The 72,089-nt window shown below is 38.3% G+C and overlaps 4 long non-coding RNA genes across 5 annotated transcripts; 1 reads left to right on the forward strand and 3 right to left on the reverse strand.

Annotated features, from left to right (window-relative positions):
• Positions 1-13,251: 13,251 nt before the first annotated feature.
• On the reverse strand, positions 13,252-15,321 carry LOC126832069 (uncharacterized). The gene is made up of 3 exons (XR_007684541.2): positions 15,191-15,321; positions 14,080-14,252; positions 13,252-13,482 (listed from the first exon to the last, which is right to left on the reverse strand). It is a non-coding gene; the product is annotated as an uncharacterized LOC126832069 (long non-coding RNA).
• A 4,730-nt stretch (positions 15,322-20,051) lies between these two features.
• On the forward strand, positions 20,052-34,257 carry LOC126807975 (uncharacterized). 2 transcript variants are annotated; one of them, XR_007674234.2, is made up of 4 exons: positions 20,052-21,777; positions 24,728-24,817; positions 32,380-32,552; positions 33,867-34,257. It is a non-coding gene; the product is annotated as an uncharacterized LOC126807975 (long non-coding RNA). The 2 variants fall into 2 exon arrangements; XR_007674233.2 differs by lacking the exons at positions 20,052-21,777; positions 24,728-24,817 and adding an exon at positions 30,324-30,438.
• An 11,199-nt stretch (positions 34,258-45,456) lies between these two features.
• LOC126832064 (uncharacterized) lies at positions 45,457-51,460 on the reverse strand. The gene is made up of 3 exons (XR_007684536.2): positions 51,352-51,460; positions 49,482-49,666; positions 45,457-47,029 (listed from the first exon to the last, which is right to left on the reverse strand). It is a non-coding gene; the product is annotated as an uncharacterized LOC126832064 (long non-coding RNA).
• A 1,413-nt stretch (positions 51,461-52,873) lies between these two features.
• On the reverse strand, positions 52,874-60,496 carry LOC130014314 (uncharacterized). Its single transcript, XR_008789267.1, has 3 exons — positions 60,378-60,496; positions 57,118-57,317; positions 52,874-54,199 (listed from the first exon to the last, which is right to left on the reverse strand). It is a non-coding gene; the product is annotated as an uncharacterized LOC130014314 (long non-coding RNA).
• Between the last annotated feature and the right edge of the window lie 11,593 nt (positions 60,497-72,089).

The following is a 72,089-nucleotide window of genomic DNA, read 5'->3' on the forward strand; positions in this document are numbered from 1 at the left end:
TTATTCCATCAAGTCAAACAAGCGAATGCCTTGGGATTAGTATAGCGTCGCTGTCCTGGCAAAATATCCCCATAACACACAGTACGGCGTATCCCATCTTCATTACCCCAGTCGGGCCAGAATAGTAAGTCGTTAAACCACATTTTATTTCATTTTAATCTGGTAAACCAATCTTTTTAATGTATCACTATATGTCTTATATGCACACCGTTAACCTTTACTGTTCCGGCCTGGTTTCCTTGTGGTGTAGGACGGAGAGCCTGACAAGGACAGCTGTCTAGTCGTTTCGATGGGATGAACCCCCCCCCCTCTCTCTCGCTCGCTCGCTAAAGAAAGACCCCCAATGTGTACATAGGTTTATAAAATATAAACGACGGGTTTAATGTGTCTACTGTCATCATAGACTGGAATTCCATTAAAAAGCCTAATTAATAATTTAGATAACATTTAAGTCCCAAAGAAAAACCTCATATTGGTTTTACTAGGATGTGGATACACGGGATTAATAAACCAAGTGAGAGACCGGGTAAACAATTTGAAAAGAAAGAAACCATCCACATCCATAGTATCCTACAATAAGTCCTTATTATCTGATACAAGCAGTTGCTAAATATCAAAAAGGCCGTATTATGGGTGTCTTAATTGGAAGCCAGATATTCACAATGTTAATGAGCTTGAAGAAAAACAAAAATAAATGGCTGAATGGAGAAATTCGTAAAGTTAAAGGAGAACAAGATGAAAGTAAAATTAAACTATTTATGGAAGGGACTTACAGTTTGTAGAGGAAAGACATTAATGATTGATTCTCCATTTCTAAAATAAGATATCGCTGGCCATTCCTATTCATTAGATATTAAGGTCACGTTGAAAAATTGACTGGAGTTGATATAGAGGCTGAGTTGTTAATTACATGCATAAATGAAAGAAAATCGTGTTATATCCTTGCGACACCGTCAAACATCATCTAAAGATATACCAGCCATGGAAAAAATGTATAAAAATATCGATATATTTAAAGAAAAAACGGGCTTTGGGGCCTGTTTCACGAAATTTTAACTAAGATAAAATTCAAATTTTAGTAATTTGATTGGATAATACTAGATTGATTTTAGTGCTTAGCCAATCAAAATTGAAGTATCTACTAAAATTTGGATTTTATCTTTAGTTAAAATTTCGTTAAACAGGGCCCTGACCGTCCTGAAACAGATGCTATCCTTATATTGTTGCATGAGTGTTGTAAAGAAACTGGACTAGTAGAGTTTTATTCGTTAAGTGTAAACTATCTTTAAGTTGTCAAATTCTATGTCAGAAATTAAAACAATCAGATTAAAACATGCTTTCATTATGTTATGTGTACATGGTTGCCGGCGATGAAATTCCTATTGATGTGGGGTTTTGGGGGGTTTCTTTTATGCAGTCGTCTACAGATACCAGATAAATTGAATCTGTTATTCGAAAAACATAATCTTCTATAATACATGTAGTTGTGATTGGTAAACAAAAAATAATAATATGTTAGTTTTAAAGGGCATATTATGACCACACTTGAAATTCCGAGTGAAAACTAAAAACATATCCAATATTGTTGCGCAGGAATTAACCTCGCAGAAGCCAGTTTAAATTTGGATGTCTAGTAGCAGCTTATTCCCGGTTTTATTTCTCACTACACAAGCTTGTACATTTCTGTTCACTTTAATATATGTTAACAGTAACCCACTGCAATGTGTATATGTAGATAAATGGCATCTGTTACGTCATAAAGTTTTGTTAAATTCAAAATTTCATTATTAGTTCGGTGGCTGAATGGGGGGAATCCCCGACCGAGATGTGAATTTATGAGACCCAAGTTTATCTAGACCAGCTTTTTTGCGTAGATTCCGTATCTGTGGTGGTGGTGGGGGGTGATTATGTTCACATAAATGATCATCATGATATATATGGATAAAACATAAATTTCTAGGACTGTCCATCTCCAAATAAGTATATATGATTCCCCTGGACAACTGTTTTGATTTGTGGATGGGCGGTTGCAGGTGTGGGGTGGGGAGTGGCGGTAAATGTAACAAATCTAATATTTCCATGCTGTCATCCAAAATGCAACAAAGATTTGTTAGATTTAACTCCTTGGGCCTCATATGAGTCGTTATCATCTATGGAAAGGAATGCAACCCCCTTCTTACTCTCAGCTTGATGTTAGTAATTCAAAGAACACTTGCTCCATACCTGAACGTAACAAAAAATATTTTGGAACCAGCAACAACGGTCGAGAACTGTAGTAAGGTCTATACAGTACAATCTTCATTTACTGAAATCTAGATTCTAGAGATAACTTTACCTTCGTTTATCTCTGGTAAAACTCGCCGGCCATTTTGAATGTCACGTGATGCATCTTTCCGCCGGTCGCTTCACAAAGATCCAAGATAGATAGAACAGTGCTCGTGTTTCTTCAAAAATTTAGCCGAATCACTCAGATTGCGCGCTAAAAAACAGTTCCGGGTCAATCATCAATGTTCTAAGGATCATTAATATGTAACTCATGCAAAGAACAGACGCCCAATTTTCGGAAAATCGGTAGCATTTCATTCAAACAAATCAAGCCAACCAGAAGCAACTGGGGGCGGAGCTTAGGAACCAATCTAATATTGATTAATGGCCGGCGAGTTTCACCGGGACGTAGCATTAGAACCTGTGGTGGACATGACCAGATTCAAAAATAGTCCTGAACTTTTCTTTTTGAAGCTTGAAAGTGTGCACTTCGCGCCTGTTAGTACCATAGACACCATTAGAACAGACATTTCACATTTGCATTCTTTATCGCTAGAAATGATAAAGTCTAAATTAATGAAATGTGTAATAGAATCAAAGATTTGTTCTAAACATACAGCCAATGATTTAATTCAGTATGTTTTTGAAGTTGATGCACTAGGTAACTCAAAGCGACAATTTCATATTTTTAAGTTATATTTTTAAGTTATATTTTTAAAATAAAGCCTTAAAATAGATGGTATCTATAAACAGCCCTATCTTGTTAAAGATTAATCCTATAATGCACTATAGCTAGTTGAGAAATTGGCAAAAATATCATTTTCAACAAGGGAGGTAATTGTGTTGTTAATTACCTATGATCGTATAATAGTGAGTTGACAACCTATTGAGCAAAAGACATAGACATAATAATGTTTTGACTTTCTTAGAAAATATGAAATTCTCGCTTTAATGTCAAATGGTGAGCACAATATCCTTGGATCTGATTACAGACGAATGAAATGCATTAAACAAAACTTTTGACTTTGTGGAACCTGTTGAAATATATTTGGGATTGAATGCTTCTAATAAGTTAATGCTTATTTAGTTATGTTTCTGTAAAAAAAAAACAACTTTGCAAACATTACTGACAATTAATGAAAATAAAAACGATCATAAGGGGGATCCTACAAGTATGCCATTATCTGGTATTGGTCAATTCGTCTCTGAAAATCCTAGGCTATGAGGATGCGTTTGAAATAGTTAACCCTTCAGGCTCTGCTAAGAAACACCACAAGATTTTGGCATTTTAATACACAATTGCAGATATTTTGGTCATAACAGAAGTACTATTGATTCTTTTCAATTAGCATTTTGTGTAGGGAAATAGTCTTTGAATGTTTTGGTAACAAAGTAATAGAACCTTTATAAAGGCATATTAAGGGACTGTCAACAAGTGGATTGGAAGTAAATCGATGTTTTAGAAAATCTAATGTTTTATGCAGTTTAGGGGATAATTTAGGAAGTCACATTTTGGGTGGTTTTGTAACAAATTTTGGGTGATGCGGAATATTTTTGTAGATATTGTAATAAAACCAAACAAGAATTTGTAAATGATCCATTATCTATTCATTCCATAATTTGAAGAGATCTTTCTCGGTGGCTGTGATTCTCCTAAAACGGCGAATGGCGAACGCCAAAAAAATAGGAATAATGCAGCTTGGTGATCGATATTTCTAGTGGGTAAGACGCCGATCCCTGCTTTGGCCGAGAAAGTTCATCCCGATTTTCCGGCGTGGTTTCCCCTTGTCAGTGGTGCAGGACGGGGGGCCTGACAAGGACAGATGTCTAGTTGTTCGGATGGGACGAAAAACCGAGGTCCAATGTGCACATTGGCGTGCACTTCAAAGATCCCTTGGCATTTGGAATTCAATATAAGAGTAGGCCGTAGCACCGCTGCCCGGGCAAAATTTTCCCCATAGCACACTGTATGGCGTATGCCCGTCTTCATTAGCCCAGTTTAGGAGCAGAACAGTAGGACGTTAAACCCCATTTCATTTCATTTGATTTTCATTCTGCTGTAAAAATTCACAACGAAACGAAGAAATGTCATGTTCTGATAATACGAGAAGGCGTACATTTTAAATGCCGTTTAAAGACATGTGTTCTATGCACCTAATTCATTAAATATTCGCTTTTATGTGTTAATAATTCTACGCTGATGAAATAATAATTATTATTTACAGTTAGATTTCAAGATAATTTAATCTCTTAGTTCCCTCCTAATTTAAACATGAATGGGTGGATTCGTCTGAATGTCCGACTAAACTGCGTAGTCAAATGAAGAAAAAGAAACATTGCCGATCTGTTAGATTTATTAAAAGACACTTTGACTATCGGCAATGTTTCTTTTACTTCATGTTTACAAAGTATGTAACAATTCAGACGAATCTACCCATTTAAACTATCCTAAAATCTAGTTTTTGTCAACGGAAGTTACACACAGTGTGTTTTTTAAGATTTGTCTATAGCTGTCTAGTCCTTCGGATGAGACGAAAAACCGAGGTCCCGTGTATACATTAGAATGCACGTAAAAGATCCCTTGGCAGTTGGAATTCGATATAAGAGTAAGCGATAGTGCCGCTGCCCGGGCATAATTTCCCTCATAGCACACTGTATGGCGTATGCCCGTCTTCATTAGCCCAGTATAGGAGCAGAACAGTAGGACGTTAAACCCCATTTCATTTCATTTTTAACATTTTTCTGTAATTTTTAATTTACTGCCTTTACGTAAATTTACAGTTCGGAGTTAAAAGACGAACTTACTGTAATCACTCAGTAAATTTACAGACCGAAGTTAAAAAACAGACTCATAGTTATTTTCCATTTACTGTTTTCAGTTAAAGTTACACACAAAGACAAATTACTGATGAATGATTGTTATCAGGAAATTTACAGAGGCAACTTTTTTCTGTCAGAAATGTTCATGTAAACTTCGTCAACACGGCAACAAGAGTCGTATTTGGATTATTTCGGCAACATGTATGGAGCTGAGATAACATTTTATTGTTCTATTAGTAAGATATATTCAACAAATATAAGAAATGGCGGTCTATATCGCCTTAATGCTTTTCTGATATTCTGCAAGGCTTCTGGGAATGTTACTATAAATAGACAATCGTCATAATGAGGGCGGTAGTGACATGACCACACTGCTTAGAAATTAGCGTAACTATTATCAAACGGAAAAAGTTAACCTACAGAATTTCAGTTATCAGTTACGTACTTCCGTACCTGGTTTATCGCTGAAAGTGCTCGTTACCATTAAGGATGCTTGAGAAATTAGCGTCCTAGTACCAAACGGAAAAGATTAGCCGACACAAGTTTTGGTATATGTTACATCGTTTCGTACTCGGTTTATCGGTGAAAAGGATGTTTGTGTTTTCTAAGAATTAAACACACTATACCTGTTTATAAGGAATTGTTTATTAATTGTATATATTAAAAGTTGTGACACATAACTAGTTTTCCGCCTGTTTTCATTCACTGAATTTACTGTCTGTTCCAGGTAGTACTACAACTCGAAAATTGCTTGTCATTTCTTCAAATTTTAATTAAAATGTCTAAAACTTCGTGAAATACCTCGAATGGTCACCCCATTGCTTTCAAGTTTTATAGCCTTTATCCTTTGTAAAATCGAAGTTTGTTTACATCTTACTACTTGAAACAGCCATGTTTGACCTAGTTATCTGGGCGAGCCTAAGTGGACAATGGGTGCTGGGTTTGCTTGAAGTCGTTTCACCCTACTTGGATGTATTGGTTGTTGTTTCGGTCCAGTAGAATATAACTCTTTTCAAAGAGTTATTTACTGAATTCCAGACCACGGTTGTTTGTCCCACTAACTTGAACATTTAATTGTTTCAAACAAGCTTCAAAGTGTGAAAATCTAATAAGTATTATTGTCGCGAAACAAACGGGCGAATTCTCCTTCACTAGAAATTTCTAGCCGAATGCACCAAATTTGTGAAGTACCTGTCTACCCTTATACGAAATATATGAAATTCCAGGTATGTCACAAAGTTTTAGCCATTTTAATTAAAAAATGAAGGCATGACATCACGATATGTAAGAGACGTCATTTGTTGATCTATTTTTCCATTATATTCGTAGTCTCTATCATCCAGACAAATATTCTACGTACGTTGAAGACTAGGGGGTTCTGGGTGACCGAGATTATGATACTCGACGTAAACCTTAGCGGCTACCGTCAACGCCTTGTTTTTAACGTGATTAATCGTCACCCACCCACCTACCTCACCCTGTGTGTTATCTATCGATATGCAATTTAATTTCCGCTGTTTTTCTGTAGGCGGAATCTGTCAGATCCCCACTTTGGCAGAAAGCTAAATTGTATTGTATCCTCTACGGTTTTCAATTTAAATTAGTACATGCTTATTTTTCATTTGCTTTTAATTTCAATGTTGCATTTTATTAAATGTCAATTTGGCGGCCTTTTCAATTTCAATATTGTGTTTGTTGTGATATGGAAATAGAGCATAACAAATAGCCTATTCAAATGATAGGGCTAATAAAGTCGCCATACAGTGTGCTGTGGGCAAAATTTTGCCCACACAGCGGCGCTTCGCTGTGCTCTTATTTCGAATTCCAATTGTGATGGGTTCTTTTACGTGCACGCCAATGTGTACACAATGTCAATTCAAACACTATTCACTGATTCTGGACAATAAGACAACATAAAAATGTCTTGTGAAATGGTCGAGAATGGTCTTCCGTTCGGTTGCGGAGCTTCACGCCCGCTTTCACTGCCAGTTAGATCGCAGATACATATTTCCTGGGATGCTAGCGAGTAGAGCTAGTGTATTTGGGAGGTTAGTCTCGCGCTGAAAATGAAATGAAATGAAATGGAGTTTAACGTCCTACTGTTCTGCTCCTATGCTGGGCTAATGAAGACGGGCATACGCCATACAGTGTGCTATGAGGGAAATTTTGCTCGGGCAGCGGCACTATCGCCTACTCGTATATCGAAATCCAACTGCCAAGGGATCTTTTACGTGCATTCCAATGTATACACGGGACCTCGGTTTTTCGTCTCATCGAAGGACTAGACAGCCGTCCTTGTCAAGCCCTCCGTCCTGCATCACTGACAAGGGGGAACCACGCCGGTCTCGCGTTGATGAGGATAAAAACCTCTCTATTTGTCACTGAAATTGTACCCGAAATGATGGCTACTAAATGTGGTATATTCCTACAAACAATATCTTTACCCGTTGCACTATTAAATTAAAACACCTGTTAAATAACCACGTGACCATTTAGAGGTCGGTTGGGAGATCAGGTCTGTTGGTTGGAGAGGGAGGAGAGGGGGGGGGGGTCAAACCAATTGAGGAGGTCATTTAAGTACGGAAAATGTTTCTATTGGGAGGTCTTAGTTAGGGTTAAGGTAACCTATCCATACACCTACCCCTAAACCGACCTGACGTTACCACCCAAGACCCCCCCCCACCCTCCCGAATCATAGGTGTCCTGTATCTATTGACCCTTTAATTTGTCCTTATTTTCCCTGTGTTGTATTGTTCCCCTGCTGTTAAAATCGATTATTATTATATGGTATGGTCATTTCCTGAAAGACATTAAAGGACGATATTGGTGTCAGTCATTATCACATATGTGATAGAACTAATTAAACACGTTCCAAATATAATTTTATCACAGAGATCATTGCTACGATTCCTGAATCGGAAGTGACGAACGCCAAAGGAAAACACGAGCCATCCCCCTATGTAACTGACTGAACTGACGAGTGATTACAGATACATGGGCGAATTTCTGCTCACTAATAATTCCTTCCAAGACAAAAAGTTGTTGTGTGAGACTGTGAAAGGATATCTGACAATTCATAAAAAGAATTGACTGCCACTAGATAAGAGAACACGAAAGAAAAACAGAAAAAGTCCGTGCATTACCATGTTTTTATAAGGTATGAATGAATATAAACAAGGGAATGTGCGGACTATTTCTATTTTTCTCGTGCTCTCTTATCTAATGACATTCAATTACTTTATTGAATTGTCAGGTATCCTCTTACGGTCCCATATAACAACTTTTGGTCTTGGAAGGAATTATTAGTGTGCAGAAATTTGGCCGTGTATCTGTTATCACTCGTCACATCAGTCAGTTATATAGAGAGATGTCTCGTGTTTTCCTTTGGCGTTCCTCACTTCCGATTCAGGAAACCTGTATTACTCAGCTATCGTAGCAATGATCTCTGTGATAAAGTTATATTTGGAACGTGTTTAATTAGTTCTATCACATATTTGATAATGGCTGGCACCAATATTGTCATTTAAAGGAGCTATAAATCGCTATAGTTCGGCACCTAGAAATGGACACAAATGGGTCGCAACGCCTATAATAATGTAATATGAATATATATAAACTGATTTACATTCAATTGTTTCTATTTGTACGTTTCTATTTCTAATAGGTTACGTTCGGCGAAACACGCGAAGAATCCAAATTGAATGGCAGAGTTTGGTGTCTGGTTATTCCAGTCTACACTGCTAGTATTTCCCTGTGGGGCATGTTTAGTCTCGTTCATCGGGTCGCTTCATTACAAATGGCACTCGAAAGCATTCTGGCACGCGAATCGCGTGCCAATTTTAAAATTTTCATATCAGGCGCCCATCTTTTTACGGTAAGATAACAACATCGATGTTGACTTTAATTGACATAATAAGTCGTGTTTGCAACGTCAAAGACTGTGGATGTGGATGGTATTGAGTTACGGACTTGCTCCTTTCAATTTTGTTTCTAAGAATACAAAATGTATAACAGGATCAGGAGTGATAATTCTGTATAACTTTATAAGAAAAAGACCTAAATCCGTGATTAAGTAAAATTTGGTGAAGGTATAAAACGGACGGCGCATAGCAAAAAGACTGACGATCACGAGAGTAATATTAAGGCAGCGTCTAAGACTTTAGTCCAGATTATTTTGTCTTCGACTTGCGAGATTAAACATGCATAATACGAGAGCTAAATCTGCCTATTGCAGGTCTTTCTTTAGGCCTGAAATGATATCTAAATTATTAATTAGACATTAAACATACATTCTCCAAGCGCTAAATCTGCCTATTGCAGGTCTTTCTTTAGGCCTGAAATGTTATTTAAACTATTAATTACACATTTATTAACAAAACAAGACCATAATCAACTCTCGATGGCACCGGATACTCGCGATTTTAACTACATTAGAACGGTTCGCCATTTAAAAATTTAATTTAAAAATGGGAAAGCGAGGCTAAGTCGCGAATATACCAGTGCGCTAGTTATCACTATGCACACATCTTGTCAAAACAATAAACAGTGATAATTTGGCCCAGAATGAAGTAATTTGTCTGAAATTTTCAATATTTTATTTTTTCATCATCTATTTTTGAATTATTATAGCAAGAATGACCAACTCTATATTAAACTCTTAACTAATGTACCTTTAATTAACTTATCCAGACCATTATCAACCCTCGATGCCATCGGATAGCCCCGATTTTAAGTAGATTTGAACGGTTTGGCCATTTAATGATTTAATTTAAAAATGGAGTAATGAGGCTAAGACTCGAATTACCAGTATGGTAAGTTACGATCAATATACACATCTGGTCAAAACTACAACCATTGATAACTTCGCTAAAAATAAAGTAATTTTAATGAAAGTTTCAATATATTCATTTTGCATTATCTATGTTTGAAATAATATAGCGAGCACGACCAGCTCTTTATCTAAACCTTACATTATGTCCCTTTTTGGCCACCAATTCCCTAACAACAACAAGGCTAATCTGTACTCACGATTGACTCACTAAGCAATTCACAACTCATTCAAATGTCATATCTTTCCGGCGTGGTTTCCCCTTGTCAGTGATGCAGAACTAAGGGCCTGGCAAGCACAGCTGTCTAGTCGTTCGGATGGGACGAAAAACCGAGGCCCCGTTTACACATTGGCATGCACGTGAAAGATCCCTTGGCAGTTGGCATTCGGTATAAGAGTAGGCCGTAGCGCCGCTACCCGGGCAAAATTGCCCTCATAGCACACTGTATTGATTAATTTGATACATTAAAACAACAAAAGTTTTATAAAGGATTATATTGTAAGTTAAAAAGGCGAAAAATTTTGAGTAAATTCTTAACTTTAGTCTAAGAATTTGGCAAGCGGAATTTTTCCCATCCGTATCACGTATCCGTATCGTTACGTGATACGTTGGGTCAATGTAGTTTTCTAGAGTTTGGGCAGATTTTTGCGTCGCGTATAACGTATGAGTTACCGAGTTGAGTTTAGTTCTATCACAGCATGATCACAGCCTACAAATTACTGGAGGGAGTGAAGTCAGACAGACAGACCAGAAAAATATGAAATTCCGAGAAAAACTCATCAAAAATAATGATTAAATTCCAGTCTTTATAATGGTTAAAATCACATCAAATACACCTTCGTGTTCTAGGATACACATAGATTCATAAAATAGCTATTGCACAACGTTTCAGCGTCTAAAAGTAGCAAAAAAGACGGCGATCTTTTACGGATTTTTTCCGTGTGAAAGCTGTTTGATACGTGTTGTCGAATCCGTGTGCCGTGACACGTATGAGAAATACACACATATTGATGACGGATACGCGATACGGACCTGGAATTTACGCTTGCCAAAAGTCTCTATTGTTATTTTCAAGTACCGTAAAGATATCAGAATCTGAATCCCCGATAGAATGACACAAATTTCAATTTTATTTGTAACCGATGCTTCCATTATACTCTTCGTTCACTTTAGAGCATTTTGGCTCTGGAATATGAAGCAAATGGCGGACCGTTTTCTCACTCGAGAATCGTCGCTCATCGACTCGAACTTTCGTTTCCGACAAATGGTGATAGTACAAATTGAAATAGAAATATCCGATTGGGCATGCTTGTATATTTTACATGACGTATGAATTTAATTATCAAGATATTTAATTCTCTTCGAAAAGAACTGTCCGCCATTTTTTTAAAGACGAAACATCAAATAATCATCGTTTGGATAAACGTTAGGAGTGGGCTTTACAATAGGCAATTATCAATCAACTAATCATAGAAACACTCCAGATTATCAGCGAGTTGATTAATTTTTAGTATGCCCGCCACGTGAGTGACACTCAATGTAATGGTTAATCAAGGATACGATTAGAATTTAAGATTTTTTTCCGCCAGTTCGCAAAAAGACTCGCCAGTACCGCAAAATGTTATCGCCAAAAGTATCGCCAAAATCAAATTTTAATCACCACTTTGATATTTTTATCGCAAATTGCGACTTTGGCGACCAACAGCGTGAGCCTTGCGTGTTAGTAATGAAAATTGCGTATTTTTTATCATGACGTATTTTTGGTAATACGCATTTACATAATATCGGGATTATCATAATCCCTCATAGCACACTGTATGGCCTATATCCGTCTTCACTAGCCCAGAAAAGTAGGACGCTCATCCCCATTGCATTTCATTGCTTACAATTTTGTTGTATTCTATTAAATACCTAACACAGAATTAACATGACCGAATGGTTAGCGTGTGCGCAAGGTATCATGCGATCTGTCATTGAGTCAACTATCGTGGTTTCGATTCTGTACGTGACAAAGAGTAGGATCGCCTGTCCAACCTCGTGGGTTTTCTCCCGAGCCTCCGGTTTCCTCCAACTGCTAAAGGACCCCTTTTCGCAAACAAATTATTGAAATAAAATAAAACCATATGTTAGTCCCGAAATGACCTAGTTTGTGTCGAGTGGACGTTAAACCCAATCGCTCTCTCTCTCTGTTTATATTTCCTTCCCGTGTACAAACAGTGTGATCTGATGATATATTTGGACTAAAACATATTTAAACTAAATCAAACGTTAACTTCAAATCCCCCTCAAAACATTTTTAATTCAAGACAACAACTATCCTATGATGCAAGAAACCACGCCAGTTGACTCAATGACAGACCTTATGATACAGCACACGCGTGATATAGGCAATACGATCTATGTTCTTCCGGAACGCTCGATATATAGCCAGACATTCATTGTGGGGGGGGGGGGGGGGTGTTGTGGATGGCGCCCTAGATTTGGAACCGCTCCCTTTCCTATTCCCAGTTTCGAAATTCGCTCCCGAAAACAACTACCCCGACCCCTTGAAATGTGTACATTTATCAGGCTATGTAAAAAGACGAATTATAGGGGCTAAATCTCAAAATGTTTCATAAGAAAGTAAAATATTAGTCCATTTTAGTCGATAATGACGTCATCTTACCGTGTACATTTGTAATATCTAATATTTAAGACACAGCGAACAATTCACAATCAGTACGGTAGCCTACAAAAATCGTGTATTTTATGGTTTCGGACGCCATTTATAATAAACAAAGAAGAACATATCCTACACGGCAATGCGGAAGTAATTAGTAATCTCTGATTTTTAAATGATAAAATATTAATAAAGGAAACGTGTCAAATGGATTAAGAAGGCGTAATCGACGGAAGTAAAATGGGGTTTAACGTCCTACTCCAACAGAAATGATTAGAAGATACAATAAATATTTTTGAAAATTGAATATAAATCACTTTATTGATTTTGATTTAAACAATATTTTATTCACAAACGAATAGGATTGAGCAACAGGCTTGAAGCCTATATCAGCTCTTTCCATAGATACAAAGGTATAATGAAGAAGGGTATGTTATTTACAAAATATCTTTAAAGAATGTACCGTTAGATTTAAAGAACATATCACTTTATATACATTAATATTACATAAATATGTTCTTTTAGACCAATTTTCGTCTATTTTAAGGTTCAAACGGATAGACCTATCTCAAAAGACAAATAAAACACATAAACTTAATGAAATCTGTATAGTTCATTTTTGATCCACTAAACACATAAACTTAATGAAATCTGTATAGTTCATTTTTGATCCACTAAAGTTTTTTTTTCCTTTTAAGGCAAGCAGTTGTCCACCCACGTCTCGTTACAATACGATGGCGACTTCTTTACAAAATAACTTGACCCAAACCAACGCACTCCTAAATAAAATTTCCATTTCATCATGTTACACCACCACCTTGAAAAAAAGGATTTGGGGGAACAGTGGTCTTGCATATTATAGTAGAAATCATAGTCACAGTCGTATCTTGACAAACCTCGTGCGACGCCCTGAAAAAAAAGTTCAGTCTGTTAGGCATTTAAAGAGAGAGAGAGAGAGAGAGAGATGGGGTTTAACGTCCACTCGACACAAACTAGGTCATTTAGGGACTAACATATGGTTTAATTTTATTTCAATAATTCGCTTGCGCGTAGGGGTCTTTAGCAGTGGGAGGAACCCGGAGGACCCGGAGAAAACCCACGAGGTTGGACAGGCGACCCTACTCCTTGTGACGTTAGGCATTTAAAACAATACTAACAAAAATGGTCGCGTATTTCAGTCAGCTTGTTAACTAGTATTCGAAATAAATAAATTTATTTTCTTACTGTACGAATTTATGTCTCTTACTTGAAACTTATAATGACTCATACTGTCGTATGGCGGGGCGGGGGCGTTAGATCATATGGCGTAGTTCCGACATCCGTCTTGTCCGTGACAAGGAATAGGACCGCCTGTCCAGCCTTGTGGGTTTTCCCCGGATACTCTGGTATTAATTAGGGTTAGGGAACGTGATTGTTGACGAGATTGTGGATTAGGGTTAGAGTTAGCCCAGAATAGCAAACGTCATGATTACTAACACATGAATAGCAAACGTCATGATTACTTACACATGAATAGCAAACGTCATGATTATCACACGCCGGTTTAAACAGTCGTCTATAAGTTGCGAAACCACCACTACATCCATTAGAGAACTTTTTACAGGTTTTTCCATCCACACCTCTTAACAGTTGAACAACCATCAGCACCAAAAATCCCGTAGCTATATATAGATTCATTTCTAAAACACATTACCGAAACTCAAATTTACCATTTGGTTTAAATGGATCTAAAATCAAATTGTCGATTTCATTGTAATTTATATGCTGATTTGTTTTCGAGGGGGTGGGAGGGTCACGGTGGTTAAGTGGGTAAGACGCTGGTTCGCTAGCCTGGAGGTCGGGTGTTCGATCCCTGCATTGGCCGAGAAAGTTCATCCGGATTTTCCGGCGTGATTCCCCCTTGTCAGTGATGCGGCTAGGAGGGGTTGTCAAGGACAGCTGTCTAGTCGTTCGGATGGGACGAAAAACAGGGTTCCCGTGTACACATTGGTGTGTACATAAAACACCCCTTGACAGTTGGAATTCGATATAAGAGTAGGCCGTAGTACCGCTGTCCTGGCAAAATTTCCCTCATAGCACACTGTATGGCGTATGCCCGTCTTCATTAGCCCAGATCGGAGCAGAACAGTAGGACGTTAAACCCCAGTTGAAATTTGAAATACGAGTAGGCTGTAGTGCCGCTGTTAGGGCAAAATATCCCTTAAGCACGTTATATGTCACGTGCCAATTTTCATTAACCCTTCCCGACATCATTAACCCATCCCGATATCATTAACCCATCCCGTCTACCCAGTCGGGGTAGAAATGTCGAACGTTAAACCACATTTCATTTTAAGTGTGAAGGATTGCGTTTTTCGATATTGGTGAATAATGAAAAATAAGCTACTTGTTTTTAGATATTCAGAATTAAAAAAAAACCAGATTTCTGGGATGGATAGAGAACATTTTAATCATGTATATCAACAGAATGTTATACATGAGGATGCCTGAGCAGTGGAATCGCATAAAAACTGCACTTTCTCCTTGTTTTATGATATTGGCAAATGACGAAAAACGAGTATCTCGCTTTATATATTAAGTGAGTACAGTCAATAAAATAAAATATAATAAGTACTACCTTGACTTCTGTCGAGATTCCGGGTCTTTAATCAAATATTTGATATATAATCAGCTTTACCACAAGTGATGCAAGATTCTGTGTGTGAGTTAGTTGTACTTTAAGTCTGATTCCACTTTCCTCAAATTGATCACGTGATGGTTAAAATTATAGATTTTATCTTCCGTTCCTGGAATCTAAAATAAGGACACGGGAAGGTTTAATATCGAACAGTTCCTGGTCAGTGTGGGGACCGACTTTTGACCTGTGACGTCAGACATTTGATTAACCAATCAGCATTGATGTTACTAGTGGATTACCCACATTTCCTATTAAAAAAGGTTAAACACTCGATTCGACAGACCATTTTATTGGCTAACCCCTCATTTCAAGCAGAACACGAGTTAAATAACAAGTCTGCCAGATCCAAGTGTAGTCAAGACAAGTAAAACGAAATTTTGAACTATAAAAACGAAACGAAAAATAGGATCTGTGTTTTAACCAGATTGGAGGAAACGCCAACGCTCATCGAATTATATAACAATTTGTAAATAGCTTCCTTGATAAGACCGAAAAAGAGATTTTGTTTCTAGTTCAAAGAAAATTTATTGAGTAAAATAGGATGATTCATAATTGACAAAATTTCAAATCAGATTGATTACGGATGTAATAAATAGGTCCTGAATGTCATGTGAAATTGTAGCTTGCCAAGAATCCTTGAATATATGATATCACGTGATGATAATAGTATAACGTACAAGGGAAGTGGGGTTGGGGGTGCGAACCACATATATACGATTACACAAGACAAATTTACCTACAAAACACAATATACACCAACACCTCAAGCAACAACCATATATGTCAGACAAAGTGAATAGATAGAGCCGGGGGCCAGCCGTCAGCGTCCACTGTACAATCCTGGGTATATGTAGTGTTACAGGCTTCACGCTAAAACTAATAAAATCACTAAGGGAAGTCACCCATGAAAAATAGGGGAATATTTCCCAAACGTTGTATCATGCTGGGGAGCCACGGTGGCTAGGTGGTTAAGACGCTGGCTCGCTAGCCTGGAGGTTGGGTGTTCGATCCCTGCATTGGCCGAGAAAGTTCGTCGGGATTTTCCGACGTGGTTTCTCCTTGTCAGTGGTGCAGGACGGAGGGCCTGACAAGGGCAGCTGCCTAGTCGTTCGGATGGAACAAAAACTCAAGGTCTCGTGTGCATAATTGGTGTGAACGTAAAAGAACCCTTGACAGAATTCGAAATAAGAGTAGACTATAGCGCCGCTGTCCGGACAAAATTTCCCTTACAGGACACTCTATGGCATATGCCCGTCTTCATTACCCAGTAGGAGTAGGACGTTAAACCCCATTTCATTTCTTTCATAAATAATTCTACCAAATGTCACGTTTGCTATTAATGTTACCGATATAGAGTGTCGAGATCATTTCCGATCCTTGAAGTGTATATATAAGAGTGATTTTAATGAAATCGCAATGAACCACACGCCTAAATTTTGAAACTTGAAACAGCATAGCGAGAGTGAGAGAGAGAGAGATAAATGAGGGTTAACTCCCACTCTACACAAACTAGGTCATTTCGGGACTAAAATATGGTTTAATTTTATTTCAATAATTCGCTTACACGTGACCCTACTCCTTGAAAGAGAATAGTAATTAAAATAGAGAAACACCATACGAACTTCAAATATCGTATCAATTATTTAAATATTTCTTATTTTGCTGTTAGAATGGATAATTGGCGATTGCCGACAGCTTGGGTTTTCTCCGGGTCCCCCGGTTTCCCCCCACTGCTAAAGACCCCTACGCGCATGCGAATTATTGAAATAAAATTGAACCAAATGTTAGTCCCGAAATAAGCTAGTTTGGGTCGAGCGGACGTTAAACCCAATCGCTCTCTCTCTCTCCACAAATCATAGACAAGGACGGGGTTCGACGGCAAAGATACAACCATGACCTACTTGAGTCGAGTGGACGTTATACCACATTTCTCTCTCTTTATAGATTTCGGATCTATTGGTAGATCCAAACCTTAAGGTTAAAATGATGCATTGTACCAGGTCCCCACTGTCGTGCGATGCGTTACGATCGGATTGTTCCTATTTTGTCCACGGTCTGATACGTTCGGATACTTTTCGATACGGTCGACAGGGTTGCTACGACTGTCTTTAATATAAGACCTGATATGATCACCACGATTATCCCACGCTTTTAAACGTAGAACGAATCGTGATAGTGAGCAACTAGCATAAGATATTAAAGTCTCGACTCTGATCATGATCTAACGCAGTAAGTAAGGCTCTGGCATTGTCACTTAAACAGCTGACCAAATGAACAGCCCCGAGGAAGAACGATCTAAGTCACTTTGTCAACGAAACCCAGTTATTGGTGCAACCTGGTAGCAAATTGTATAAGCTTTCTGTGGAACAATCAATTTCAGGTAAAAACGATCGGATTTACATCGAACAAAGGTCCTTCTGAAATGGTCTCCCGGACAAATACGTCCATCGTACCCTTTATTTGACCATAATTTGGCTGAAAAGTGGAAGTCAGTTGTTGTACTGGTAATTATGATTCGTATTAAACATCATTTTGAACTTGTAATTAAACCTGCTCATTGTTCTGTTCGCGTCAAGCATTCTCGTCCAAAAGTCTGTTTTGCCTTTTATACCAAAAGACAAAAATGTGACTTAGATCGTTCTTCCCCTGGACTCTTCAAATATAATGATTTGGTTTTGTAATCCCAGCCGTTCCGTTGTGATCAAACTTTGAGAGGTAATCTTCCAAATCATCTTCCCGGTCAGAGTCTAGTGGTTTAACGAAGATGCATAGGACCGGTCATCGTGGTCATGGATATTGACATTTGAATATAAATTCGGCTCGGGGGGGGGGGGGCTTCCGAACTTGTGATATTCTTCCATCTTCATTTCCATGAAAACTATTGTTTTTGTTTCTACATGGATGGAAATGAAATGAAATGAAATGGGGTTTAACGTCCTGCTATTCTGCTCCTATACTGGGCAAACGTCATACAGTGTGCTATGAGGAAAATTTTGCCCGGGCAGCGGCTCTATCGCCTACTCTTATATTCCAACTGCCAAGGGATCTTTTACGTGCATTCCAAAGTATACACGGGACCTCGGTTTTTCGTCTCATCCGAAGGACTAGACAGCTGTCCTTGCCAGGCCCTCTGTCCTGCATCACTGACAAGGGGGAACCACGCCGGAAAATCTGGATGAACACCCCACCTCCAGGCTAGCGAGCCAGCGTCTTACCCACGTGATCTGTCACAGCTTAAGATTTATATTTGTCTTTCGTTTCTTTCATTTCCATTTGAACTCTGGATTTGAATCAGCGGTACTACGGCCTACCCTTATATCGAATTCCAACTGTCAATGTACCTCACAGCACATTGTATGGTGTATGCCCGCAGAACAGTAGGACGTTAAACCCTGATTGTCCGAAAAATCACGTTTTTAGTTTGTGGACACTCTAAAGGTCACAATTTTTATCCGATTTTGATGAATCTTAAATGTATGCTTATAACCCAAAGATTCACGTATATCGGGCCGCAACATTCTGAATTAGAGCCCCTAATCGCGATTTTAGCTTGTGCACCCTTTAGAGGCTACAACTTTTACCCCATTTTGATGAAACTTAAAATGTATGTTCATATATGTGGGTTCATTTTGATACTTGCGTGTATCGGATAGTAAATTCCTAGATTATGGTCCCTGATTGTACGAAAAATCGCTTTTGGTTTAGCTTCTTATCTGTCCATCTCTTGCAAAATATAAGCGCATGTTGCATGGAAACCACTTGTAACTTGATTTTATTATAACGAAGGGAGAATTTTAACACTGTATTTTAATATGCAATAACTTTGTTTTATTGTCTTATCAATTTTCCATTTTATATTACGCCTTCATATGTAAATAACCTAATTAAATCAACCTGCCTATAATATTATATTACAATGTATTGAACGTTATATTCATAATAAACAACAAAAAAAAAAAAACATTTCGCCGGACATAAAGATGGCAGTAACCCTAGCAGAGATTGATGAACCATTTTTTTTACAATATTATATTTAGTTTTCAAGCGACTATTACAGTTTGTAGAGTGACAATAATGTTTCCCTGAAAGAATCGGTAAAGATATATAATAAATCTATATTTCCTGGAAATTGGATATGCAAACCACCTGTTAGTACAATCATATTTATGTCGATTTCCGCAATTGGTTCGCTACGCCCAAGCAGGATGCGGTGGGGGTGGATTCTTCTTTTATTTGAATTTGCTCATCGATGGCGTCCGCAGTTCTTGTAAAACGGACTATACGATCTTAAATTTGCTGATGTATTACCAATCACATAAAACTTGGTGAAGAGAATATTAAATCGCAACACATGATTGTGGATGTACATTTATGCCTGGTCGTACTTTATTTATTGTTTATTTTATATATAGCATTAAACTGAATTTGTTTCCTATTATTGTAGTGTACACGTTCATATATTCAATATGGCCTTGGTATACCGTGACTCATGCATGGACAATAACGATCGTTAAGCCACGTTTATCTTGGATAACCAATCACGATGAAGGAGGAAAACACTAACAGCCCTAATATAAAATATTGTTTCCGGGAATGACATGAAAGTAACATGTCGACAAGAAGTTGATTGCTAAAACCTTTAGATCTAAAATTAACGACCAAATAAAACTTACTGATTTTATTTCCAAACACAGCTGATGCATATTATATGCTGGGAGAACCCCCCAAAAACAGAATGTACAAAACAACACCTGCGAACAGGTATTTGTGTATAAAACAAACGATAAACTCCGTGTTCAACAGTCTAATTGTTTCACGTACTCTTGCGCTATAGTATACTCAGCCAAATTAAAAACTTGACACTCGGGATTTTTGGGACTAGATTTTTAATATTTGGTTTAAGGCAACTATTTTAGTGTTATGTTGTGCACAGACGACCGTGACATCAACAGAAAGCAAGAATACGTCTCGCCGAAAGTCCTTGACATTGATAACGTTCGTGATGTCACAGTACCCCCCAAAATGAAATTCACAGACTTGGAGAACAATCGGAATAAAGTGTTTAGTAACGGTTGTGGCCTCCTCTAGCGTCTCGTACTGCCACACAACGTCTTCTCATGGATCTCAGAACATTAGTAAACACTACCCGAGGAAGACGTCGCCACTGCTCAGCAAGAGCATGTTGAAGGTCCTGCAACGTCAGTGGTGGATTTTCTTGCTGACGAACACGTCGACCCAGGTCGTCCCAGATGTGTTCAATAGGATTAAGGTCGGGGCTAAGCGACGGCCAATCCAGGACTTGGACACCGGCATTTCTTAAAAAATTCTGGGTAGCAATTGCTGTATGGGGTTGAGCATTGTCTTGTTGAAACGTTAGTCCAGGCCCATGTCTCTGCATAAACGGAAGAAGAACAGGTTGCAAAATCTGATCCCTGTACTGGACAGCAATTAAGTTCCCTTGGACAACAACAAGAGGAGAACGTCCATGTGCACAAAAAGAACCCCAAACCATGACGCTGCCGCCACCAAATCGGCCAACTTCTCTGACGCATACTTGAGCGTAACGTTCACCTCGTCTGCGGTACACTCGGACCCTGCCATCGGCAAATCTCAAAGTGAATCGAGATTCGTCACTAAAGACAACCGAATTCCACTGTCTTTGAGTAAATCTTATGTGTCTTGTGGCCCACACAAGTCGGTTACGGCGATGAAGAGGTGTCAATATTGGTCCATTATAGGGCCTCCGAGCTCGAAGACAAGCAGCCTGCAAGCGATTTCGAACAGTTTGTGCAGTTACCCTTCCACCAAACATCTCTCTACTTGTGGAGGTTGCAGTGACAAATCTGTTTCTAAGATGACGTAATCGTATTGCTTGATCTTCCTGGGCGGTCGGCAATAGTTCCAGTTTGAAGCACTCTCATTCTAAGATTAATTATTGTCTGGCGTGAACAATTAAAGGCTCTTACAACAGTGACCACAGACTGACCAGCATAGAGCCTACCTATAGCACGTAGACGTTCTACATTTGAAAGGCGCGGCATTTTCTAACAAAGATGAAAATAACAATTTTAATGTGTTTTTCCAGTTCAATTTACGTGTGCGTGTTCAGTTTAAGCAAACTTGCATCGATTGACCTCACGAGTTTGTGTTTGCACATGTTTTTCAGGTTTTTCATCTTTATATTCTCAAAAGTCACGTGATCCACGTGACTTTACAATTTTATGAAATTAAAGGCTTCTTACTACTTACTATCGTTAGAAACACTTTAAAATTTATTTGACTTACCAGAAAAAAAAAATTGTTGAAATTCATCAGTGTCAAGTTTTTAATTTGGCTGAGTATATAATAGTATAGTATTATCATCATGCGTGTTATTTTGTGGATTGCAATGGTCTTGACCACTGTCGTGACTTTCTCTGGACCAAGGAGCGGGTGGCCTTGGTCACGATATGGAGGGATGAGGAATCCAAGATGCATCAGTTGTTCAGAGGTAAAAGAGGCCCATTTGTGTGAATCCTGCTGCAAAAGTGAGCTTTTTTTATTTTTAAATATTTATTTTCTTTTTTCAAAGTTTTGTCAGTCTAGATCACACTGTACATGTAGATTACACTGTACAGTTGGACAACAGACACTTAAGGGGTTAGAATTTCTGATTCCTTACATTATCTTGTCTAGCATACTATTGTATATACACCGTATAACACGCGCCATATTGTTTTGATTTGTAAATAAAGACTAGTCTGCAATAAAACGAAAAACGAGTGCTACATGTAATGAGTATTGGGAGATAATTGATATAGAAATGTCTTCACCGAGTCAAAACAATATGGCGCGTGATATGACTTGTATATGTTACAGTATGCTAGACAAGATAATGTAAGAAATTGTAATCTCGTCAACCTGTACTTCAAATCCATGCAAATTTAATGGGGTACCTGCACAATAGTTGATAACGGTTACAGCTGTAGTTGTACTCCTGGGTATCAAGGAGAACTCTGTGATGGTAAGATAGATTGTATGTCGTATCAATAATTTCCCGGAAGAGAGAGAGAGAGTGTGTGTGTGTGTGAGAGAGAGAGATAGATAGAGAGAGTGAGAGAGAGAGAGAGAGAGTAAAATGGGGTTGAACTGATTGTATTTACAGATATACAGATAACTCTTTAGCGAAAAATTACAGATAAAGGTGTTTAATTTTCGAAAACGCACGAGTAGCTAAACCACGTGTTTTTGTTTATCATTATGGTTGCTAAGACCGATTCTTTATAAATAAAATTAAAATATAGTGGAATAGTGAGAGCCGAAATGAAATGAAATGAAATGAAAAGTTGGCCTACTCTTATATTGAACTGCCAAAGGATCTTTTACGTTCACGCCAACGTATACACGGGACCTCGGTTTTTCGTCTCATCCGAACGATTAGATATCTTTCCTTGTCAGTCCCTCCATCCTGCACCACTGACAAGGGGGAACCACTTCGGAAAATCTTTGGTTTTTGACGTTCAATTATCCATTTGGTCAAATATGATGAAAATAATCAAAGAGATTGGTCAATTTAGGCTAATGACGTCGAAACCCACCCTTATATGGAAAATGGAAATATACCGAAGAAACTTCCCACAATATATATGTTATCAACCTAGAATTGAATGTTTAGCACATTATGACTCTTTTTATATAACAATATGTCATTCATTCACTAAGTTGATTTCAGTACATACTACATATATGTCAATCTAATAACTTGCCAAAGATATTAATTAATGCAAAATAATGCCATCATTTTTCTCTATTCCTTGTCTATAAATTTGAAAAAAAATGTCGCAATGACAATATTTTCTGAAATCTGGTTCAATGGTCCGAAATCCTTTTTTTTTCAAAGGGCTGTCAGGCTTTTGACGCATCAAAACTGTTCCCAGTACCCATTAAAATATATTATTGTAAGCAACTTCACATAAATATACCCTTTAAAGATTTTAATTAAATCGATGGTTTCGGGCAGTGGCATACAAGTAACGAACGAATCAACCATTTAAAATTGTCGCCGCTACTTAATTATTTTTCTTCCTTTCAGGTAGTGTTGCATCTATATGCGATCATGCTTTTCGTTCCGTTTCGCCTCGCTCGTACTTGTGCCAGTACGGTCACAAAATTCATTAAAACGAATAAAACTAACGCAGTGGTCCATGGTGAACACTAGAAACATTAGGATTAAACCAGGGAAATGAAATGGGGTTTAACGTCCTACTGTTCTGCTCCGAACTGGGCTAATGAAGACGTGCCAGGGAAAAGTTCACTTGGCGCGCGAGGGGGTAATCTGTGCATGGAGGGTAATCTGTGCCCAACATATATATAGGTTATTTATTACACTTCTGTTTCTATTATTAATCGTTCGAATGCTCTAAATAGGATATACTTAAGCATACATTATGCAAGAGCCTATTGAATGTCTTTCTTTAGGCCTAAAATTTTTATATAAACTATTAATTAGACATTTATTAACACGGAAAGACCTTAATCAACTCTCGATGGCATCTTATGTGTCGAATGTTCATTGAATTTGAATCCGTTCTGCTGCTCAACGCTAATTCATGATTAAATCCAAAAATGGATAACCGAGACTATGTTTTTTTTATCGTACCGACTTTAGTAATGATGATCGAGGCTAGGCCCTAAACTCAGTTCCTATAATCTCCCTTCAGCGTAAAGAAATTTGACGCAAATTTTCAGTATATCCCCTTTACATTATCCAGTTTTTAACTATTATAGCTAGAACTGTCAGCTCTTAATCTAATCTTCCATAATGCATCTTTAGTGACTTAAAACTCTCTCTCTCTCTCTTTCTCCCCCCACCCTCTCTCTCTCCCCCCCTTCTCTCCATTACACGCCTGTTTCTATTATTTACCGTTCTACTTCTTGATCGTTCAGCATATCCCCTTTACATTATACAGTTTTTAACTATTATAGTGAGAACTGTCAGCTCTTAATCTAATCTTCCATAATGCATCTTTAGTGACTTAAAACTCTCTCTCTCTCTCTTTCTCCCCCCACCCTCTCTCTCTCCCCCCTTCTCTCCATTACACGCCTGTTTCTATTATTTACCGTTCTACTTCTTGATCGTTCAGCATATCCCCTTTACATTATACAGTTTTTAACTATTATAGTGAGAACTGCCAGTTCTTAATCTAATCTTTCATAATGCATCTTTAGTGACTTAAAACTCTCTCTCTCTCTCTTTCTCCCCCCACCCTCTCTCTCTCCCCCCCTTCTCTCCATTACACGCCTGTTTCTATTATTTACCGTTCTACTTTTTGATCGTTCGAATGCTCTTAGTAGGATATAGTTAATGACTTAAAAAAACTTATCAAAACTATCCTATGTTGGATGATTTGTCAGATTTTGTACCTTTGTCTACCAAATCATGTTAGAATTTTATCTTATGGAAGCAAAGTTGTATATTGTAAACTATCTTTATTATAGTTAAACCATTCTATTGTCGGAAGAATGATTATACATCGGCATGCCGAGTCTCTACTGGAGATGGCACTTGTTCGGGTGGTGTTTGTCTCAGTAAATATGATTTATATTATAAACAGTGGCTCATTTGTACAACCCGATGTATATATATATGCTATTGACAGTCTGGGATATGATGAATATACATGTAACTGTCAGTGATATGATCATCATGTACTGACAGCCTGATAAAACTCAGAGCCGGTTTCAAATATTATAAGACATATTATCTGTGTTTCGAAACTAGAGAGAGAGAGAGAGAGAAATGGGGTTTAACGTCCACTTGACACAAACTAGGTCATTTCGGGACTAACATATGGTTTAATTTTATTTCAATAATTCGCTTGCGCGTAGGGAGGAAACCGGAGGACCCGGAGAAAACCCACGAGGTTGGACAGGCGACCCTACTCCTTGTCACGTACAACCGGGGATTCGAAACCACGCCAGTCGACTCAATGACAGACTTTATGATACAGCGCGCGCACGCTAACCATTCAGCCATCCAACCCCCCCGTTTCGAAACTAACACTGTAAGATCAATAATAAAACTTATATAAGAACACCGCTTTCTAATCAGACTATTGACCAATATTTGATCTTATAAAAGGTAGTTGGGTCGCCGAGTGGTCTAGCTCAAATGTTTTAGGTTATATGGCCTGTTATCCATGCAAGCAGTTATTGCTTTGATCATCTGTAATACCTGCCGGTTTGAAGAAAAGCGCACAGTGTTAGTCCCAAGAGGAGATAATAATAATAATAATGAAAAAATTATTTAATGAGGCAACTTATTTAGTTTACAAAAAACTAATCTTCCCTCCTAAGCTACAAGGACATATATATACATGTAATATCAGGATTGTTACATGTAATATCAGGATTGTTACCCCACCCCCTTCCTTCACCTGGACTGTACATATGTGTTGATAGATAGTTTGATATTATTATATATAATGATATATTACTTATATTTATAGTGTCATGTGTGCTAGACAAGGATTGTCGAGGTCAACCATGGGTTAGTGGATACTGTGCACGTAAATATTCTCTTTATAATCACCCTTTATATTATATGATATGTATATATCACCCATCAATATGACTTGATTTCTATATAAGTATATTTAACGTCTTTATTTAAATAAAACAGAGAAGACACGACTCGTCATGATAACAAACAGCAGGTTATAACTTTGAGTACATTCACCCAATAACGTTATTTATCATCTAACATGTGTTTCTTAGTATGATGGCAACGTCGATCACCTGTTTCAACCCATGAAAATAATATACTGTAAACTAAAACATTTCTAACGAATTGTATTTTCTTTTTATACACAGTAAGTCCATTTTCTGGCCATGAACGAGTTTCCTGATGACTTATGGCGGCTTGTTTATTGATTAATAATATAAACCATATTTTGTATTTTTCAGATGTTAAATGTGGAGAATCATTTTGTTTTGGGTAACCAAATCAGATTATCTTATGTTATATCCACTGTATAGTGAACAACTATTACTCAATACAATAAAATAAATTGATATATTTAACCATTGATATAAGGTTTAATATAATAAACTATATTGTAATATTTAACATAATTGTTCTTTCTTTATAAATTATAATTATAAGCCAACAATATATTAATCTTAACCAAGAACTACAATATAATAATAAGTACTTCCTGAAAACAACTAGATACCAACAAGTACAAGATATTAAAATATATACAACTGGCGGTAGTTTTTGCTTTGGTATGCATAGAACATTCCAACTCGTCATGACGTCATCATAGGTTGATATATTCGGTTCATATCAACCTCTCATGACGTCATGAATGACGTCATCTCAGGTTGATATATCCGGTTCATATCAACCGCTGATGAAGTTGATGATCAAAATAATACAAAGAACACAGAAATCAATTTTTATTCTTTTGACAATTAAAACATTTTAAGGTACAATTTGTAGCATTCAGCACCGAAATAGACGGCGTACTTTTCGGCATATTTATATAGGTTATCCATGTCTTAGATATCTTTCAGAATGTTCTTTTCGTCCACATTTAGATTATTTCTCCACACACTCCAAGACTTGAAAGTATCTATAGACCAAGAGTTCCTTTGTAAAGTATTTTTGAGTACAGTCCACGTAACACAGTCGGTCAAGTCCTTCTCTGAACACACCGAAAACCTTCAAAGTTCACTGATCTAAATTTTCTTCAGCCCTTTCACTAGAAACTTGTAGATCTTCGTCGGAATTTGCATTCGCATCTACTCCACCGTCAATCTGTTGGCTAAAAAGACTTAATTATTTGTCTGATAACGTATTACTCTCCATTTTGATTTTGCTTTCAATTTAATTGAACCTATAGTTACTCCAAAATGGAGAGAGAGAGAGAGAGAGAGAGAGAGAGGTGTGTGTGTGTGGGGGGGGGGGAGGGGTGTTAACGTCCATTCGACACAAACCAGGTCATTTCGGGACTAATATATTGTTCAATTTTATTCCAATAATTCGCTTGCGCGTAGGGGTCTTTAGCAGTGGCAGGAAACCGGAGGACCCGGAGAAAACCCACGAGGTTGGACAGGCGAAAAATGGCAACAAGGTAGATGGTTATAAACAATAACATTACACACGCATTCACGTGATTTGGATTCCGTAATTTTCGAGCAATTATCTAATCAATGTTGACTTTTAATGGAAGAGTCCATTTAATTTAAGGGCGATCAAAACTATAACATTGTATATGTAGGATATAAACCTTCTCTCCATCGGATTGATATGATAGAGAACACGCGGGCGAAGCGAGTAGGTTAATATCCTATACTACCTATACATACAGTGGCGGCGCCAGCCGTCGGTGATTGGAGGGGCAAAACTGGGGCAAAGTCTAAGGTTAAGGAGGCAAAGGCACGAGCTTCAACTAGGGGTAGGGGGCCTCCCCCAGAAAATTTTGAAGCACAGGTTGCCGGAAATGCAGCCTGGCAGTATTTCAGGCACTGATCGATGAGGTAAAGTGTCAAACGAACGGACTTGCGAATCACGACGAAGCCCACTCACGAGCGTCAAAGTAGGGAGTCCTCCCCCCAGAAAATTTTGAAAAATAGACTGCCCGAAATGCTGTCTTACAGTATTCCCAGGCACCGATCGTCGAGATAAATAGATCTGACCAGATACCGTCCGTCGCCTGATCACTAGTTTATCCGACTAGAGAACAAAATGTCAAACGAACGGACTTGCGAACCTCAACGAATTCCCCTTGTGAGCGCCAAAGTAGCGAGTCCATTGGGGACCTCGCCAAGACAATTTTGAAAAATAGACTGTCGGAAATGCTCTACAACATGCAAGTTTATGACTGAGTGGGGATGTGGGATTTATTCACCGTAGAAGGTATTGATTACCGAAACGTATCACAAATACTTTTTTTATTTTCTAAAATTATTGGGGGGTGGGGGCAAACAGAGGACAGACCAGATTAATGCCCCCCCCCCCCCCGGCGCCGCCACTGATACGAGGTAGAACTTAATTTAAACAAGCCTGAATCGGAGTAAAGTTCTCACGAAGATTAAAACAAGTTCTATTTTTCAACAAACGTTTTAATAAATATTCAAATATTCAAATAGCCAATAGCAAAGAGTTCGAAATCGGATTTGGCTACTCTTGTAAAATCATAATGGTAAAACAGCAATAGAAGCCTTAAAACGTTGATCTAGGCAACAAACGGTGACATGACGATAGCTCCGGTCAAAATTCAAAGTCCGTATCGTCAAAACGCCTCAAACAGTCGTACGAGACAGTTATGACATGAAGTAGTAATAAATCCGTACCGGTTCACTGCTGAGCGAAGGTTACAAGCAGCCTGGGCCATGATGATTCTCGAGAATCCCAAGATGACATCTATCCGTGTTGACTGGAGCGAGTGCGTTAACCACGTGACGACGTCACATCACGCCAAAAACTGGTCGACGTCGAGTTAAACAACAAATGGAATGAAATGAAATAAGGTTTATCATTCTAATGTTCTGCTCCTACCGGACTAATGAAGACGGGCATATGCCATACAGTGTGTTATGAGGGAAATTTTGCCCGGGCAGCGGCACTATTGTCTACTTTTATATCCAATCCCAACTGCCAAGGGATCTTTTAAGTGCACTCCAATGTATACACGGGACCTAGGCTTTTTGTCCCATCCGAATGACAAAACAGCTGTCCTTGTCAGGCCCTTCGTCCTGCACCACTGTACAATACGGATGGACGATATCTCCTAGCTGACAAATATACTAATTACGTAGGTACGTAACACTGCAAGCCACATACTCTCACAACAGGGATTGAAACCACCCCCGTAAATGGCCAGCTAGAGATTGACAACGCGGCATACTAGACCCCCCCCCCCCCCCTACCAACGCCAGAGAGAGAGAGAGAGAGAGAGGAAATGAAATGAAATGAAATGAATGGAGTTTAACGTCCTACTGTTTTGCTCCAAACTGTGCTAATGAAGACGGGCATACGCTATACCGTGTGCTATGAGGGAAATTTTGCCCGGACAGCGGCACTACGGCCTACTCTTATATCGAATTCCAACTGTCCAGGGATCTTTTACGTGCACGCCAATGTGTACACGGGACCTTGGTTTTTCGTCTCATCCGAATCACTTGACAGCTGTCCTTGTCAGGCCCTCCGTCCTGTATCACTGACAAGGGGGAACCACGAGAGAAAGAGAGAGAGATGAGTACTTCTTCGTCTATTAGTCTTTAACGTCCGCTTCCACTGATGATGATATCAGAAAACTTTTGCCTTCTCTTGATTATGGTTAGCGCATTGAGAAGGCGCCCATATTCCCAAGCCACATACGCTCACATCAGGGATTGAAACCAAGCCCTGAAGCCAGATGTGGCCGGTCAACCAGAGTTCGAAGCGCGACACCCTAGACCACTAGCCCACCCCCTTTCCCAGGTAAGTTAGCTGACGTCAACCTGCTTTCGGATTGGTTAACATGGTGTTGGGTTTCAAACTTTGTCGTTGGTCAACATGTTACCGAGAAGTTGATAGGACCGCCTTCGGTCTCGACCATGTGCACCCGAGAGAGAGAGAGAGATAGAGAGAAATGGGGTTTAACGTCCACTCGACACAAACTAGGTCATTTCGGGAACTACCATATGGTTTTTAATTTTATTTCAATAATTCGCTTGCGTCTAGGGGTCTTTCTTTAGCAGTGGGAGGAAACCGGAGGACCCGGAGAAAACCCACGAGGTTGGACAGGCGATCCTACACCTTGTCGAAACCACGCCAGTGCAGTTGACTCAATGACAGGCTTTATGATACAGCACGCACATGCTAACCATTCAGCCATCCACCCCCCCCCCCCCAAACGTTCTGGGAATTTGTCTCCAAAGAAAATTGATCTGGTCATATTAAAGTTTTTGGAAAGCAAACTTGCGTTTTTGTCAAGTAAAAGATTTTGTGTCCATTTCGACGACAATGGTCGAACTAGCTTCCGTTCGGGTGCGGTGCACTATACTTTGTCGTATAGTCGTGACCAGGAACACCCGAAGGCTGCCCAGTGTGTTCAATATCAAATGCACGTGCGTTTGTAGTTGACTACACGTGCAGGCTGAAATCGAGTGGTTTATTTTACATAATACTCGTGTGATGACAACAAGGTGATATTTGTGAGGTAATTATTACATTTCCTTGTTATGGTTTATATACACCGTAAATGATGCGACATTGGCGTTAGTAGGGTAGCTGCCGAGAACATTCGTGCGACACGACATGCTTGTGGTGCCATGGATCAGAAGAATTGAGGCGAATCCTTAAAGTTTTGTATTTGTCAGTTCTCCCGTCAAAAGGCAAAACCTAGTAACTCACTTTTTTCTTATTTTGAGAAAACAAAGGAAAACGGAATGAATGAATATTAAACCCCAGCTCATCCATTGATTTGACTATTGAGTTATTAGATTTTGCTGTGGTATACTAGGCAAATGAAGGAAGTTGCTAGGTTGTGTCATGGGTGTAACTGCTTACAAAATCAAAAGATTGGAATATCTAGTACAACAGGAAGCACATACCCTAGTAACTACGAATTTGGTCCTAACTCAATTTTGATAAAAAAAAGTGAGTTACTAGGTTTTGCCTTTTGACGGGAGAATTGGGAAACCGCAACATTGCCAAGGTTCTTCCTTGGGTATGGGTGGGTTGAGTGGTCTATGGTTTGTCAATGAGTCAGGTGGCGTGGTCCAATCCCTTGTTTGTACCTGACAAGCACTAGGACCGCCTGCCCAACACCGTGGGTTTCTACAGACTCCAACGTGTAAGCGAATTTGTAATATAAAGTTGTACCATGTGTTAGTACTTAAATACCCAAGTTAGTGTGTCTGTTATCGCCCCATTTCCCGGGTTGTTTTACCTACACGTCAATGTCTACACGGAACTGCGTTTTGTGCTATTAGACTATGGTCCTTACCGTTCTGTGTCAATGGCAAGGAACTTAACCTCTCCCCCAAATTCTTAAACCTAACAGTAATCCAAGATCTAGCCCTGCAGCCCACAATCCTCGGCAACAACCATGTGCCCTAACCCTGTTTACATCTCGTGACCCCAGGTAAATATGCGTTTGGCCATGTCAAAAAGATCTGGCCATAGATTGGGTGCCCCATGTGCCGAAAATTTTCCCTACTATAAGTGGTAGTCGGTGAATGTGCACGCTTCAGTGACTTGTCTCGAAGTGATTTCTGGCTAGTCACGCACTCTCTTTGAGTCTATAAATAGCCATCGCACTTCAAATTCTTTACACATCTATCAACTATTACAACCGTAAATAATCTATTGTTGATGATTCTGAATAGCAGTAATATTTAGCTTTTTGGTTGTTACAGCAGCTTTAGAAATTACGTTCGTTTTATTTTTCAAATTGCTTTATCATTAACCTATACCGTTAGGAGCGGCATCTTTTGTTTAGTACAAATAATACCTCTGAAACACTCGGCTTAGACAGGGATATGATACTAGCAGTAGTTTCGTTTAACTTTTATAACTTTTATAAGGTTCTTAAAACATTTGTTGAGTTGGCTACCGTGCGTGTATCTAAATTCAATATCTTGTTCCAGCTTTCTGATATGTTTCGTAAAAAAAGTAGTCTTGATTATCCCGGCCTGTCAATCAGACGGAGAATGGTCGGTAGACTATTTAAGCGAGACTAATTTCAAAACAAGGGCACGTGACCTATTTTTTCCTCAAACGTACCTGGATGGATGTTATGGACGACACTCGGAACCATTTTTCAGTGTATTATTTATCGATGATTAAATGGTCATAGCTTATTAAGTACAACATGGCAGTTTATTTAGTGACTATAAATCTGCCAAATAGATTTAAGGATTGGTATATATATATATAAATATTGTGTAATTGTCGAGCTATGTGGAGATATTTATTTATGGTGGGGCACCCTACCATAGAAGACAAGTACAGGATTGTACAAAATACGGCAACACCACACACCACTGTCTTCATTAGCCCAGTCGGAACAGCGGAACAGCACAGTAGGACGTTAAACCCCATTTCATTTCATTTCATTACTCCCAACTGGTAAATTATGTTTTTGTTATATTTTTAGAAATGTATCTGGTTATGGTTTTATTGTCCCTGTTAGCCGTTCTACTGATCGGATTTGCAGAAGGACAATCCTGTGACAGCAGGTTCTCCAAGGGATGCAACTCCAATATCTTATCAGGTTACAAACGGAATTTTAAATCGGCTTGTAATAGACATGATGTTTGTTATTCCTGTGTAAGTAACCAGCTTATATAAAGGACTTAAAAATGTTGGGGGGGTGGGTCCGAATGGTTAGCACGTGCGCGTTGTATCATAAGGCCTGTCATTGATCAACTGGCGTGGTTTCGAATCTCCGGTTGTACGTCACAAGGAGTAGGGTCGCCTGTCCAACCCCTTAGGTTTTCTCCGGGTCCTCCGGTTTCCCCCCACTGTTAAAGACCCCCACGCGCAAGCGAATTATTGAAATAAAAAATTAAACCATATGTTTGTCTCGAAATGACCTGGTTTGTGTCGAGTGGACATTAAACCCCATCTCTCTCTCACTTCAAAATGTTGGCCAAGACAGTTCCTCGGGATTTTCCGGTGTGGTTTCCCCACTTTTGTTCGTCCCAACCTAACGACTAGACACCATTTCTTGCCAGGTCCTCTGTCCTGAATCACTGACTAGGGAAGACGGTGTCTAAGTGAGTAAGACTCTGACTCGCTAGTCTGGAGGTTGCGGGTTCGCTCGAGAAAGTTCATTGCGATATTCCGGCGTGGTTCCCCCTTGTCAGTGTTGCAGGAATGGGGGCAACGTATAGCCTTTCGGATGGGGATAAAACCCAAGGTTACCTCTACACATTGACGTGCACGATAAAGATTCCTTGGCAGATGGAAATCGATATAAGAGTAGGCCGTAGTGCCGCTGTCCGGGCAAATTTGCCCTCATAGTACACTGAATGTGTTATGAGACAACTTATCATCAAAAGCCACGTCATCAATGAATATTGATCGACATCCTAATTGGTGTCATCTGTCTGTGCCCCTCCGCGCTAGCGAATTATTGAACCATGTTACTCCCGAAATGATCTAGTTTGTATTAAACCCCATCTTTTATTGAAATAAAATTGAACACTATGTTAGTCCCCAAAATGACCTAGTTTGTGTCGAGTGGACGTTAAACCCCATCTCTCTCTATCTCCCTCTCCCTCTTCTCTCTCTTTCTGTGACGTTTGCAGTAGCCTAAAATCTATTTCAGACCAGTTTGACAGTGAAGGCCGACGAAATTATAAAAACAAAGAAACGAACTTGGATTTTTCTATTCGCAGACAAGTTGTCTTTTATTATCTTAGCGCACGCGCCAGGGTCTTTCCCCTGGAACGAAACCGGAGTACCACGGGGTTGAGAAGGCGCCCCTATCTTCAAGCAACATACGCTCACACCAGCGATCGAAACCACGACCGCAAGCCACAGGTGACCGCCCAGCTAGAGCTCTAAGTGCGACACCCTAGAAAACACCCCACCCCACCCCTCAATGCCCAAATAAAGTTTTTACCCTTTTATTTGTAGGGCGCCGATAGAGGAGTTTCAAGATACGAATGCGACTATGCTTTCTACTACGATATGGATGACCACTGCGGCAGCCGTTCCTACTTCTCACGATTTTGGTGCCGCATTATGAAGAATCAATTTTATTACGAAGTTCGGTGGTTCGGTGCAAGTGTGTATAACGATACAGTTGGGGAGTATTGTGATGAATATTGGGTGGATGCTTGCATGCCATAGATCGTTGCCGTTTGTTCACTCTACCAAACAAAAAATTGTCGATTTGAGGGTGTTGTACATAAGGCAGGATATGCTTACACTGTCTATCTAGAACACCGGCTACCACTTCTCGTTTGATCTAGATAATTGTTGTAGTATTTTTGAAACTATGTAATAAAAATATTTCTCAATTAAATTTATTATGAATTTATCGAGAGAACGACATCCGCCTATAAACATCTTCTTCCATTCAGTTCTATATTCAGTTTCTAAAGACTGATATATTCACAAGGTTCAGTAAGCGATTAAAGGCTCAATACCACTCTTGTTGTAATTGAATAATATGTCCCAATCTAGATTCTGGTCAACAAATTGTACTATTTTACAATATTCCAATTAATTGATGATACAAATTTCATCTTAACACATCTAATTTAAAAAATTGGAAAAATTCAACTAAATGATTTGAAAAGCCTGACGTAAAGCTTTTCAAATGTGACTTGGATTTAAAAATATTTTTGGACAAGTAAAATAGGATTTAATGGATAATTTACACAACAGGTAGGAAACTAACACATCTAGTACTTAGAATAAGGCTATTTTTTATTTTCTGGAGCTGTCAAGCCAGCAAGAGTGTTATTGTCCCTTTAAATTTTGTTTCTGATATATATATAGGTTTTGAAATACACATGAGTGTCGAACATCTGGCGGTCATCTTGAAATCTAATGTGGCAGCCGTTTGACGGAATTTTTGATACCTCCATAATCTTCAGTTGTTTCTCTGTTTGTAATGAAAAGCATTCGGCCAAGAGTTTACATTGATTAGATGACTTCCCCAAATACTTCCCTAAGGATGGGCGGTTTGGGTGGCTGAATGTTTAGCGTGCGCGCGCTGTATCATAAAGTCTGTCATTGAGTCGACTGGCGTAGTTTGGAATCCCCGGTTGTACGTGACAAGGAGTAGGGTTGCCTGTCCAACATCGTGGGTTTTCTCCGGGTCCTCCGGTTTCCTCCCACTGCTAAAGACCCCTACGCGCAAGCGAATTATTGAAATAAAATTAAACCATATGTTAGTCCCGAAATGACCTAGTTTGTGTCGAGTGGACGTTAAACCCCATTTGTTTCTCTCTCTCTCTCTCTCTCTCTCCCTAAGGATGATAACTCCGATAAATAGTTGAAGCTGTTCTTTTAATAAACGAGTTTCCCAAACTGACAAAGGGTCACGATAATGAAAGGTATTGCTACGAAGATATGTTATAACAACCTCTTCATTCAAACCCCCCAGTAGATTTCGTACATGATTACATATAAGACTGGATAATCTAGCCAATGAAGTTGGTAATCTAAAATCTTGACAACTCACCCAGACTAATATTGTACAAGTGGTCTTCCTGTTTTGTGTCTCGAATATTTCGTGGTTGAATAAATGAAAACAGAAATCGAGTTGGTTTTTGGTATTTCTATATTCTACAAGTAATCAACATAAATTACAGTTCGCAATTAATGTTAATAATCTTGGTAAAAAATGCTTAATAGTAGATAAACTCCAATATGGATATGGGAATTGACTTGGAGGGGGGGGGGGCTATCCGAAATTTTTTATTCTGAAATGTTAAAGCTATTGAATTGAAAATAGTACAAGTACTTAGGAAATACAACAAACAAGAGAAAACTTGCATTTAAAAAAAGTTGTTGCCAGGGAAACACATGTTTTGGGGAAACAATTATGAAAAATGTAGGTACACTATATCTCTGTAACTAATACAGATATCTTCATCATTAAAAAATAAGCAGTCTGAAAATGAGACATTTATGCCAGAGATATAGTGTACCTACATTTTTCATACGTTTTCCAAAAATATGTGTTAACCCTGGCAACAACTTTATTTTCTTTTTTTTAAATGATAGTTTTCCTATGTTTATTACATTTCCTAACTACTTGCGCCATCTTCAATTCAACATCTTTAGAATTTCAGAAACCATTTTTCGGGTAGAGCCTCACCCCATAAACGTGTCTCCAAATATCTAAATACGTGACACATGTACATAAAGTTTGTCCTTAGGAATGTGATCTGAAGTTGATCTCCTAATGCAATGTTTGTAAAAAAAAGTTTTCCATGGCTGACTCGTGTTGTTTTATATATGGAGAACTATGACATTAATCTTATAATCTATCATTATATAAACAAACAATATGGTCACTAAAACGATTTAGCCAGTAGATATATAAAATGTTTAAAACAAAGGCTACTGGAGAAAGGCGATTAGGGACATATAACAAAACATGGAATACAATAAGATACGATTAAAAGGACTAATTAATGGAACTAAACCTCTAACTCAGTATTGTTCATAATATTCCAAATTAAAAACGCGAATTACAATTAAATCTTGGTCCATTTTAATAATATTAATGTTATCTTGCCGTGAAAATATTGGACCCCAATATTCAATTTTAAGACACCGTGAACATTTTAAAATCAGTACACGAGTCGTGTACTCTATGGTTTTGGACGCCATTTGTAATTAACTAAGACAAAGCAGCGAAGAAGTAATTAGTTGATTCACAAACAACAAAATATTTTTTTTTTTAAATTTGTAGAATGCACTAAGCAGGCGTAAACATTATCGTTCAATTTGGACTTATAAGGTATTTCACAGAACATAATTGATTAGAAATTATAATATATTCATTCATATTACATTAATGTGTGTTTTATACTTATTTTCGTCTATTTTAAGGTTGCAAATAATAGAGCCATATGCCCTTTAAGATCCATAATGATCTATTAAAATAATGACCACCGAATTAAAGAAACATTATGGGAGATTAGATAAAGAGCTGGCAGTTCTCACTATAATAGTTAAAAGCTAGATAATGTAAAGGCAAGTTGCTGAAAATTTCATTCAAATTGATCCACTATGAACCGAGAACTAAGCGGCTAGCCTTGATCATCATTACTAAAGTCAGTACGATAAACAGCATAGTCTCGATTATCCATTTAATCGTTAAATCGTGAAGGAAAGTTATGCAGTAAATCGGCTCATAATCCACTAAAGTTCGCAGGCTAGCGCTGCCATCTAGAGTTGATTATGGTCTGGATAGGTTAATTAATGTCTAATTAATAATTTAGATAACATTTCAGGCCTAAAGAAAGGCCTGCAAAAGACAGATTTAGCTCTTGCATAATGTATGTTTAAGTAACACTGTTACTAATGGGCCGAGTTCACAGACCGTGAGAATAATAATTGTCTGGATTAACTGAAATTAGCCCTTCAACAATATTTAGAGAATATGTTAGAGACTACAGTTCGATAAGCCAATATATCCAGTCGACTTTGAAGTTTTTATTCACCCTTCCACAATATTCAGAATATTTGTCTGGATGTTAGAGACTATACGCTATAGGTCGAGAGGCCACTGCATAGTTTTTACTCGTCCTTCCACAATATTCATTGAATATTTGTCTGGATGTTAGAGACTATACGCTATAGGTCGATAAGCCACTGCAATATTTATATCTATATCCAGTCAACTTTGACGTTAGTTTTTATTCGGCCTTGTACAATATTCAGAGAATATTTGTCTTATGTTAAAGACTATAAGTCGATAGGCCATTGCAATATTCGTATATATCCAGTTGACTTTGAAGTTAGTTTATTTGCATAACATGTTAGTAACAAAAAACAAAATCATGCTAAATATGAATATAAAAATGCAACGACCTTAGTCATGGATGCAATCCCAAACCCCCTGGCGATAGCAGGAACTCGTTGACCTTGTTGAAAAAGCCGAATCCCCATATAGTCTAGACGCATTGTAGTACATATTTGCGTTACCAATGCACCTCGAACGAATCGAACCTCCACTATAAGAAGAATTACAATAATTCCTCATATTGTTAAGAAATATTTGATCGCAGCTTGACCTTGACACATCACGTGTATATCCCTGAAAATATAAATCGTAATCAATATTTAAATATTGATCACCAACAGTAATCATACTTTTTATGTTGACCCTCGTCAAACTGCGGTTTATCACCCAATAACACACTCTACAGTAGATATTGCTTGTGTGATATATTTCATAATCTACTGCGATATATCCTAAGGAAGGAGATATCGCTTTACATAATTTTGATTTGTCAATTAAAAAAGAACTACTTTTTTGTATTTTCAAAGAACAGTTCATTTTTTATTAAAAGTAACTTCTTTTTTTGTATTGCTATTTAATTGCCCTTGATGGAAACACTGCGTCAGTATACAACACTTTCCAATTCTTGAATTGCTGTCAAAAAATGATGTATCACTACGCCATAATGTAATCAGATTCAGTAAAAGTGAAGTCTGTAGCAACGAATTATACTTTCTTTTTTATTTGTGCATGTAAGAAAGATTGGGTGATAAATAAAATCCCGTCTTCTTGATATCAGACAATATCATCACTCGTTGATAAAGTAAAAAAAAAAACAAAAAAAAAACTGGGAAGAGCCTCGGTCTTATTTTTAAATAATCGACTTGTGTTGATATTTTCTGAAATCAAAAAAGACGAGTAGGAGAATTTCTATAGAGCCCTACAGAAGAGCGCATCTTCCATGGCAATTGCGTGTTAGTTTTATTTTAGAATGGGTGCCATTTTTAAAGATGCATTATGGGAGATTAGATATAGAGCTGACAGTTCTCACTATAATAGTTAAAAACTAGATAATGTAAAGGGAATTTGCTGAAATTTCAGTTAAATTGATTAACTCCGAACCGAGATTTTAGCGATTGAATTTTCGGCCTAGCCCTGATCATCATTACTAAAGTCGGTACGATAAAAAAACCCCAAAAACAGTCTTCCATTAAATCATGAATGGAAGCCGAACAGCAAATCGGAACCTAATCCAATAAACATCGCATAGACTTCTGGTCTTGATCAGTTAATTAATGTCTAATTAATAATTTAGATAACATTTCAGGCCTAAAGAAAGACCTGCAATAGGCAGATTTAGCTCTTGCATAATGTATGTTTAACAAAGTTCCGAATATTATGTGTTTTGGAGATGAGAATAGAAACTAAATTTTCCACAAGAAGCCATGGGTTTTCGGAATATAATCTTGGCTTGCAAATGTGGAAAGGGTAAACAAAGGGTGTTTAGATCTATTTCATGGAGCCTTCAAATAGACGAAAATGAATTGTTAATTAGTTATATTCGGTGAAATATGAAGTTCAAATGGAAAGACAGTCATTTGCGCCCGGTTAGTCCAATTATTTACATTTTCTTTTTGTCGCTTGTGGGTCACACATTTTTATTTCTCTCACATTGACGTTTGTGCATTAAGTCATCTAAGTAATTCATGAGTTAACAGGTTTAAACATCGAGGCCGTAGGCCGAGATGTTAAACCTGTTAATGAATGAAGCGTGCTAAAAATGACTTGTAACATGCCTCACATGATTGTTATTGCACAGAAACCCACCCCACTTCTCTATAGGATTTCTACTAAAACTAGTGTAAACCAGCAAAAGAGTGCAAAAACATTGAACATGTCTAGTTATTGCACGGTTAAGCTCCACCCAATCTACTAGAGGGAAAACAATCTGCTTATTCAACGAAAAGAACAAAGGCAGATTTCCCGTCCATGTTACAATTACAAATAGCGCTCGAGATCATTGAGATATCGGAAAAGGGAACTGGTTTTTAAACTGTTCTTTTTGTATTAAATAAAGGTTGGCTATCAGGTGCCCCTAGTTGCTCGGTAAGATAATAAATTCAATATTGATTTAAATGGATCAATATTAAATTCTAATTCGTGTTTTTAATATCGAATATTATGAGTAATATTAAAATAAGACTCTGATCTATATTTAATTAGACTGTTACTTACACATGCATAGCAGAGATCGTGTTTATCACATGCTTGTCGAAAACGGTATTTGAAAGGCATGTTGTAAGGGTCGCTACATCCATCGTCACTATAAGTCCATGTGCCGCATCTAATCGCCCCGTCTACAAATCCGACCACAAGAAAGCTGAACAGGCAAAATATGATGATTAACTCTACTTTCATTTCTGTTAAAAAACAAAATCCAAAGAGTTATTTTATATAGAGTCAGTCTTGTTAGGAGGCTCGTGGGAGCGTGGGGGTGGGGCTGCTCTGTAGGTAAAACTCTGTGTTGGAGCATGCTTTAGAAGTATCTTTCTGATGGTGTTATATTCAAACGGACACTGGCTCGCTAGCCGCCTGGAGGTCGGGTGTTCGATCCCTGCATTGGCCAAGAAAGTTCACCCAGATTTTCCGGCGTGGTTCCCCCTTGTCAGTGTTGCCGGACGGAGGGCCTGACAAGGACAGCTGTCTAGTCATTCGGATGAGACAAAAAACCGAGGTCCGGTGTACACATTGGCGTGCACGTAAAAGATCCTAAAAATAAAAAAGTAAGAAGAGAGAGACCATGTAAAAAAGACATAAATTTTTTAAAACTACCCATAAAACAGTCAAATGTGTAAAATCAGTAAAAAGCCTGTTTGAATAAATGAGTTTTCAAGTGCGATTTGAATGTAATGATGGAAGGTGATTTTCGAATAAGATAAGGTAATTTATTCCAAATTAACGGTGCATAAAATGAAAAGGTCCATAGGATGCTAGTCTGGCTCGAGGTTGTACTAACAGTAAATCGTCACTAGAGGATCTTCTGTTTCTCACCGAAGTGCGGATTTGTATCAATTCTGATAAGTAGTCAATATATTTAAATATATTAAGTACTACCGTGACTCAGTCAATAAAATAAAATATAGTAAGTAATACCTTGAGTTTTGTCGAGAATCCCAGTGGTGCAAGATTCTAGTTCCAGGCCAATTTTATACGTTCCCAACTTGATTACGTGATGGTTAAATTAATACATTTTATCTTCCGTTTCTGGAATCTAAAATGACGAGCCAATCAGCTGCCCCCTTCTAAAATAACGAACCAATCAACCGTCTTCTTCTAGATCACACCATGTCGCTATTTATATATTTGGGAAGTTAAAATATCAAATTGTTCCTGGTTGGTGGTTAAACATTTCAGTGTAGAACTTAAAGATACATTATTCAAGAGCTAGATCAGCCTATTAAAGGTCTTTACTGCATTTATTAACTTGCCAAAACCATAATCAACCCTCGATATCATCGGATGCTCGAGATGTTGAAAGAATTTAAACACGGTTGTCGGTTAATGATTTAATGAATAATCGAGCCTCTGCTTACTATAATGTAACAAAGGTAGCAATGTCAATCGAAACTCCTTTTTTCTCCAAATATTCCTAACATCACTCCGAATGAAGTAGATTGACAGACATGTTCAACATATGGTCATTTTATTATCTATTTTTTTTTAACTTTGATAGCGGGGGGGGGGGGGGGCGGTGGCTAAGTGGGTAAGGCGCTGGCTCATTAGCCTGGAGGTCGGGTGTTCGATCTCTGCATTTGCCGAGGAAGTTCATCTAGATTTACCGGCGTGGTTCCCACTTGTCAGTGATGCAGGACAGCTGTCTAGTCCTTCAGATGAGACGAAAAACCGAGGTCCCGTGTTTACATTGGAATGCACGTAAAAGATCCCTTGGCAGTTGGAATTCGATATAAGAGTAGGCGATAGTGCCGCTGCCCAGGCTAAATTTCCCTCGTAGCACACTGTATGGCGTATGCCTGTCTTCATTAGCCCAGCATAGGAGCAGAACAGTAGGACGTTAAACCCCATTTCATTGTATTTGAGTCAACTGGCGTGGTTTCGAATCCCCAGCTTTATGTGACAAGAAGTAGGCTCGCCTGTCCAACCTCGTGGGTTTTCTCCGGGCCCCCCGGTTTCCTCCCACTGCTAAAGACCCCTACGCGCAAGCGAATTATTGAAATAAAATTAAAAAAACATGTTAGTCCCGAAATGACCTAGTTTGTGTCGAGTGGACGTTAAACCCCATTTCTCTCTCTCACGGTACCTCCGTTTTTCGTCCCATCCGAATTACTAGACACTGCTGAAAAAGGGGCAACTGCCTGAAAACCCTCGGCCAACACGAGAACTCCTGGTTAGCGAGCCAGCATCTTACTCACGGAACCATTTTTTTTTTCTAGGACCAGTCAAAGGACTGTGACGTCATCTTGGTAACTAAGGATGTTAGCTCCGATAAATAGTTGAAGCTCTACTTTTAATAAACGAGTTTCCCAAACTGGCAAAGGGTCAGGATAACGAAAGATATTTCATTCAAAAGAAGTTGGGCCTTTAAGCAAATGTCACCATGTCCATAAGGCTAAAAACACATTCAAATACGTTGGCCGAGAAAGTTCATCGGGCGTGGTCCCCCCCTTGTCAGTGGTGCAGGATGGAGGGCCTGGCAAGGGATGACGTATAGTCGTTCGGATGGAACGAAAATCGAGGTCTTGTGTACACATCTGGTTACACGTACAGAAACCCTTCTTCATTAGCACAGTCGTACCAGAACAGTAGGACGTTAAACCCAATTTCATTTTGATTTCACATGTTCAATTTGCATTATTATAAACAAACGTGGATCGTGACTCCCAATTATGATTAATACATTTTCTGAACTGACAATTCTTAAATTAATTTTATGGCCATAGACGCTTCATTTTAAGACTCTTTACCTCTCTTATAATGCTATCTGGCTGAAAAAAGTATGTGTGTGGGGGGGGGGGGGGTGAGAGAGAGAGAGAGAATTCACTCGACACAAACTAGGCCATTTCGGGACTAACATATGGCTCAATTTTATTTCAATAATTCGCATGCGCGTAGGGGTCTTTAGCAGTGAGAGGAAACCGGAGAAAATTCACGAGGTTGGGGACAGGTGATCCTACTTCTTGTCACGTACAACCGGGGAATCGAAACCACGCCAGTTGACTCAATGACAGACAAAGATACAACGCGGACGCGCTAACCATTCTGCCATCCAACCCCCCAGTAGATTTCGTACATGATTACATATAAGACTGGATAATCTAGCCAATGAAGTTGGTATTCTAAAATCTTGACAACCCATCCAGACTCATATTGTACAAGTGATCTTCCTGTTTTGTGTCTCGAATATTTCGTGGTTGAACAAATGGAAACAAGAATCGTGTTGGTTGTTGATATTTCTATATTCTACAAGTAATTACAGTTCGCAATTAATGTTAATAATCTTGGTTTAAAAAAAATGCTTAATAGCAGATAAACTCCAATATGGATACGGGAATTGACTTAAGAGGGGGGGGGTGCTATCCGAAATCTTTTATTCTGAAATGTTAAAGCTATTGAATTGAAAATAGTACAAGTAGTTAGGAAATGTAATAAACAAATGAAAACTAGAGTTTATCTAGCATATATTTGGCACTAATAAAGAGAAATGTCTCATTTTCGGACTGCTTATTCTTTAATGATGACCCAAAAACCAGACAGTTATTCTCTATAATTTTTTTATAGTTTCTTGGAATATGGTGTTTAAATATTTGCCTCATCACAATATTTTGTCTTAGAGAAATATTTTGATAACTTTTGAAATATTAAAGATAATTCAAATTGTTTTCTGTCTGATTCTGTGGTAGATATTAGTTTATATATCCAGCAAATTTGGGGGATATAGTTTTATTAGTTACAAAGATATAATGTACAGGGTGACACAAAAAAAACGTTCATCAATAAAAATCGAATAACTTCTAAAATGTTATTTAGATTAACACAAAAATTCAGCTACATTAGGTTGAGTCTATGTAGCAGACATCTTTTAAAGTTTCAAGTCTGTACCACAAAAACTCTTTGTTTAACTGGCGCTCACAAAATGTGCTCTAAATGAGTTCCCCGGTGCTGCAAGCACATTTGGATCCGGCGGGCAAAGTTCTCGATGACCCTCCCACATTCTTCCCTTGGGATCGCTTTTATTGCTGCTGTGATTGCTGCCTTCAGATCAGGGATAGTCTGGGGGTTGTTGCCATACACCCTGTCCTTAAGGTATCCCCACAGATAAAAATCTGGGGCGTTCAAGTCCGGTGAATGCGGCGACCACTCTGGGTCACACCTGCGGCTGATCAGTCGGTCAGGGAAACGCTGCTGTAGCCATGCCAATGATTCCTTTGAGGTGTGGGGGTGGCACCATCCTGCTGGAACCACAGGAGGTCCCTGACGACCCCTCTTCGTCGACCAAGTTTAGGTGATGAACGCTTTTTTTGTGTCACCCGGTACCTACATTTTTCATACTTTTTCCGAAAAAATGTGTTAACCCTGGCAACAACTTTTTTTTCTTTATTTTTAATGTTAGTTTTCCCTTGTTTATTACATTTCCTAACGACTTGCGCCATCTTCCATTCACCTGGCTCGCTAGCCTGGAGGTCGGGTGTTCGATCCCTGCATTGGCCGAGAAAGTTCATCCAGATTTTCCGGCGTGGTTCCCCCTTGTCAGTGATGCAGGACGGAGAGCTGTCTAGTCATTCGGATGAGACGAAAAACCGAGGTCCCGTGTACACATTGGCGTGCACGTAAAATATCCTTTGACAGTTGGAATTCGATATTAGAGTAGGTCGTAGTGCCGCTGTTCGGGCAAAATTTCCCTCATAGCACACTGTATGGCGTATGCCCGTCTTCATTAGCCCAGTTCGGAGCAAAACAGTAGGACGCTAAACCCCATTTCATTTCATTTCATTTCCATTCACCAGCTTTAGAATTTCAGAAAGCATTTTTCGGGTAGCCTCATCCCATAAACGTGTGTCTCCAAATATCCAAATACATGTACATAAAGTTTGTCCGTAGGAATATGATCTGAAGTTGATCTCCTAAATGTTTTCCATGACTGACTCGTTTTGGTCTATAATATGGAGAACTATGGCATTAATCTTATAATCTATCATTATATAAACAAACAATATGGTAATTAAAACGATTTAGCTAACAGATATATAAAAAGTATAAAGAAAAAAGGTACTGGAGACAGGCGATTATACCCCCGTCAGACCGGGGTGGCGTCCTTACTGCGTTGCTACGGCGATGGAAATTGGTTTTAGAGCGCGTCAAGATCGCCATAAGCGTGGTAGAAACGCCAGCTATCGGTGCTGTGGTCGCCAATGATCGCCTAGTCATGGCGTTTGTTTTGAACATGCTCAAGGTTCTGCGATCTGAACTAGAAAGCTATGAGAATGCGACTTTTTTCAAGTTTATAATTTCTGGGACATTTGTTCGTGTTGTGCTCACGTTTGCCGGCGACCTTGTGCATTTTCTGGTCGCCGTACGGTCGCAGCAGCGCTGTGAGGACGCCACCCCGGTCTGACGGGGGCATTAGGGAGATATAAGACAACATGAAATACAATAAGAAACGATAAAAATGGCTAATTAAAGGAGCTACACCTCTAACTCAATATTTTTCATAATATTCCAAATTAAAAACACGAATTACAATTAAATCTTGATCCATTTTAATAATATTAATGTTATCTTGCCGTGAAAGTATTGGACCCCAATATTCAATTTTATGACACAGTGAACATTTTAAAATCAGTACACGAGTCGTGTACTCTATGGTTTCGGATGCCATTTGTAATTAACAAAGAAAAAGCAACGAAGAAGTAATTAGTTGATTCACAAACAACAAAATAGTTTTTTTTATAAATTTGTAGAATGCACTAAGCAGGCGTAAACATTATCGTTCAATTTGGACTTATAAGATATTTCACAGAACATAATTGATTAGAAATTATAATATATTCATTCATATTACATTAATGTGTGTTTTATACTTATTTTCGTCTATTTTAAGGTTGCAAATAATAGAGCCATATGCCCTTTAAGATCCATAATGATCTATTAAAATAATGACCACCGAATTAAAGATACATTATGGGAGATTAGATAAAGAGCTGGCAGTTCTCACTATAATAGTTAAAAGCTAGATAATGTAAAGGCAAGTTGCTGAAAATTTCATTCAAATTGATCCACTATGAACCGAGAACTAAGCGGCTAGCCTTGATCATCATTACTAAAGTCAGTACGATAAACACCATAGTCTCGATTATCCATTTAATCGTTAAATCGTGAAGGAAAGTTATGCATTAAATCGGCTCATAATCCACTAAAGTTCGCAGGCTAGCGCTGCCATCTAGAGTTGATTATGGTCTGGATAGGTTAATTAATGTCTAATTAATAATTTAGATAACATTTCAGGCCTAAAGAAAGGCCTGCAAAAGACAGATTCAGCTCTTGCATAATGTATGTTTAAGTAACACTGTTACTAATGGGCCGAGTTCACAGACCGTGAGAATAATAATTGTCTGGATTAACTGAAATTAGCCCTTCAACAATATTTAGAGAATATGTTAGAGACTACAGTTCGATAGGCCAATATATCCAGTCGACTTTGAAATTTTTATTCACCCTTCCACAATATTCAGAGAATATTTGTCTGGATGTTAGAGACTATACGCTATAGGTCGATAGGCCACTGCATAGTTTTTACTCGTCCTTCCACAATATTCATTGAATGTTTGTCTGGATGTTAGAGACTATACGCTATAGGTCGATAAGCCACTGCAATATTTATATATATATATCCAGTCAACTTTGACGTTAGTTTTTATTCGGCCATGTACAATATTCAGAGAATATTTGTCTGGAGGTTAGAGACTATAGGTCGATAGGCCATTGTAATATTCATATATATCCAGTTGACTTTGAAGTTAGTTTATATGCATAACATGTTAGTAACAAAAAACAAAATCATGCTAAATATTAATATAAAAATGCATAGACCTTAGTCATGGATACAATCCCAAACCCCCCGGCGATAGCAGGAACTCGCTGACCTTGTTGAAAAAGTCGAACCCAAATATCGTCTCGCCGCATTGTAGTATACATTTGCGTTAGAAATGCAACTCGAGCGGGTCGAACCTCCACTATAAGAAGAATAACAATAATTCCTCATATTTGTGAGCAACATTCGATCGCAGCTTGACCTTGACACGTCACGTGTATATCCCTGAAAATATAAATCATAATCAATATTTACACATTGATCAGCAACATTAAACATACAAGGACAGCTGTCTAGTCCTTCGGATGAGACGAAAAACCGAGGTCCCGTGTATACACGTAAAAGATCCCTTTGCAGTTTGAATTCGATACAAGAGTAGGCGATAGTGCCGCTGCCCGGCCAAAATTTCCCTCATAGCACACTGTATGGCGTATGCCCGTCTTCATTAGCCCAGTATAGGAGCAGAACAGTAGGACGTTAAACCCCATTTCATTTCATTTCACCTCGTAATATTCGATACCTCAGAAAGCTGATTTGAAGAGATGCCTTGTACTCTGAAGATCAGGTTATTGCAACAGTCTTTGAGGAAATTAGATTATCACCCAATAATACATTCTACAGTAGATATCGCTTGTGTGATTATATTTCATAATCTACTTATTAAAAGTAACTTTTTTTTTTATTAAAAATGAACTATTGTTATTCAAATGTCCTTGATGGCAACACTGTGCCAATATAAAGGACTTTGCAATGGTTGAATTGCTGTCAAAAAATGATGTATCAATACGCCATAATGTTATCAGATTCATTAAAAGTGAAATCTTCAGCAAAGAATTATATTTATTTATTTGTGCATGTAAGAAAGGATTGGGTGATAAATAAAATCTCCTACTCGTCTTTTTTGATATCAAAGAATATCCCCACTCGTCGATAAAGAAACAAAAAGATTCGGAAGAGCCTCGGATTTTTTTTTTAATTTATCGACATGTGTTGATATTTTTTTATATCAAAAAAGACGATTAGTAGAATCTCTATATAGTCCTACAGAAGAGCGCATCTTCCATGGCAATTGCGTGTTAGTTTTATTTTAGAATGGATGCCATATTTGAAGATACATTATGGGAGATTAGATAAAGAGCTGGCGGTTCTAATTATATTAGTTAAAAATTAGATAATGTAAAGGGAATTTGCTGAAAATTTCAGTTAAATTGATCCACCCTGAACCGAGATTTTAGCGATTGAATTTTCGGCCTAGCCTCGATCATCATTACTAAAGTCGGTGCGATAAAAAAAACAGCCTCGATTATCCATTTCATGATTTAATCATGAATGGAAGTCGAACAGCAAATCGGAACCTAATCCAATAAACATCGCATAAACTTATGGTCTGGATAAGTTAATTAATGTCTAATTAATAATTTAGATAACATTTCAGGCATATAGAAATCCTGCAATAGGCAGATTTAGCTCTTGCATAATGTATGTTTAACAAAGTTCGGAATATGAATATGTGTTTTGGAGATGAGAATAGAAACTGTAAATATTCTACAAGAAGGCATGGGTTTTCGGATATTAGCATGGCCTGCAAATGTGGAAAGGGTAAACATAGGATGTTTAGATCTATTTCATGGTGCCTTCAAATAGACGAAAATGAATTGCTAATCAGTTATATTCGGTGAAATATGCAGTTCAAATGCGCCCGGTTAGTCAAATTATTTACATTTTCCTTTTGTCGTTTGTGGGTCAGACAATTTTATTTCTCCTACATTGACTTTTGTGCACCTAAGTTATATTTTATAGCCCGGCTTTCATTAGTTAATGAGGGGATCACGTGGTTAAGTGGGTAAGGCGCTGGCTCGCTAGCCTGGAGGTCGGGTGTTCGATCCCTGCATTGGCCGAGAAAGTTCACCTCGATTTTCCGGCGTGGTTTCCCCCTTGTCAGTGATGCAGAACGGAGGGCCTGACAAGGACAGCTGCCTAGTCGTTCGGATGGGACGAAAAACCGAGGTCCCGTGTACACATTGGCGTGCACGTAAAAGATCCCTTGGCAGTTGTAATTCGATATAAGAGTCGGCCGTAGCGCCGCTGCCCGGGCAAAATTTCCCTCATAGCACACTGTATGGCGTATGCCCGTCTTCATTAGCCCAGTATAGGAGTAGAACAGTAGGACGTTAAACCCCATTTCATTTCATTTCATTAGTTAATGAATGTTAACGAATGAAGCGTGCTATAAATGACTTGTAACATTGACACCTGCTTAACATGCTTGTTATTTAACACAAAACCCACCCCACATATCTATATGACTTCTACTAAAACTGGCGTAAATCAGCAAAAGTGTGCAATAAAATTGAACATGTCTAGTTATTGCACGGTTAAGCTCCACCCAATCTACTAGAGGAAAAAAATCTACTTATTCAACGAAAAGAACAAAGGAAGATTTCCCGCCCATGCTGCAATTAGAAATAGCGCTCGGGATCATAGCGATATCGGACAAGGGAACTGGTTTTAAACTGTTCTTTGTGTATTAAATGTTGGCTATCAGGTGCCCCTAGTTGCTCGGTAAGATAATAAATTCAATATTGATTTAAATGGATCCATATTGAATTCTAATTCGTGTTTTTAATATAACATTAAAATAAGAGTTTGATCTATATTTAATTAGACTGTAACTTACACATGCATAGCAGAGGTCGTGTTTATCACATGCTTGTCGGAAACGGTATTTGAAAGGCATGTTGTAAGGGTCGCTACATCCGTCGTGACTGTAAGTCCACGTGCCGCATCTGATCTCCCCTTCTACAACTCCGACCATAAGAAGGCTGAACATGCAAAATATGATGATTAATTCTACTTTCATTTCTGTTAAAAAACAACAACAAATAGTTATTTTGTATGATCAGTCTTGTTTGGAGGCTGGTGGGTGGGGGGGGGGGGCTGCTCTGTAGGTAAAGCCCTGTCTCATTATATACTATGATGAACAAGTTTGGTTTAATATCAAGTATCGTGCCTTGATCTTCCAGAAGGTAATAGATGATGTTTTGTTGCAGTATCACTTTCTGGTGGTGTTATATTCAAACGGACACTGCATGGCTCGCTAGCCTGGAAGTCGGGTGTTCGATCCCTGCATTGGCCAAGAAAGTTCATACAGATTTTCCGGCGTGGTTCCCCCTTTTGTGGGTCAGACAATTTTATTTCTCCTACATTGACTTTTGTGCATCTAAGTTATATTTTATAGCCCGGCTTTCATTAGTTAATGAGGGGATCACGTGGTTAAATGGGTAAGGCGCTGGCTCGCTAGCCTGGAGGTTGGGTGTTCGATCCCTGCATTGGCCGAGAAAGTTCATCTCGATTTTCCGGCGTGGTTTCCCCTTGTCAGTGATGCAGGACGGAGGGCCTGACAAGGACAGATGTCTAGTCATTCGGATGAGACGAAAAACCGAGGTCACGTGCACATGTGTACACGGGACATCAGTGTTTCGTCCCATCTGAACGACTAGACAGCTTTCCTTGTCAGGCCCTCCGTCCTGCATCTCTAACAAGGGCGAATCATGCCGGAAAATCTGGATGAACTTTCTCGGCCAATGCAGGAATTAACATTAGGACCATCCTCTTGCACAAGCAATTGTAATTTTCATGTAGTGCCATACCCTGTTAGTTAAAAGAATAACGAATTTGACCTGTATTTTATGGTAAAGCTATTCAAAGAGATTGTCAGATATTTAGACATGGGCGCTATTGTCCACAAACACGTCACATACCTTCTGTCGAGAATTCAAGTAAAGAAATGAAATGAAATGAAATGGGGTTTAACGTCCTACTGTTCTGCTCCTAACCTGGGCCAATGAAGACGGGCATACGCCATACAGTGTGCTATGAGGGAAATTTTGCCCGGGCAGCGGCACTACGGCCTACTCTTATATCGAATTCCAACTGCCAAGGGATCTTTTACGTGCACGCCAATGTGTACACGGGACCTCGGTTTTTTGTCCCATCCGAACGACTAGACAGCTTTCCTTGTCAGCCCCTCCGTCCTGCATCACTGACAAGGGAGAACCACGCCGGAAAATCTGGATGAACTTTCTCGGCCAATGCAGGGATCGAACACCCGACCTCCAGGCTAGCGAGCTAGCGTCTTATCCACTTAGCCACGTGATCCCCTTCAAGTAAAGAAGAAGAAGACAATTTGTATGTACCAGTAAATGTTATATATGCTCAACTGAATCTACGCGATAATAACCAAAATTAATATTCAACTTTGATTTATAAATAGGATAATATGGCCAAAGTACTCCTTTAATTTACTCATTGACTGTAATACTAATTCTCGCCTCTTTTCTAAGGTCAACCTATTAACTATCTTATCCTTCCGCCTGTATGTTAGGCCCTACACTGCCGAAATGTACAGATTGGAGATAACTAGAACCTATACAGTACAAACCCAAGTCAATTATTAGAAATGGAACAAGTATACCGTGACTCAGCGAATTAAAAGAAATAGAATAAGTACTACCGTGACTCAGTCAATAAAATATATTAAATATTACCTTGAGTTCTGTCGAGAATCCCAGTCATTCATCAAACACGTGATATATAATCAGCTATACCGCAAGTGATGCAAAATTCTAGTTCCAGACCATTTTTATACGTTCCCCAACTTGATTACGTGATGGTTAAATTAATACATTTTATTTTCCGTTTCTGGAATCTAAAATGACGAGCCAATCAGCTGCCCCCTTCTACAATAACGAACCAATCAGCTGTCGCCTTCTAGAACATACCATGCCGCTATTTATATATTTGGGAAGTTTAAATATCGAATTGTTCCTGGTTGGTGTTTTAACATTTCCGTGTAGTACTTAAAGATATTCAAGAGCTAGATCAGCCTATTAAAGGTCTTTACTGCATTTATTAACTTGCCAAAACCATAATCAACAAAACATTAAAGTGCTACTATATGGATCGGAAACACTATCATACAACGAAAACGTGTCAGTATTTAACGAGGTCCATAATTTTTTTGAACAACCCGAAAGATTTAGATTTTAAAAATAGCTGATTTTAATTATTTCAAATTTATGTTTACATGTAAATATTTTCATTGGGTTATATGTATATATATAATTTTCATTTATCTATTCTTTTTACTTCTTTATTTTCAAAATATTGTAATATTATGTAATTTATTGTAACCGGGAGAGGGGTTTATATACGCTTTGCCTGTTCCCCAATCCCCTCAGTTTTCTGAATAAATATCGTTTATATAAAAAAAAATAATCAACCCTCGATATGATTGGATGCTCGAGATGTTCAAAGAATTTAAACACGGTTGACGGTTAATGATTTAATGAATAATCGAGCCTCTGCTTACTAATTGAACAAAGGTAGCAATGTCAATCGAAATTCCGCTTCTCTTCAAATATTCCTAACATCACTCCGAATGAAGTAGATTGACTGACATTTTCAACATATGGGGGGGGGGGGGGCGGTGTCTATGTGGGTAAGGCGCTGGCTCGCGAGCCTGGAGGTCGGGTGTTCGATCTCTGCATTTGCCGAGAAAGTTCATCTGGATTTTCCGACGTGGTTTCCCCTTGTCAGTGGTGCAAAACGGACGGCCTGACAAGGACAGCTGTCTAGTCATTCAGATGGCACGAAAAACCCGAAGTCCCGTATACACATTGCCGTGCACGTAAAAGATCCCTTGACAGTGGGAATTCGATATAAGAGTAGGCCGTAGTGCCGCTGTCCGAGCAAAATTTCCCTTATAACACACTGTATGGCGTGTGCCTGTCTGTATTAGCCCAGTTCGCAGCAGAACAGTAGGAGGTTAAACCCCATTTCATTATAGCGATAACTGGCAGCTCTTTATCTAAATCTGATGTAAGAAGACTGATACTATACTATATAGTAGTATTACTGTATTCATATAATCCTTGATTCCTTCTCATCCCTCTGGCGCTAGGATAAGGTGGAGGGGGGGGGGTTATAACCCTATACGTATTTCTGGCATTCTCGGATGTAATATGCATTGTTTAAAGGATTGTCAACAAGTAAATAAAGACACTAAAATCAACATAATTTATTTATTATTTAACACTAAACTAGAGTATTTGAACGCCACATCTTCCCTATTATAATATTTCTGGGAACACTCCTGATTTGACCAATTAGCGGTCTTGGGAATATCTGAAATAGGACATCCAGAATCCAAGGATGCAGAAGAAGATGCTGATCTTACGGGATGGGCTTTAAATTTATCCTCGCCTACACCAGATAATTCAAAGTTTCTTTAACCCACCTGGATATAGTGCTAGAAGCAACAGATCTAAAGTTTAAAGAAGAAACAAATAATTGCTGAGCTTTTTTTTACGCTCTGTACGTCAAATATAATCTTTGAGAATATAACAAGGACAGATTTTCTCATTCTTGTAATATGGTAATTTAATCAAGTATTATCCAAAGCATTTCAGTCGAAAGAGCAACTAGTCTTACACCGCTGTGCTGTAGACCGTCTCAGACAACAAACGGGCTTCGCTGTACGGGTCACGTGTCCATGCTCCTGATGAAGGTCAATGCTGCTGCTGGAAGTTAGTCGTCCATTATCATTACGTTGTGGTTTGAGTCGCGCAGAGGGATACCCAGAAATATGGGTAATTTTATTCTCCGCTCCCGTTGCCCCAGCAAATCTGTTTACTGTGAGGTTAAAGGTTAAAATCCAACGAAGATAGGTAACTTATACCATGCTTTAAATGAACAAGTGGCTAACGGCAAGCCGGTCACCCCAAAAGAATTCAAAATTTCTATATTATGAAGATAGCGGAATGGGGGACAGGGTACACAGTATGTCGTCATCGCTACAATCTTGGAATGGTGGCGTCAAAATAAAGCCGAAGTCAGTCGATCGATGCGTGATTGCCAAAGGAAAACTATTGCCAAGTTTCAAGTTCATCTTACTTGAATTAGTGAAGCTTTTGGGCCTTTTTCGAAGATGAACAAGAACAAGCTGCGTCAAAAAATATTGAAACTTTTAACAAAGATAAGCTATAACTATAACAGTTTTATATCCTAAAACAACCAGTCTTACATTATAATTCATATCCTTGCGGTATTATACATCCAGGCGACATTGCAATGTAGTTGTTATGTATGTGATCTCCAGGAAACTTCCTTGCCATGTATACAAGACGAAACCCAATTCCTTGAGCACCAACTCTTATGACGTGATGAAAAACTCAAAGCACCAAATCCGTTAACCGCACCGTAGTATACATTTGCGTTTGCAATGCAATTGGAGCGCCATATAGTCCGGCTACTAGTAGAAGAATAACATATATGCCTCATATTGTAGAGAAATTTTCGATCGCACCTTGACCTTGACACCCCACGTGTATATCCCTGAAAATATAAATCATAATATTTAAACATTGATTAATTGAACGACATATCACCAACATTTAATTTATCATACTTTCACTGTCGTAATATTGGATACCCCAGAAAGCTAATTTCAGGAAATGTCTTGCACTCTGAAGGTCAGGTTATTATTTTTCTCGTTCATCTCTTGCAAACTGAGACTGTATCTTGAATGGATGGATATGTGTTTTGAAGATGAGGACAGAAACTAACAAGCGGCTGCCATACAAGAGATAGACAGCGAACACGCTCAAAAAAGGAACATATGTTGGGTTTTTTTTGTAGAATCAGCGGCCATAATCCAGAAATTACGTCCAATATGCATGAATATCTACAGGAACCTAGATCTTCGGTATATAAACATATTTTAAGTTTCGCCAAAATCAGATAAAAATTGTGACCTCTAGAGGGTCCACAACCTTGGTATTTCATACCTTTACACTATTTGTGTACAAGGCGCGGCCATTTTGTCGGGCATGTTTCAATCTGATATTTATGAAATTCAAACTTTACCATCATTATGGTGTAACGGTGATACATTTAATCGGTTTCTAAAATCGATAAAAATTGTGACATCCAGAGGGTCCACAGTTTAAAAACGCGAATTGTCGTACAATCAAGACCATAATCCAGGAAGTTACGGTTTGATATGCACAATAAGGGAAAGGAACCGAGATCTTGGGGAAACAAACATATATTTTAAGTTTCATAAAAATCTGATAAAACTTTTATATTACATACTTTTGCACTATTTGCGTAGACGGGACCGTCATTTTGTGAGGCAGTTTCGGTCCGATTTTCACGAAATTCGAACTCAACCGTTATTAGGGTGTAAAGGTGATACATGTAAACGTTTTTGTTGTTTTTTTAAATCGAATAAACATGGTGGCCACTATAGAGTCCACAAGCTAAAAACTTGATTTTTCGTACAACCAAAAAATCTTTGTGATATAATCATAACTTTAAAGTTTCATCAAAACTGGCCCAAGATTGTGGCCTCAAGAGTGTCCACAACCTTGAAATTTTTGAACTATTTGCGTTCGAGGGACAGCCATTTTGTTCGGCAATTTTGGTCAGACTTTCACGAAATTTGAAGTCATTAGGGTGTAATGGTGATATATCAAACAGTTCTTTTAATCCGATAGAAATTATGAACACCAGAGGGACCACAAACTAAAAACGCGATTTTTTTTGGGTACAATCAAGAGCAGTAACTCAGGATGTTATGTTCCGATATGCGCGAATATCGACAGAAACCAAGATCTGTGGGTAATAAACATGTATTTCTAGTTTAATCAATATCGGATCAAAATTGTGACCTCTAGGGGGTTCACAACCTTTGTGTCCGGCGGTTTTAGTCCGATTTTCACGAAATTCGAAATGAACCAACATTACGGTATAACGGTGATATACTCGAACGGTTGTTTAAATCGGATAATAATTGTGACTTCTAGAGGGACAAGCTAAAAACGTGATTTTTCCTATAATCAGGGGTCACATAATTCAGGAAGATCAATATGCGCGAATATCGAAAGGAACCAAGATCTTTGGGTTATAATCATTAAAATCAGATGAAAATGTAACTTCTAGGAGTGTCCTTGATTTTTTGTACAATCAGGGACAATAATCCATGAAGTTATGGTCCGATACATGCCACTATCGAAAGGAAGTGAGATTGTTGAGAGATAGACCTACATTTCAAGTTCCATCAAAATCGGATACAAATTGTGACCTATAGGTTGTCCACAAACAAAGTTATTGCCATTTCGTGCTGTTACAGGTATTGTGCTGTTTTTGTCGCTCTATTGTAGTCCACTCGACACAAATTAGGTCATTTCGGGACTAACACATGGTTCAATTTTATTTCAATATTTCGCATGCGCGTAGGGGTCTTTAGTAGTGGGAGGAAACCGGAGGACCCGGAGAAAACCCACGAGGTTGGACAGGTGACCCTGCTCATTGTCACGTACAACCGGGGAATCGAAACCACGCCCATTGACTCAATGACAGACTTAATGATAGAGAACGCACGCTTCGGCCATCCAACCCCCCAAAAGTAAAAGACTGTCTACAAACTATTACTTCATAGCAGAAAAAGCACCGATAGTAATGAGATTTCAATCGAATACTAGTACAAGCGGTTGCCAGGAGAGATACGCCCACATTTTGCAAGAGATGGATAGAGAACAAGCTAAAAACAAAAGCGATTTTTCATACAATCAAGGGCCATAATCCAGAAATGAGCCATTTTGGTCAGACATTCACGAAATTTGAACTCATTAGGGTGTAATGGTGATATAATCAGACGTTGTTTTCAATCGCATAGAAATAATGAACTCCAGAGGGACCACAAGCTAAAAACGCGCAATTATCAAAGGGACTGAGATCTGTGAGATATAAAGATATATTTTAAGTTTGATCATAATCGGATAAATATTGTGACCTCTAGAGTGTCCACAACCTTCGTATTACATGCGTTTACACAATTTGCGTACAAAGAACGGACATTTTGTCCGGAAGTTTCGTTTCGATTTTCTCGAAATTCAAATTCAACCTTCATTACGCTGTTATACTTGTACTCATACTCTTCTGTCCCAATATCAGTTTATCATTTGTAGCCAGTAACTGAGCCATTTTTTACGATTTTTTTCCTAGGTAAGAAATTATTGCGTCATAACTTTTCATGTGCATGCCGCTCCGGTGTATAGTTCACTCGAACGTATTTATTGTTGTTACCAATCAGGTGTGTTCAATATAACACGTGAACAGTCCGAATTGAACAGCAGTCATTTGTGCCTGGTTAGTCGTGTTAATCCCATTTTCGTATCGAATATTATGGTTAATATTAAAATAAGAGTCTGATCTATATGTTAATGTAATGTAATTAGACTGTTACTTACACATGAATAGCAGAGATCGTGTTTATCACATGCTGGCTGAAAACGGCGCTTGTAAGGAAAGTTGAAAGGGTCGCTGCATCCGTCGTAACTATACGAATAATACGTAAAAAAATCTTCCTTGCAAATAATCCTGCCTTCTACAAATCCGACCACAAGAAAGGTTAATAGGCAAGATGTGATGATTAGCTCTACTTTCATTTCTGTTTTTAAAAAAAGAGATATTTTTATTAAATATATTATTCGAAGACCGTCATTGTATAGATTCTTCGTTAAAGGCTCGTGGGTGTGGACGGGGGCATGGCTGCTCACTACATATTGCTCATAATATTATGTTCATTACAGACCCCAGTCAATATCGCTTTGTATGTTGCTTATAATATTATTTTTACTAATGAAAAGTTATATAAGTATTTAACCATAGATCAACCCCACTGCAAATTATGTAATAGTCATGGTATTGAAAATATGGAACATTTATTTATATCATGTCCTAGTATTCAAACAGTTGTAGACGGTATAAGGTCTATTTTAATAGATTTTCACCCTGATGGCTTCAGCCAAACAGGGTTAGATCTCTTTCACAAGGTCACGAGATGTTAACAGGTTAGGGCGCGTGATTGTTGCGGAGGATTGTGGGTTAACGTAAGGCTATGTCTTGGGTTAGGTTTAAGAATTATATTACATATTGAGAATATCGACTATCATTCCAAGATGGCAGGAAATGTCTTAAAATGTCAAATATCTCCGAAAGGAAGCGTGTTAGACCATGTAGGGTTAATGTGCCAGTTATCGGCCGCTTAAGTAAAAATCTGTCTTTGAATAGTAATTACTAGTCTTAACCCGCAAATCCGATTTTGGAAGACTTCGTATTTTTATAAGCAAGTACCCTAGATAGAAAAACACGAAAATTAACTGGTTTATTTCCAATGAGGTCCTTTAGTAGCAGATCGGGTCATGTCATCACTAGAGGGCATGTTCTCAACAAAATGGTATAATGAAATGAAAATGATATATGTTATAAAAATAAAAAATATGAATTAAGAATTGCGGCAATAAAATGGCGCTGTCATCAGTATCTGAGGTTACAGTCAGCAGGAATGCTTGTAGTTATAAAATTACCATAGCAAAGAAAAAACAAAGGTCCTAGAATGCTACCCCGAGGGACACCGCATGTTACATAAAACTGTACCTCAGCCATTCAACACACATTTTATCAAATTTTAATGATATCAAGTAAAATAAAAATGTACCTCAAATATTCAATAAATAAATAAAATGATGTTAAAAAAATACACAAATTTTAAAAATACTGTAAATAAATAAGAGAGGAATGTAAAAGTATTGGAAATAGGTTTTTTTTTTATTAAAATAACAAATACAAGTGTTTGATAGATTTTATGTAATAATTCGTGTTGAATGGTTGAGATACATTTTTATTTTACTTCATATGATTTAATTATCTTGTATTTATTTAAAGTATTTATTTCTTCTTAGGAGATTTTAAATATCTTATAAAGGTCAATATAATACGCTGTTCAATTTTATAGATTTTATGTAATTATTGTTCATGTATGTTGAATAAAACACCTTGTGGTATCAGATAGCAAGTTTAGTCCGTTAATTGATGTACATGTACATCATGAATTTTCATTTACGGTAACAAATTCCATTCCTAAATTTGGAATATTGGCTGAGGGCAGCTATGAACCGGTCTGCGCGGGCGTCAGTTTACAATGGCCGCCAGATTTGAATGAATGTTGTTTATGTTTTTCTAGCGCACAATTCTACATGAAAATAGTGTTGGATTATTATAAATTTGTGTCGGTTGTGGCAGAAAATGATTTCTTGTGGTATTCAAAGAAGAATCGCGGCGCAAAACAGACGGTAAGGATTCTAAAATAGCCTTAGACCCGAGATGGGGCAAAGCCTTATTTTCATACTAGTTGTCATTAAGTCTCACCAGTAACGAAGAGAGCAGGCAGGGCAGGTTCTCATATTTTCGTTACTAAAGTAACTACAATATTCACAACTTGAAAACATTTCTCCCGATCGGCAAAAGTTCGAAGAGAGCAGACAGGGCATGCTCTCATATTTTCGTTACTAAAGAAACTACAATATTGGCAGCTTGAACACATTTCCCCCGATCGGCAAAAGTTCTCAGTTTAAACTATTTATATATACATTATGGGAGATTAGATAAAGAGCTGGCAGTTCGCACTATAATAGTTAAAAATTAGATAATGTAGAGGCAATTTGCTGAAAATTTCAGTCAAATTGATTCACTATGAATCGAGAATTAAGCGATTGAAATTTCGGCCTAGCCTCGATCATCGGTACGATAAAAAACATAGTCTCGATTATACATTATGATTAAATCATGAATGAAAGTTGAGCGGCAAATCGAATTAAATCCAATAAATATCGCAGGCTAGCTTTGACATTGAGAGTTGATTATGGTCTGGATAAGTTAATGCCTAATTAATAATTTAGATAGCATTTCAGGCCTACAGAAAGACCTGCAATAGACAGATTTAGCTCTTGCATAATGTATGTTAATTAATGTCTAATTAATAATTTATATAACATGTTAGGCCTAAAGTAAGAACTGCAATAGGCAGATTTAGCTCTTACATAATGCATTGTTTAATTATATAGATGTTGAAACCGTACATTAGCTTTTGTCTTTGCAAATTTTCGATCATGGCTGAAAATTCAAAAGTTGCAACTTTATTTCAGAATTTTTCTGGGGGAATAAGTGGACTGTCTACAACTTTGATATTTCCAATTTAGTTGAATCTTTTTCGGGGGAACCTAAAACTTTTAAACCCTGGATAAAGAGAATTGAAAAATATTTGTTTTTGGCCGAAATTGCTACAGATCAGGTAAAAATGTTATAAAATGGTCACTAAAACCATACGAGATCACGTCGTTTTGACAATTTTTTTCTGACAAATCAGAAATAATTTGTTAAAAAATTATATAGTGTAGATATATATTTGTATATATCAGTAAATGTTATTTATAAATGTCTGGTCTTTCGGATGGGCTGGAAAACCGAAGTCCCGTGTGCACATTGGTGAGCTCGTAAAAGATCCCTTGGCAGTTAGAATTCGATATATACGTAGGCTATAGCGCCGCTGCCCGGGCAATATTTATATTATTAACTCGTATCGTGTACACGACAAACCCCAGTCAATAAATTAAAATACATTAAGTACTACCTTGACTCATACAATAAAATTAAATATATTAAGTACTACCTTGAGTTCTGTCGAGAAACCAAGTCATTCATCAAATATTTGATATATAATCAGCTTTACCGCAAGTGATGCAACATTCTAGTTCCAGGCTAATTTTATACGTTCCAAAACTGATTACGTGACGGTTAAAATAATACATTTTATCTTCCGTTTCTGGAATCTAAAATAACGAGCCAATCAACCGCCTTCTTCTGGATCATACCATGCCGCCATTTATATATTTGGGCAGTTTAAATATCGAACAGTTCCTGGTTGGCGTTTTAACATTTCCGTGTAGTAGTTAAACATACATTATACAAGAACTAAATCAGCCTATAGTGGGTCTTTCTTTAGACTTTAAATGTTATATAAACAATTAATTAGCAAGTAATACCTTGCCAAAACCACAATCAAACCCGATACCGCCGGATGCTCGGGAATTTAAAATGATTTAACCACGACTGGCGGTTAATGAATAACCGAGCCTCTGCTTACTAATGTAACAACGATAGCAATGTCAATCGAGGCTGCGCTATTCTCAAAAAGTCCTGAAGTCGCTCAGAATGAAATGGATTTTTAACTCTTATAGCGAGAACTGTCAGCTCTGCATCTGAATCTTACACAATGCACGTGTCTGCTGTGACAGCATAGAAACCGTTACCTTACACAATCGTCTTTTTAAAAAAAACTTTGTGTTGATAATATTATTATAAACAGTACTGGGAGGGCGGGAAAATAAATCATTTATTTAATTATATTCATATTATCCCTCTCATCCTGCGCCCCAAAGGCTATATTATTATGCTATCCGTGCATTTTCGGATGTATATTGCATTGTTTAAAGGATTGTCAACAACTAAATAAAGACAATATTTAACACAAAACTAGAGTATTTGGACACCACATCATCTCTATTATAAAATGTCCGGAAACACTCCTGATTTGACTAATTACCTGTCTTGAGAATATCTGAATTACAAGGCAGAAGAAGATGCTGACTTTACAAAATGGGCTGTCAGTTTATCCTCGTCTACACCCGATAATTTCGAGTTTCTTTAACCCACTTAACTATAGTGCCAGGAGCAACTGCTGTAAAAGTCAAGAAATAAACAAATAATTGCTGAGAAAATAACAAGGAGAGATTTCTTTTCTTGACATATGGCAATGTAATGAAATAAGGGGGTTTTGCCTGGCGCGATGCTTTATTTACCTTGTAGAGAGTACCAACACACTTACGGTTTTTGAGGGAAATGAAAAGAACGAAATGAAATGGAGTGTAACGCTCTGCTGCGATTGGGCTAATGAAGACGTACATAAGCCATACAGTGCGCCATGAGGGTAATTGTGCCCAGAGTCCAAACTGCTAAGGGTTATTATACGTCCACACAACTGTGTACAAGGGCTGTCCGTCCTGCATTACTGACAAGGGGAAAACCACGCTGGAAAATCCAAGTGACCTTTCTCGACCAACACTGGGATCAACTTCTTCCATGTGAGATTGTATTGTTTATAATTTTTCTGGTTTCCAGGATACTGGCGATTTTTTCGCTTGATAATCCCTTACTAGAGAGGGATTGTCGGATTTAAGGCAGACGGTTAGATATATTCTCTACCTCACCAGAGGGTGTAAATTGTTTCTTGCTGGTATTCTCAAAAGATCCTTCCGTGCGGGAAGGCGATGACATATAGAAATCGAGGTGAAGAAATCATTCCGCTTAATATTCAAAGATATAAAAAAGATTTCTTGTTTAAAATATTCATAGGCTAGGAAATAATTCAAATTTTTAAATTAATAACTGGTCTGAACTTATCATTTTTCTGTCTTAACTAGAAATGATCGTTATTCGGGAATCAAATATGGAGCTAGCCATGACTAGAATGATGCATGCCAAGTATCCCCCCCTCCCCAATAGTATAAAACGCAGCAAATCGACGCCTAGACGAAAAACAGTCCACATTGTTATTCAAGCAGCGAATAACCAGCCGTTTGTTATTGGTTTTTCATCTCGTTATTCGGGATTGACATATCTTTAATGAAGATATTTCAGTAGTTAATTCAAAACGATCACGAGACAACAATAGAATAATGGATTGCAAAGTATCCCCTAGCAGTAGAAAACTTATTAAATGACGTATAGTCGATAAATAAACCAGATTGTCATTCAAGCAGTGAATAACTATGTGACCTGCCTCGTTATTGGCGAATATCGAGGGACATACTGCTTCGTTATTTGTTATTCAACTTCATATTCGGGAATCAATTATGAAGTTAGCCACCACGAGGATGATGGATGTCAATTATCCCCGTTATAATCTACTTGTATGTGTACTGTATTTTCTTTCCAATGGATCATTACCTTCACCTTCTGCACCCTGTAAAATATACTATTCAAAAAAAGTAGGGGATATTTGATTTTTAAGTGTTATTAAAGTCACCTAATGAAACTGACGAAGAAACAAATGACAAAATGAAATGAAGTTCACATTCATCGATTTATTCCAAATGATCGTTAGACTAAGTAAGGCACAGACTGAACATTATAAGGGTAAAATGATACCCGGGGTCAAACAGCAAAGTTACCACAGCATCACAACCAAGTCAGTAACGGGTAAATCCTCCTCTGTTTGCCAAACCAGCATTGATCCGACGTGGCATACTCCTAATGAGACGTCTAAGGTCATTTTGGTCCAGATTGTCCCATTCCTGTTGCAACGCAGCAGCAAGTTCTTGGACATTGGCAGGACGTTGTTGACGTTGACGTAACCTCTGTCCAAGCATGTCCCAGACATGCTCGATGGGGGAGAGGTCGGGACTTAGTGCTGGCCAAGGTAATGTGGTGATGTTCTGTTGTTGGAGGTAACCTGTAACGATCCTGGCCCTGTGACATCTTGCGTTGTCATCCTGGAAGATGAAACGGCGGCCATGACGTCGTGCAAACGGCACAACATGGACTGCCAAGATGTTGTCCCGGTAGTACTGGCCTGTAACACGCCCTGCAACAACATGTAAAGCCGTTCTTCCAGCAACAGTGATTCCTCCCCACACCATAACAGAACCACCCCCAAATCGATCATGTCTGATGACGTTAACGTCTTGGAAGCGCTCGTTTCGACGACGCCACACCCTCCTACGTCTGTCCAAAAAATCAACAGTGAACCTTGACTCATCTGAAAACATCACATTGCTCCAGCGTCGATTATCCCAGTGTTGACGATCCCTACACCAACGACGTCTTGCCTGAATGTGATGATCTCTAAAACAAGGGATCACGCGAGGACGTCGGGCGCGAAGGTGACCCCTATGCAGTCGATTCCGAATCGTCTGGCCACTCACTCTCACACCAGTGTCTGTTTGAAGACGAGCGCTGATCTGATTTGCTTTGATGACACGATTTCTCAAGGCCAAGGTACGGATAAATCGATCCTGGGCTTGAGTTGTCGCCCTTGGTCGACCTGAGCGTGGTCTGTCCTGTACAGATTGTGTATCACGGTATCTGGACCATAGCCTGCTTATGACAGACTGAGAAACATTCATCGTCCGCGCCACAACCGCCTGTGTTGTGCCGATCTGTAGCATGCCAAGGGCACGTAACCTTTCATTTTGGGTAAGCCGACGCATATCAAAATTTGTTTTCTGGTCACTAAAACAATTAAACTGATGTTTCCACCCTGGAATTCAATGCCACAATGACTGTAACATTCAAAGTCAGAGTCGTGCAAATCTTGGGTTGGACCCCCATGATGATCCCAAGCATCACCTGCATTCCATGCGGTAGCAGTTGGTGCGTTTGGGCGTCACATGTAACTGGAAATGTTTCTTCTGTTAGGTTCTATAGTGACTTTTTTCGTAGTCATTTGCATATTTTAGTATTATGCCCCCAAAATCAAATATCCCCTACTTTTTTTGAATAGTATATGTAAATCAAACACATCCAGTCGTCTATCTTCTCAATGATCATTGTTTATGAAGCAATTTTACATAAGCAGCAATGCTTGTTATTGTATCCATCTATAATATGTTAAATATATCTGTCATTTCCCATTTGTTGATATTCAATGTTTACAATTCTGTTATAGATTTGAAAAGATAAAAATTGCATGCGAGTGGCATTGAACTTGGTGAGCAGCCTGAAGTTTCATTTTTAAACAAGGTTAATTATTTGCATTTAACCTGTTTAGTAACTGTTCATGCATACCTGGTTTTTACTGACAATAGTCATGTAATGATTTTGAAAACATAACTTGATGCGAGTACTATTTAATTCGGTGACCTGTTTCAAGTCTTAAAACAAGTTAATTATATACATAGCAATTTAACACAGAATTAAACTGTATCTTTGTTTTTTTAATAATAAACCTGAATTATAGAAGTTATGGATTTAGATCATTCCGATGATTACTCATATAATGAGTCAGATGTTATGTTGAAAGCGCATCAAATGATGTAAGTGCAGTATGCCATAGGGAAACAGGAAATTAACCCAACCTTTGATGATGCATCAAATTCGCTAGCTGGATGTAATTTAGGGGATCCACAACCAGAAAATTGTGCCAATACAGAATTTTCTGATAATGAATCTTCAGTAAAACTTTTTCCGAGATCATTCTGTTTTTTTCATATCACCAGCCGAATGGTCTATTCTTGAAATAAGAACCAGTGAGCGAGGCGACAAAAGATTGGGTGGGGGGGGGAATGGACTGAATATTTTGCCTCAAAGATTAATGAAGCAAACGAAACCTGTCCACTAACATTTACATTAAACAGAATAAAAAAAGAAAACTCAAGAAAAAAGACATCTAAGTTTTTCATAGGAAAAGCTCACTGCAGGTTTCCTAAATGTGTTCAATATACAATTACAATCACGAAAACTCCTAAAGCAGACAAACATACAAAAGTATAAGTGAAGGTTGCTAATAATATAGCTTCAATTTCCCACCCAAAGGATTCTCTTGAAGGTCGCCCTTCCGGAGCATCTGCTGCATACTACACTCGACTCGGTAGTGTTTCTTCTGAGACTATTGCGGCCGATAACAAATCCCAATTCGGAACGAAAGGTGTAATGCGAAAAATTGCATCTGAAGTGAACATATCCGAGCGACTACACAGAGATGAAGTTCTGGAGATTGCTATTCAGAAGGAAGTCTTTGACCAGCTCGAAGAATCAAGCCAAATAAAAGGTCGGACTCAGAAAATATCTCTTTATCATTTCATAACTCACATATACTGTTACATAATCACAGATGTTATAGACGTTTATGTCTGCCACATTGACACATGAAAGTGATTTTAATATCAACATATCAACCTGTCCGACCCCTGGAGTTCTTGGCATGTTTTATTTAACCTTTCTTTGTCTGATTAGCATGTATCGAATGTTAAACCTGATATGATACATGATACATTAGCCAGATGCCTAATAAGATCCTTTGTTTGAAAGGGTTGATAAAACCAGATAACAAACAAAGCGACAGAGAGGTCCGGCCAGGACACGAGAGCGGAGGCTAGGCGAGGGCGTCTAGAAATTAACTCCAGGCCCCACGCAGGTCTGGAGTTAAGACCGGACAACGGCCATGTAATGTAAGTTAGTTGGGAGTTGGCACGCTCGTGCCTAGCTAGCCAAGCTAGGCCATGGCTCCATCAACACAAGCTAATTACGGAGTCTTAAGTTTTGTAAATAATATGTTAGAAGTAGAATAAAAGTGATATAAGATGCTAAACCAGTCTTGTCATCCGAACCTGATAGAAAGCAATACTGTAACATATTAATTGATGCCGGAGACCAGAGCAACGTTTGAAGTCCTATACCACTAGAAGACCACAGGTCACAGCTATTAGTATTCACAGGTAAGTATTTTTCTAATCCTACCATGGCCACGGTAAATCCTGACATATTTGAAATAAATTGTTCGGGGGATAATTATATTTCGGTAGAACGCAACTGTCTTTCTTCTTTTCGATTTCATCGTCCATTTTGGACATTTCACTCTGATTAAAGGGAGGACTGTTTGGACGATAAAATTGTACAGCTTCAGATATAAAATCAATCACATAGCCTTGGACCACTTCTAAAACCCATCGATCATTTGTAATTTTAGACCGGATTTCAAATAATTTGATCAGCCATGAAAGAATTACCTTAGATAGTATTTACATGTGTTGTTGCTGCTGGACTGGTAGACCAAATGGCACTTTGATTCCCCGGTCTCCTCGTGGTCGCCTGTAAAACTGGTCGGACCCTAAAATATATCGCCGATTATTCCTCATGTTGGTTGTTTCGTTACCTCTTGTCCAGGTCAGGTTCATCGTGTAGGCAAAAGACAAGACGGGTAACGACTTTGATAAGTTTATGTGATAAGTTTATGTAACAGCCATTTCTAACTATCTCTGACATACGTCATCATGAATACATCCGGGTAGTTTACATTATACAAATCGTAATACAGTTAAAGGGAGGGTACTCCAATATCGTCACATCCCCCTTTTCAGACATATTGTAAACAAAACATTAATACTACAACTGAAAGAGATATAACCAACCTGGCTATTAAGTAGATTGAACATTAACATTTAAATTAAAAAGATTACTACATGAAATATCATTTAGAGTTCGCTTTACAGTCACTTTTAACTTTAAATTACACATTACTTTAAACTATGATAAAGAGAACTTGATATCAACACAAATGTCAATTTGTAATGTAATCTTTTAAGTAATTAGGTTTTTTTAACTGTTCTTCCACTAACTCTAGTTGTAGGCTTGGGACTAACACCTTCAGTTTGTTTAACAGTAGAGTTCTTAGATTTCACAGGTGAACGCGATACTATCGGCAGTTTATTGGAATTACCAGTTTCTGACAAATTATTAGGATAGCGCGCACACGCTAACTCAGGCACAGTACGTGTAGGTGTATGCTGAAAATTGGGTTTTTCCACACACGGTAGATTACTAGTCTTACGCAAGTGACGACGATTCCTTCCTTCTGTAAGTTCTACCATCTTCAGTACGAATATCATACGAGCGAACATCCACTTGATTTTCAACTTGAGCTTTTACCCATCGTTTATCACTACCAACAGGTTTTACGCGCAAAATATCCCCTGTTTTCAATAAGCAGAGTTCTTTACTTGATCTGTCATGATAAGCAGTCTGCTGAGATTTCCTTTCTTCAAGCTTAGACTTAACATCAGTAACTAACTTAGGTTCAAGTAATGAAGTACAGGTTGGAAGAAGTGTTCTACAACGACGTCCAAATAAACGTTGACAGGGAGACGATTTCAAACCTTCAATTTGACATCGTTTCATCAATGCAATAAAGTTACGATCATGATCTCTAGTGGCTTCTTCATCAGAGTTTCCAGTACCATAAATGATGATGTCGTCATGTATTGCTTTAACACCTCGTAGACCTTCTAGAGCAAGATCAACTCTTCGCTGAAATTATTCAGGAGCTACAGATATTCCGAATGTGAGATGTTTCCATCGGAATCTTCCCCAAGGAGTACCAAAAGTGGTTAGGTAACTACTTTCCTTGTCCAATACAACATGCCAAAACCCATTCTTAGCATCTACCACCGAGAAAATTCTAGCTTTAGACAACTCTGGGAGTAGGTCATCAATAGTCGGTGTAGGATAATGATTCCTCTTTAAGGCTACATTGAGTGGTTTGGGGTCTATACAAAGACGAATTTTTGCATTTGGTTTAGCGACGACTACCATTGATGAGATCCAATCAGTAGGGGTAGAGACGAATTCAATTATGCCTCGTTGAGTAAGTCTATCTAACTCATGCTTGACCTGTGATTTCAGAGCTACAGGAACCTTTCGAGTCGGAATCTGTACAGGCTTAATGTCTTTATCTAACTCAAGGCTAAGTTTACCATCAAAACAACCATCACCTGTAAACACATCTTTGAATTCAGTATAAACGGTTTCTAGAGTTAAGACAGGTAAGTGTTCATCAACTTTATAAGTAGAATTGTCTTCGAAATTTTCAACATTGAATGTTATCAGTTCCATTCGCTGTATAGCACACAAACCTAGTATAGGGTTTACATCAGCATCAACTATGAGGAAATCCAAAATGTAGCTGTATCCATTCTTGGGGTTGGTAAGTTTAACAGAGCTCTTACCAATAGGAGTTTCCTTCGAAGGATGTAGGAGTAAGTGTAAAGTTACTACAATGTTTATTATATACTTTGAGAAGAAGTATATTAATAGTTGATCCACTGTCAAGCTGAAATTCTACCAGTTCATCAGCAACTTTCATAACAGCATTGATCCTCTTCGGGTAAGCAGAATTCTCACCACTTCTTGTCGAATTTTCGACAGAGTTTACAGAGTCAATTATCATAACACAACCATCAGACGAGTCAGATCCTTCAACGAAGTTAACGTTATACTTGGGCTTTTTCTTAAAACCGCGACTCTTCAATGACTTGTTAGGGCATTTAGCAGCAAAATGATTAAGTTTCTTACAAACACCACAAGACTTTCCCCATGCAGGACAAAACTCTTTTCTCATAGGATGTTGAGCAGTACAGAATTTACAATCTATTCTAGGAGAACTTGACTGTAGAAAAGGAGGAGCTCTTGCAGTTCTTCTGTTTACTTTCTCATCACGCGATGATTTACTAACATATTTTATTTCTTCAACACCAGCCATGTTTTTCACTTGAACAGCTGTAGTCGCACTCGCGCTGCAAATATCGATACAGGCACGTAACGTTAAGTTAGCAAAAGTTTCTTACGAATAAGACTGTCTTCCAGGGCACCATTGTTACAAGTTTTTGCTAGAGAGCGTAGCACAGTGACATATGTATCCACATTTTCAGACTCTTGGTCCCGTTTATTGAAGCAAAATCTTTCATAAGTCTCATTTGTCTCGCCAAGACAAAAAATTTCAAACTTCTGAACAATAGAATCTACGTTATTTCTTTGATTATCATCATCAAAAGTCAACCCATCGTAGATGTTTAGGGCTTCTGGTCCTAAGCAGGTGAGGAGGGTAGCAGTACGTTGACCCATTTCCTTCTGATTCAGGCCACTGGCTATTTCATAGTTAGTCCATACATGTTTAAAAGTTCTCCAGTTAGAAGCCAGATTTTCACTCAAGTCAAGTTTAGAGGGAAAAGGTAAGTTGAACGGTATGTGCAGCACAGCCATGCTTGAAGTACTTAGATTTTCTTTACAGGATACCACAGAAACAAGAAGCAGGACTGTTAGCAGTATACTATACACAATACAGTATACACACAATAATCTTCATAGTCAAGTTACTTTAACTTTACTATAAGTTCCATCATTGTAAACAGACGCCAACTATGTACTAGAGTAGGCCTTACATTATACGTTGCAGAGACAGACGTACTAAACTCTAGTAAAATCACAGAGATGATTTATTTCAGTTTCGCGATGCAGAGACAATCGTTGAAGGCCCTTTAAATCACAGAGATGATTTGATCAAAATGTCAACAAGGTTTTAACGATGCAGAGACAATCGTTTACAGCAGGTCAATCGCAGAGACGATAACAAACCTTTACAAACGCTGAGACGTTCTAGTAGTAGAGAGGCGAATCACTGAGATGATTCTGTACTAAATTCGCTGAGACGAATCCAAACTTCACAGAGATGAAGAGTTGTTTGTTGACAATTCCTGATGCGCAGAGAAGCATCCAGAAAAACGTGGTAGGAAATCCAGATCAAACTGGTTTCTTGCATGCGGCCACCCAGCCTTGCCGTTCCACCCGTTCTAAGATTCAGTAACTACATACCAACATTGCGTTTATAGTATACGCTAGTCCAAAATGTTCACATCCCACTTCTGACACCATGTTTCGTTACCTCTTGTCCAGGTCAGGTTCATTGTGTAGGCAAAAGACAAGACGGGTAACGACTTTGATAAGTTTATGTGATAAGTTTATGTAACAGCCATTTCTAACTATCTCTGACATACGTCATCATGAATACATCCGGGTAGTTTACATTATACAAATCGTAATACAGTTAAAGGGAGGGTACTCCAATATCGTTACATTGGTGAAACGACTAGCGTGTTAACAGTGAGATTGAACGATCTCACGTATACGACTGGAAACGTCCGGCTCAAATAAAATTTTCCCAACAGGTCTATTCGATAATGTCCTTGCCATAAACCGTTTCATATATATATATAGCCTCTTTTGTTTTAACGAAACTCAATCATGACATTACCTAGTGTCGGTATAGAATCAATAATGGTATTCTTAACATCACCTTCCTGCAATTTAGACAATAAACCTAGTAGGGGTGAGGTGTCCAAGCCGATAAGCTTTTGGATTTCTTGGAGAGAATGACGTCCGGCGCGTGTGCATTTCTGGGTAAAATATGCCAATTATCAGGATTAGTCATAGGATGCGTTTAACCTTTGGTAATTCTCTGGAATAGGATATCTTGAATCCAACCTTTTTTTTCGGAGTAGGAATATTGACCACGTTTACTATGTTACCAGAAACTCTATTTCCAGAGATATCGTCCCCATTAAAATTTTTTTAAGGGATATCAAAATCGTATTCCAAGGCATTATCGTACCCTGAATCCGTCATACATTTCTTGAGGGTCCATGGTATCGTCCTTCTCAAACGGGAGTCACCGTTTCATCAAAGTAGCGATTCTTTGCTTTTATTCGACCGGACTAAATTTGTCAAAAGATTCATTTCATGCCGCAATAAAACTAGATCCGACGAGCCGGGCGATCAGACACGGTACATTGTTATCCTGATTTATATTTCTAGCATTAAAACTGTGATTTCGGAATACAAATAGAAGACGAACAGACGCTAGTTAAATGATGGGTCTTCGACATTTTGATACAAGCCGGAATAAAATCAAAACATGAAGCAAAGGTAATATTCAAAACGACCATAGAATTAGTTTTCTTGCAGTTGAAGGCTTATTGCTATTAGTTCTCTTATTACTATTTGAAAACAGCTCGTTGCCAGAAGTATCAATTTTTAAACTGGCCTTATTGGCATGAGCAGAGTTTTTCCCGGAACATTTAAACAGATCTATGGGTTCTCAATCAGGCATACCTGGTTATACACCCTAGGAAAACGTCACATATCGGTATTTACTAGTTTCCTAGATTTACAAAGATTCGATTTACGTTTTCTAATTAAACTCCTCTGAGCGATGGAAGGTCGATCATCATTAGTACCATTATCGGAGGTACTATTATTGGGAAAAGCATTTGACCCCTTGTCAGTGATGCAGGACCGAGGGCCTGAATCTGATTCTGAAGTAGTACGTTCAAGTAACCACTGCTGACTTATATTCAACTTAAGTGAGTGCACAGTTAAGTAGATTTCGGTACAGCATCCTTGAAACACGCATTTAATGTCGAGTTTCCTAAAGGTATCGCTGAGTTTAAGCCACTCAAGGACTGTTTTTACAAAAAAAAAGAGTTTTTATATTTGTCACGTTTTGCTTGTATGGGTTTAAAACACTTTGGAGTTATTGTTAACTGAGTTTTGTACAATGTTCTGGTATATATACTGTTTGTATATCTTAGCCCTTATAGTGCACTTAGGTCTGAGTGGTTGTAAATAGTGACAACGTATAGTCGTTCTGATGGGACGAAAAAACGAGGTGTCGTGTACACTTTGGCGTGCCAAAGATCCTTTGGCAGTTGGAAATCGATATATGAGTAGGCCGTAGGGCGAAAATTTCTCATAGCACACCTAATAGGTTATACCC

The sequence above is a fragment of the Patella vulgata genome, chromosome 9 (assembly GCF_932274485.2).
Source record: "Patella vulgata chromosome 9, xgPatVulg1.2, whole genome shotgun sequence".
NCBI classification, from domain to species: domain Eukaryota; kingdom Metazoa; phylum Mollusca; class Gastropoda; family Patellidae; genus Patella; species Patella vulgata.